The 72,089-nt window shown below is 34.6% G+C and overlaps 4 protein-coding genes across 27 annotated transcripts in view; 3 read left to right on the top strand and 1 right to left on the bottom strand.

The window, feature by feature from the left end:
* Positions 1 to 3,285: 3,285 nt before the first annotated feature.
* Positions 3,286 to 16,442, top strand: LOC145312684 (uncharacterized). The gene is made up of 4 exons (XM_080151944.1): positions 3,286 to 3,400; positions 4,927 to 5,125; positions 15,320 to 15,478; positions 15,935 to 16,442. The coding sequence occupies exons 1-4, from the start codon at positions 3,319 to 3,321 to the stop codon at positions 16,044 to 16,046; spliced, it is 552 nt and encodes a 183-aa protein (XP_080008070.1). The 5' UTR covers positions 3,286 to 3,318; the 3' UTR covers positions 16,047 to 16,442.
* Positions 16,443 to 24,583: 8,141 nt separating this feature from the next.
* LOC145334401 (uncharacterized) lies at positions 24,584 to 28,305 on the top strand. The gene is made up of 4 exons (XM_080179856.1): positions 24,584 to 25,059; positions 25,179 to 25,419; positions 27,254 to 27,385; positions 27,616 to 28,305. Exons 1-4 carry the CDS (start codon positions 24,819 to 24,821, stop codon positions 27,725 to 27,727), a joined length of 726 nt encoding a protein of 241 aa, XP_080035982.1. The 5' UTR covers positions 24,584 to 24,818; the 3' UTR covers positions 27,728 to 28,305.
* Positions 28,306 to 43,866: 15,561 nt separating this feature from the next.
* LOC145334412 (FAD-dependent oxidoreductase domain-containing protein 1-like) lies at positions 43,867 to 65,889 on the bottom strand. Of its 2 annotated transcripts, XM_080179866.1 has the most exons (20): positions 65,802 to 65,889; positions 64,878 to 64,941; positions 63,700 to 63,727; positions 62,953 to 63,016; positions 62,585 to 62,632; positions 61,878 to 61,955; positions 61,278 to 61,346; positions 60,786 to 60,865; positions 60,242 to 60,324; positions 57,711 to 57,761; positions 55,617 to 55,766; positions 53,550 to 53,617; positions 52,764 to 52,798; positions 52,085 to 52,123; positions 49,556 to 49,613; positions 49,230 to 49,341; positions 47,706 to 47,766; positions 47,360 to 47,452; positions 46,004 to 46,046; positions 43,867 to 44,012 (listed from the first exon to the last, which is right to left on the bottom strand). In XM_080179866.1, the coding sequence occupies exons 1-20, from the start codon at positions 65,864 to 65,866 to the stop codon at positions 43,955 to 43,957; spliced, it is 1,347 nt and encodes a 448-aa protein (XP_080035992.1). In that variant the 5' UTR covers positions 65,867 to 65,889; the 3' UTR covers positions 43,867 to 43,954. The 2 variants fall into 2 exon arrangements, with proteins under 2 accessions (XP_080035992.1, XP_080035998.1); XM_080179872.1 differs by lacking the exon at positions 52,085 to 52,123 and having other exon boundaries at positions 52,725 to 52,798.
* Positions 65,890 to 71,867: 5,978 nt separating this feature from the next.
* Positions 71,868 to 72,089, top strand: part of LOC145334709 (tropomyosin Mac r 1.0101) — a 55,691-nt gene continuing 55,469 nt past the window's right edge. For 20 of the 23 annotated variants that reach the window (XR_013884935.1, XR_013884916.1, XR_013884961.1 and 17 more), the window contains exon 1: positions 72,059 to 72,089. This exon is cut by the window's right edge and continues 38 nt beyond it. The gene's annotated coding sequence lies outside the window, so the exon portion shown is untranslated. The other 3 variants (XM_080180381.1, XM_080180393.1, XM_080180355.1) reach the window with 3 other exon arrangements.

The raw sequence follows: 72,089 nt of genomic DNA on the forward strand, positions 1-72,089 counted from the left end.
CTGATTTTTTGATTACTGATTCCTATTAAAATAAGGTACAATATTATGAGCGAAGCATCTCTATAATCAAGTATTAAAAATGTCAGTATGTCCTTAAACAGAATTCTGTATTTAAGAAGTTTTGTAACAAATTTACGTATAATTTTGTCAAACCTTTTATTTTCATATTTTGTATATTCAGTTCTGACACTCAACAAAAGTTAATGTTCGTCTGTCATATCGTTTCAGAGCTTCGCTTTTATTGATGTTGTCATCCTTGTTTTTTAGTAAATTCATAAACTAATGCTAAACATTTGGTTAAATTTTCATATCATTCTTATTTTTTTTTGTTTGTCGACAGCAACGCTGTTCACCGCAAGACTGCGGCTTCGGCTTTGTTTGCATGCGGCTGAGGGTGGCTTCGGCTATCGGTGGCTGAGCTAAAGTTTTATGGCTATGATTGGTAGAACCTGAGTCTGAATTAGGCTTAGGTTGGCTTATTTGAAATTTGTTGGCTGTTGTTGAGGCTTACGAAGCTGCACGACTGAAAGTAAGACTTTTTCTCGTATTCATTCGAATCCGGTGGATAGGAACCAGTTCTCATCCATACGAAAAAACTATGACTAGCATCGTATTATATCCAGCTTTCTACGAATATAATTGTACATTCTATATCCGCAGAAAGCCGTTTATAATACAATGCGAGAAATAACTATTAAGGGACTTGACGTTAAGGCTGCTGACAGCTGCTCAGCTAATCGTGGATGTGGCTACGATAGTGGCTAATTTTTTTCTGATAAAAATTTTGATATTTTATATTGCTGCGGTACTTATTGATACTATTATCCTTGCTAAAAAATAATATTGAATGAATGAAACCTATAACATGTATAAATAAATTATTTTTATATTTATTAATTTCTTTTGTAACACAAAATATTTACAAAATGGATAAATGAAATTATGAATCAACAAGGTATGTAATATTCCAAGAAGTGCAGCATAAACACTCTTCAGCATACATTTAATAGTTATTTCTCGTATCGTATTATAAACGGCTCTCCGCGGATATAGAATGTACAATATCCGCACCACGGGGCTAAAAAAACTAGTTTTAATCTTATGATTGTACATTTCTATATTCGTAGAAAACTGGATATAATACGATGCTAGACATAGTTTTTTCGTATTCATGAGAACCGGTTCCTATCCACCGGATTCGAATGAATACGAGAAATAATATTATAATTTTTTTATTAATGACATAATAAAAGAAACTTTACAGAAATGATGTTAGACTTTATTGCAGCTCTTTTTTTTTATAAATACATATCTTATTTTTTTGTAAAAAAAAGTACAATCATACTTACGAGTTGCAATGTAGCTTAGCTCCGGTTAGATAAATATATATATAATAATGAACAATTTAAACAATGCACATGAAATCCACCCACTCAATTTAGAGAATTCTAACATCCTTTTTTATTGAAAAGCCTTCTATTAAAAATCCCCTTAATAATCTTAAAAATATTAAAATATTTTACAGCTGAATTCTTATATAAAAGTAGTAATAGGATGTGTGTGTGTGTGTGTCTCTGTCTGTCTGTAGATAAAATCTCACTAACCGCTGCAACGACAGGGTTCTCGTTAACAGTGAAGCTTCTTATAGGTCCAGAGAAGTTGTATAACAATTTCCTAGGGTGTATCTAGAGGCCTTAAGGAGGCGTAGCCGCTAGTTTCAAACAAAATTACAATTAAATTTTCTCAATACCAGAAATGAAATATAATCTCCAGATTTTATTGGAAATTTGTATAACACATACCTGATGTACATTTAAATAATAGTCTATGTCGACTATTTACTAAAGGTCTCATCTGATATTCATGTCGAGTTTATTAACATCAACTAACCATATTACAATATTGAAGCAAGTAGATTATGGTTACTAGCTGTCCATGTTGATATGATATGCAGCAGAAAAGTTATATTGGTTTAATTTACTTGGATAGTGTTAAACCTTGCAAAACATCTACTTAGCAGCTTATTTATGCTTGTTAGAGAGCGTGATGTCAGACTTTATAAAAACAGTTTAATGTTTACAAATGTGTTAAGCAAAGAAAATTTAGATAAATTTAAAGTTATATTCAACAAATAGCTTTGGCAATTAGACCCATATCTAAAAAAAAACTTTTAAAAATGAGAGGGATTCATGACAGTGAAGCTTCATATATGTCAAGGAAAGCTTTAAGACCTTAACTTTCCCTCCAAATGAGAAACGACTCCCCATCCCCCTCTCTGTAACCTTGCCCTAACCTTTGCCCTAAATGTACACAATTGTATTTATAGCTTATTAAAGAAAAAATATTGCATACTTATAAATTCCAAAAACATTACACAATTTCACATGGCAAATTGTTAAAAAATCCAATGTATCCTTTTATATGAAGTAGTAAGGTTTTTATTGTTAAGTAGAGCCCCTAAATTCTAGGGGCACAGCCGCTAATTTTGTATATTTTATTTCATAAAAGACCTTATGTGTGGGTGGGTAATATTGATTCTCCATAACATGCAAATTAACAATCAACATCAATATATATCCATTTACATGGTCGTCCAATCAATTTGACGGCAATTTTTAAAAAATTAGAAAATTTCTGATAATATATATTATTACTTGTTGCATAAAAAAGATATTTTAAAGATTTGAGAAATTACTACAAAATACATAGTTTTTATCAGGCCTTTTAAACCCCAGACAATCAATATCAAACGCGCCACAGTAAAAAAAAGTTATCAGAACCTTTTTTATAATGATTCAATCAATCTATTTTACTTTAAAGACTCGCTAACTTTTTGGACTACCCTGTACATTCATTTGTTAATTTGTTTTTATTATTTACTTACATAATGTGTATTGTTGTATCAGGGATTTAAGAAAAGACAATGGAGGACAAAATATTAGAAATTGTAATTCTATATGCTAAATAGTTGGCTTAGATTTATGTATGACGTCATATTTGACCGATTGTTAAAGCTTGTAACTGTTTGGAAAAATATGGGAGAAATTTTTAAATTATAATTCCCTAAATTCCTGATATTTTATTAGCAATTAACATAGATGTATATGTTTATTATTTAATTTTTTCTTAATTAAGTAATGGAAGGATTGTCTGTCTGTGTGTCATGTACGATACATGATTTTTTCAGTATGGCTTAGAACCAGTTATAATCCAGCGTAGGTTTATAGGTTTCGAAGCCATACTGGAAATAGTGTTATAACTAATATAAATTATCAGAATATTCTTTTTTTCAGAAGAAAAAAAAACAAGAACAAGAAAATGCTGAGATACTTAGTGGCAGGTTTGGTGCTCAGTGCTGGAGTTGTTAGTGCAACAGAGATTCAACAGAGATCTTTTGTATGTAAGTATAGTGGGAATAGTTTAAAAGTTTTGCAACAAAGTCAAATTCTTACATAAAAGTAACAGGATCTATGTCTGTCAGTGTAATGGTAACGAAGGATCTCGCTAGCCGCTAAACCGATATGGTTCTCCTTTACAGTGTAGCTTCTCACAGGTCCTGGGAGGCTTTATAAATAATTGTGTTTTGGGTACAACCACCAAGAGAAATCTCCAAGAGAAAAAATGACTCCTCAAATTTTTTTCAAAAGTTTCAATTCTAGTGCTTCAAAGGGCATCTAGAAGCGTTGCCGCTAGTACAAGATAAATGACAAAAATAAAGAAGAAACATGACAATAGAAACAAGGATGGCATATCGAATACAAACGTCTAAACAAACACGTCAAAAAAGCAAATAAAAACTGATATGGTTGACTTGTAGAGTGATTAAATCAAAAAATCAACAAAATCTATTTGCTCATTCTGAAGGAGTTTGTTAAATTGTTAAAAGCGAAGCTTTTCTATAATTAGGGTCGGTCCGTCCGTACGTCCGTCCGTCCGTCCGAGATAGTTAGCTTTTATTCGTTAATTTAGGCATGTTAGAATTGTCCTATCGATTTAAAATTTTGCATGGTGATTCCTGTAGTAGTTAGGCACGATTTAGAAAGCGTAGCAACTCTATAATCGTTACCAGAATGTCCGTACGTCCATTTTAAACATGTTGATTTTTTTACTTTTTTAATAACAATTTTTTATGTGATAAAATCATCCGATTGATCTGATTTTTTGATTACTGATTCCTATTACAATAAAGTACAATATTATGAGCGAAGCATCTCTATAATCAAGTATTAAAATGTCAGTATGTCCTTAAACAGAATTCTGCATTTAATAAGTTTTGCAACAAATTTACGTATAATTTTGTCAAACCTTATATTTTCATATTTTGTATATTCAGTTCTGACACTCAACAATAGTTAATGTTCTTCTGTCATATCGTTTCAGAGCTTCGCTTTTATGGATGTTGTCATCCTTGTTATAAAACACTTAAGTATGTTGAAATAAGCTTGATATTTAAGAATAAACACTCAGGATTAGGATAATCTATTTTTACAGATAAATTTATCAAACATCTAAAGTAAGCAATAATTAAAAGGATTAATATAAAGCGATTTTATTTTTACAAAATGTGATAAATATCAAATTCTTGTTTTTCTTCTTTTAGACAGGAATCAAAGGAAAACAATATTAAAAGTTTTGTCATACAAAGTATTAGTTATTTCTCGTATCGTATTATAAACGGCTTTCCGCGGATATAGAATGTACAATTATAAGATTAAAACTAGTTTTTTTTTAGCCCCGAGGTGCCGGAGGCACCGGCTAAAAAAACTGGTTTTAATCTTATGATTGTACATTTCTATATTCGTAGAAAACTGGATATAATACGATGCTAGACATAGTTTTTTCGTATAGATGAGAACCGGTTCCTATCCACCGGATTCGAATGAATACGAGAAAACAATTTTCTAATATTTTTTTTTCAAATTTCAGCTTCCATATTTGATAATGTGATAGCCAACAGCCGCACCTTAGACATCGGCTCCATCACCACCATCGTGTTTGTCCTGATCATTGCCGACATTATCTTTACCATCTTCCTGGCGGCCACAGTCGGAGCTGGCAAGAGAAGCAATGACTCTCCTGTTTATTTCCCCATCATTACTAATACTATCGAGAGGCTAGGTGACAGGTAAGAAATTTTTTGGTTAGAAGCGGAGGTCCTTTATAATTCACTTTAATTTGCGACATTTATTCAAGATAGATCGAAGATTATTTTGTAAAGTTTCTAATGATTATCCAGTATATAATTGATTTCGTCCGTCGGTTTGTCGACCTTTCAATTTCTTATTTAATAAGATATCGTGATTTTCTAGTTTTCTAGATTTTTATGACCACTGAATTTCCATCCATGATTTTTTGCGCTTCTCTAACTAAAAGTGTTGTCATCCTTGTTTTTATTTATTCTCATTGATTAAGCATTTGTAGCTTCTAAAATTAGGGGGGGGGGGAGAGGTTTGTGCATTAAATTTTCTTTTTACTATTTTTATTTTATTCTAAGCATATTTTTAAATTGCATCCTATTTCATTCCCATGACATTTAATTTAAGAAAAGTGTTAAAACATGATAAAAATGAGATGGGTTTCTATGGTTTAGTCAGGCATATAGGGGTAGGATAACGGACGTTGAAAAAAATATACTCCCCAATTATGACAAATGTCAAGTACGTCCCTCGTGTTCGATTTTTAATAATTTTAAGACACTAAATGCAGAAACTATCTAATAAAGTTCAACAAAAAAAAATATTTATAACTGTCCCCTCTATTCTCTAGATTAAGTCCTTGACATTTGAAATGAATAGCAATAAAAATTTGTTTAAACAATTTTAATTTCTATATATTTTCATTAAAAAAATGTGCGACCTTTCCGGAGATTTTAATAATTGTTTGCTATTCCATTAATATGGTTATGTGTTGCTCTTTTGGGGCCAAGGCAAAATATCTTTTTTTACCATAAATATCTTTAAAGTCTTTATTATTGAAAGATACGTTATTAGACCAATAAACAAAATTAAGATGTAAAATAAAACACAATATATATAAAAATTGGATGTATGAACAAACTATATTAAAGAGTAACTGAGCTTTTCTCAATATATTTCTTTGTTATTTAAAAGGCCTTGAAACATTTAAATACGATTAAATGGTTTGGTTTCTATATTCTAATTTGGGCACTAAGAATGAAATATTTTTTTATACTGCCAAACTTTTGAGGGCATGACGTTCGTGTAATAACACAAAAAGATAACAAAATATAAAGCCATAGATGAAATAATAAATAAATAATGAGGTCAAAGAAATCATTAGCCACAGTTAAGTTTTTAAAAGCGAAGCTTTTCTATAATTAGGGTCGGTCCGTCCGTACGTCCGTCCGTCCGTCACGGATAGCTTTTTTCGTTAATTTAGACATGTTAGAATTGTCCTATCGATTTCAAATTTTGTATGGTGATTCCTTTAGTAGTTAGGTACGATTTAGAAAGCGTAGCAACTCTATAATCATTAACAAAATGTCCGTACGTCCATTTTAAACATGTTGATTTTTTTACTTTTTTAAATAGCTTTTTTCGTTAATTTAGGCATGTTAGAATTGTCCTATCGATTTCAAATTTTGCATGGTGATTCCTTTAGTAGTTAGGTACGATTTAGAAAGCGTAGCAACTCTATAATCATTAACAAAATGTCCGTACGTCCATTTTAAACATGTTGATTTTTTTACATTTTTAACAACAAATTTGTATGTGACCTAATTATCCGATTGGTCTGATTTTTGGTATATTGATTCCTGGGACAACAAAGTACAATATTATAAGCGAAGCAACTCTATAATCAAGTCCTAAAAATGTAAGTATGTCCATAAACATTATCCTGTATCAAGCAGTTTTTCAACAAATTTACTTACAATTTTGCTTTGACTCTTATACATTCGCATTCTGATTATTCAGTTCTGACATTATACAAGTGTTAATGTCCGTTTGTCCTACCGTTTTAGAGCTTCGCTTTTATGGATGTTATCATCCTTGTTTTATTTCATGTATGCTTGCAGAGGGGGGTTATAGTGGGTTGTAAACACCCTCCTTTATTTTACTTTGTACTAAAGTTTTAGGCCTTGATATTTTTGATCTAGACTTTTTGGGTATAGTCCCTTTCGTGACAACGCCTCTTAAGGGGTGTTTTGTCATTATTTCACATTAGATTTTCTCCTATGTCTAGCCACTGCAGGTGGCTCTAACCCTGCGGGGCAATCATCATCATCATTGCCTTTTAGTTCTCGGCAGAACGTAGGCCATGCACAATGGTTCTCCAATCTTCCTTTTTTTGGGCACGTTTTGAGGCATTGCTGAAAGATGGAATTTTCTTTTCTTTCAGTTCACTTAAGAGTTCCCTCCTCCAGGTTATTTTTGGTCTACCTGGTTTCCTCTTTCCTACGTGGGGGTTCCAAGTCAAGGCTTGATTGGTTATATCATCATGCCCTTTCCTTAGAGTGTGCCCCAGCCATCTCCATTTTCTCTGTTTTATTGTCAGTTTAATGTCTGACATATCACTGCGCTCTAGAAGCTCAGCATTTGTGATCTTATTTGGCCAAAAGATCTTGTGGATTCTCCTTAGACATTTATTGACATATGTCTGTAGCTTGGAGACCACTGTTGTGTTTAGGAACCAAGTTTCGGCCCCATACAGCAAAACAGAGAGAACATTTGACTTGAAAAGTCTTAACTTGGTCTTTATGGAGATGTTGTTGGAATTCCAAATTTTGTTCAAGCTGGCAAAGGCTGTTCTAGATTTGTTAATTCTAGCTTTAACATCTGTTAAAGTGCCTCCAGCTTCATCAATTTTACTTCCAAGATACTCAAAACAATCTACATCCTCAAGAATTTGGTCTCCAATAGTAATTGGTTCTTGGGAATTTGCATTTAATCTGAGTATTTTGGTTTTAGGAACATTTATTTCAAGTCCAACTTTCTTGGAAGTTTCAGCTATCGTGTTAGTCCTTCTTTGCATTTGACTTCTATTGCTTGTTAACAAAGCGATATCATCTGCAAAGTCCAGATCTCCTAAATATTTGGGATTGCCAAATAGCTCCCAACGAATGCCATCATTGCTTTCACAGTTCTTCATGATCCAGTCAATGGCAAGGAGGAAAAGGAAGGGAGAGAGAAGGCATCCTTGTCTGACGCCTGTTACAATCTCAAAAAAGGTTGATAGTTTACCTTTATACATTACATTTCCACCTCCTTTATGATAGATAGCTTTAATGATATTGATTATCTTTTCTGGAATGCCATAGTGTCGGCAGATTTTCCAGAGAGATCTTCTGTCTAAAGAATCAAATGCTTTTTTGTAGTCAATGAAGTTTACAAAAAGCTCAGAGTTCCATTCCTTGGATTGCTCTATGATGATTCTTAGAGAGGTTATCTGATCAATAGTGGAACGGTTTGGTCTAAATCCAGCCTGATTAGGTCTTAGCTTTTCATTAACCTTCTTCTTTATTCTATTAAGAAGAATCTTACTAAGGATACGGCCAGGTACTGAAAGGAGCATTATCCCTCTGTAGTTTCCACATTGGGTCAAGTCTCCTTTTTTGGCTAGTATTGAGATATGTCCATTCTTCCAGTCCTCTGGGCATAACTCATCATTCCATATCTTTGTGATCAGAGGTAGGAATGCCTCAGCAGATGTATCTAGGTCTGCTTTTATGACCTCAGCTGGGATGTTATCAGGTCCAGCGGCCTTGTTATTTTTCAAACTTTTAATGGCCTCCTTGATTTCCAATAGATTTGGCGCTCGACAGTCAATGTCAAGTGCATCTGAGGGTGGAATCTCAGTTTCTTCCTCTGGAACTGGAAGATTCAGCAGTTCAGTGAAGTGCTCTGCCCATCTATTTAGAATATCTTCATCAGTTTTAAGGAGTGAACCGTCCTTGTCCCTGATGTGTGATCCTGATTTGTGTACTTTACCTGCAATGCTCTTAGTAATCTCATAGACATCTTTCATTCTATTTTGATTAAAAGCATTTTCTGCTTGCATAGCAAGGTTTTCCAAGTGTTCTTTTTTGTCAATTCTGACACTTCTTTGGATTTCCCTGCTGAGCATCTTATACAGGTCTTTATCTTCTGGAGAGTTTCTGGAGAGTGTCTTTTGTCTTACCTCTCTTCTTTGATCCATGAGATCAATGGATCTTTGAGTGATCCACGGCTTTTGGTTAGCCTTTTTAAAACCTAATTTTTCTTGGCTAGTATCATTATAAACTTTTTTGATACCTTGCCAAATATCTTCAACTCCATCATCCTCTTGAAGAGTCAACAACTCAAATCTGTTCTTTAGAGTGAGCTTAAACTCTTGTAGCTTTTCAGAGTTTTGAAGGGTTGTTAAATTATACTTTTTCCTGGGGTTAGGCTTTGTGTCCTGCTTTTTAAATCTAAGCCGAACTTTAGAAGATAGAAGATAATGGTCTGAATTAACATCAGGTCCTCTTTCAACCCTGACATCAAGGAGAGAACCTTTAAAACGTCTAGATATACAGATGTGATCTATCTGATTAAAGGTTCTTTGATCTGGTGATCTCCAGGTGGCAGTATGAATCTTCTTGTGTTTAAAGATGGTTCCACCAATGACAAGTTTGTTTTCAGTACAAAAACTTACAAGTCTATCACCATTGTCATTTTCCTTGCCATTACTTAAGCCTAGGCCATATCTGCCCATGACTTCTTCTAAATTCTCATTATTACTCCCCACTTGAGCATTGAAATCACCTAGGAGCATGGTCAGGTCCTTTTCTTTATGACCATTCTTAAATACAGAGTCAAGCTGGTCATAAAATTCGTTTTTGACCTCTGTATCTGCTTGTTCTGTAGGAGCATATGCTACTATTATTCTCAGATTGATGTTTTTATCTGAGGATTTGAAGTAAGCCTCCATGATTCTTGGACCATGGGGTTGCCAACTGATCATGGCCTGCTCTGCTTGCTTGGTCAGCATAAGAGCCACCCCTTGGTTATGTCCTAGATCCTCATTCATATGGCCTGAGTAAAGTATTTTCAAGCCAGAATGATGTTTAAACTCTCCATTATTTGTCCACCTTGATTCGGTGATAGCCAGGATATCAACCTTGGCTTTAAGCATTTCTCGGCAAATGTTTTCTGTCTGGCCTGACTGAAACATTGTCCGAACATTCCAGGTGCAAATTTTTGCTGGTCTGCGGGAATTCAGAATCATCCGCCTGACTGGTCCTTTAGCGGTTTCCCAGCCAAACATCATATTGTTGTTTCCAACCTAACCTAAAATAACCTAACAAAAGTTACTGTGAAAATACGACTAAACGCCTCTTGTCACGAAAAGGACTATACCCGACTTTTTTTCTGTATGCTTGTTTTTTCGATGCTTTTTTGTAATTCAGATCATTTTACATGAATATAATTTGTAAGTTGGCATGACCACCTCGTATTAGTTACACATCCGCTTACAGCTAACTCCCCCCACCCTCTAATACCCAACTTACATGGTATAAAATGTCAAATTAATCACAAAATTAAATGAACCCGGATTATCATTTAATGTCTTATAATTTGGTTGACCTTCCTTGTCATATAATTATGACTTAAAAATTCAAAATTCTTTTTTAAACTAAAATGTCCTGGAACGCCCATATATAAGTCTAACACAAAGCAAAACGGACTATAATGTAAACAAGTATGACAACGTCCATAATTAAGCACTAATTGAAATTCTGCATGGACCAACGGATAAAGTGAGTTATAGATCAGATATTCAGTTGCATAATTTACCTAGATAGTAAAATATCAAGGAAACTTTTGTATAGAATATGCCTTTTGTAGTATGTGGTTAAATTACACTGTCATATTGATGGAAGAACGGTCAAATCATACTCATAGACTATAGAGTAGCTACGCTTCAAAAAAATTTAGCCCTGTAGCCACATTTTTGAGCCCTTGGCATATTAGTGTGGACAATCATTAAGTTAAGGCCCTCCGCTTAGCTCATTGTTTTATTTCCATGTTGAAGTTGCTCAAAAAAAATATGAATTGTAAAGTAGCTTCACAAAAAGATGAAACTAAATTATCTTAAACACCCTAAATTACCGTCATAATACAAGAACAATTAACCGTTGACATATGACTCTTTTATTAAAATTAAAATAATGCACAATCTTGCAGCTAAAAAACCATAAAAATGGTTTATGTTTTTTGGGGATAAATCTTCTTCAAGAGGGTGTGTTTATATTTTAAGTGATGCACTGTTTGAAATTTAGGAGTGTTAGAATCGCCCTGATAATTCGAAACCTCCTAAAAGCGAGGCAACTCTATATATCACTGCCGATAGTCCGTTTTGGAAGGGATGAGCTGTGGGCTTTTTACATGAAATAATTATCCTATTCATAGGATTTTGAATGGTGATTCCTAGTGAATTTGGAATATGTTTTCTAGTATAGCATCGTATTACAAACATTTTTTTATGAATGATAAAATAAAATTCATATAATAAGTCTTATAATTTTTCATTTTAATATCCGCGGAAAGTGATGCGATAAATAACTATAATATTGTAATTCTATGGGCCTGTATCAAAATACACTTCTATAATAAATACTGCATTTTAATTAGTTATCTAACAGATAAATAACCAATTTTTTTAGTCATTAATATTAAAAGCGTTGTAAATTTTTAACAAAAACTTTAAAAAAATTATGTAAAATAAATAAAACAATGTTTGCACATTAAGGCACTAAAAACTTAACCTTGCAATAAAAAGACACGTTTACGCCTCTATGTGCCATTTTCTTCTTAATATATGACAACTTTATTCTTTACATGAAAAACTAGGATAAATAATTCCAATAATAACGAAGTTCAAGTTTTATAAAAACAAGTAAATCCAATATAAAAAATTATTTAAACGTGTATATTGCCATTTGTATTTCGTATATTCTTCAAATGTTTTCTTCTTTTCTGTTTTCTTGGCCAATAAAAGTTTAAAACTTTAATAGGCTGAATCTCATAAAATTCCATAGACTAGCCTTGAAGTTAAGGTTTCCTTATTAAGCCTTGCATAGTGTTTTTATCTAACTGACATGCTAGAGTCTAGACTAAGAAGATTTATAAGATAATGTATAATTTTGTTCTTGTGTGCAAATTTTGTGCAAATTTATGTTGCAAAAGGTATATACTGTTTAGGTTTATTATAATAGAGAAATTGATTTATTATTACTTGGATCTTACACCAGATTATCATGTTGCATTCTACTTAAGTGAAACTTGTAGCTGGCTAAAATAACGATCCCCCCTATCCACCCCCTTTACTCTCTCCCCTCCCACTGTAAAAAAAGCTGACCACGAATGAGGAATAAAGTAGCAACCTAAATGAACGACAACATTTTTCCTGTCATAATGATATTCACGTTTTTTTATATCCATTGTAGCAATAGGTATTTACTGTTTAGAGCTCAATTAACGGTAAAAATTATCCTCTTTGTAATTTGAAAGAATGAAACTTTGTTTTAGGTAACTCTTAGATATTGTGGAACAAGAAAGACTTTAAGATTAATTTGATAGCCATTGCCTTCTCCCTCCCTGGGGTTTATATTATTAGATATACGATACACATGGGAAATCTAGTTTTATTTCAGATGGTTGTACCTCAAATTAACTTGAATATTTGCTTATACTTAGTTCAAAACATACAAAGTATAAACTTTATAAAACCAACAAAATACTTATCAAGCGTAGCCTATGGTGTGTTCAAAAATTTCATTATTAAATGAATATTGGGATTTAAATAGAGTCAAATAAGTGAAAAATACGTTTGTGGGTATTCTAGGGGGCTACATAATCCCATGCGCCTCCAAGGGGACCATCCTTAATATTACCTAACCTTATCTTACCTAAATAAGCAATTTAAAGGTGGAATGAGTATTTTAATACAGTTTTAAAAGAAATTTAAGAGAATGAACAAAAATCTTCTCCGAAATGAAGATCATTACTAATTTAATTTATTTTGAATTGCATATAGAATTATAAATAGAATTATAAGTTATTTCTAAATTAAATTAATCTATTTTTAATCATATTTAGATTTGTTTCTATGGGAATAGGAAATATCTATTTCCATTAATATTCTAAATTAATGATACAGATTGAAATAAATTTCTGTTGTAGAGATAATTTGAAAGAAAATAACTCCTTTGATTCTAATTTAATGGTAAAATGATAATTTTATTTATATTTTAAATTAAATTATTGGTTTTCTTCATTAATTTACGCATGTTTGATCAAATTTTGCATCTTTTAATTTATTTGTGTTAAGAGATATTTGTCAGACATGACCACTTTTATTTAATGCTATGGAGTAGAAATATATTAATAAATTGGTCCAGCCAATCTTAAAATTACAAAATGTTAAAATTTTATCCTAGAATCAACATAGAATTAATTTGAAAATCTTTCTCTGAAAAAAAAACATTTAATTTTCCTTGTTAAAGAATATTGTGTTTTAATCTTTATACTGTCATTTCTTTTTTTTTCACTAATTAACATTGCACCTTAAAAACACCAGGGACGGGAGACAAATACTCGTAAATTTTTATCAGTGCTAAGCAACCAACAAATCTTTAAATATAGATGTATAGCTAGACAACTACCTGGATCACCCTGTGTTTTTTACCTTCTGCTAGCAAATTGCTTTCTACTCTTTTGTAGCGACTTTGCTGTGCTAATAATCACTACGCTATTGGTTGGTTTTCAAAGACCAATTGAAAGTCGGCGAAGGGTGCTCGTAAAGGGGACATACAGTTATTTAACCCCTTCCCCTGTATTTTTACTCTAATCGGCAACTGATTGTAGCCGTGATTTTAGCAAGGATCAACACTGCATGTCTCTTAATTTTTACGCAAGCCGCAGCTGAATATATAACGGCTGAAGGCAATCAAAACAGCAACCGCCAAAAAGTAAAGATACTGTAGATGTAACTAAGCTGCAGTTTTGAATATATTTTAACAATCCAAAGCCCAAAATACTAAATAATTTTAATTCAAAATTTAATTTAAATTATTAATATTCTTTCTCAGATAGTGAATAATAATAAGAGTAAATCAAAATAAAATAGATTGTTTAAAGCTACTTGGAAATACACACAATAGTTACATAATTAGAATAAATTCACTGAATAAAAGTCACTGTTCTTATTTCACTTAAAATGCAATTTCATATTAAATCAGGAATTTAGGCATGAAGATATTATGCAAAAAAAAATTTAATCAAATACTTATGATGTTTATAAAGCCTTGAGTATTCTATTTTGACAAAGTTCCCATTGCTTTAATATTTTTAACCTTTTTTTCAAACGTTAGTTTTTTTTTGTGTTTATAATCATGAATTAATACTAAAAGGCACAAAGTCAGTAGAATGACACTAAGTCGATTTTATGTCAGCCATGCCCACATTTTAAAAGATAAACCAAAGCCAACCTAGCCTATTAATTATGATGTCTTTAAAAACCATTTAGTTTTTTTTACGAGCTACCAAAAAATCAAAATCAAAATCCTTTTTCTCTGTCTATAGTACTGCAAAAGAGATAGCCTGATATCTAGTTGCCGAATGTGTACGCAGTTTCCTGAGTGTTTCCCCATCCTAGCTCAATATTTACTACTAGCTAAAAAAGCTTCAAACTTTAAAAAAAATATCAAAATTTGAAAAATTCAAATTTATAATGTATAAATCGTTTATACATTCAAATTTAGATTTTTTGAGGGAAGTTTGAAGATTTTTAGCTAGTAGTAAATATTGAGCTAGGATGAGGAAACACTCAGGAAACTGCGTACACATTCGGCAACTAGATATCAGGCTATCGCAAAAGAACCTTGTAGAAGGGTTAATTAAGATGCATATTCATTAATAAGCAATGTTTCATACAGAGATTATAAAAGAATAAAAAGGCATAAAATGTAAAACATATTTTTAAAGCCAAGCTTTTATTGATTTATTCTGTATTCTTTCGTCAGTCTGTAACGGTTAGCTCTCATCGTAATTTAAGTCGTGTAAGAATGGGATAGCTTAGCAGTTCTATTTTCATAACTAGAAATTGGTGTGTAAATGTAAAATATTTTGATGATTTCTATATCAATTTTTATCTCATATTTTAATATGTATCTTTTAGCTTGTTTCTTCAATGACGAGTCCTATGATGATTAGGAATACATAGGTAAATTACATGGCTTTGATTTAAGATATTCTTTTACTTTTTTGTGGAAAATGCACATTTGAACGATCGACCTTCAAAATTAGGACAAGTATTAATCGACGTGTTTTTTCTTCAGCTGGGACTATGTATCTGACGTAGTGAGCGAGGAGGCCGTGGACAGAGCCCTGGACTACATGAATATCACAGAGGAGTCCTGCAGGCAGAAGGTCATCTGCAAGCTCGAGCAGGCCGCTGTTAGCAACCCCCTCACTAGGTTTGGGGTCAACACAGTCAAGTAAGTTTAAATTGTTGTAAATTTTATAATTTTTTGAAAGCTACAAATATAAATTATTTTCCTTATGCATGGCTGTGAAAAAGAATGTAATACAACCCCCCACAAAAAAATATAAATCCTTTGTTCGCGTTATTGATGAAAGCCATTATTTTAAAAGTCAGATGCATTTTAGATATATCACACACTAGAAATATTTTTAACCCCCTGTCCGTAAAAAATTGAACTCCGGATTATACTAAGGATAGGGAAGGGGGTGGGTGGTCAGAGTTAAACAAAAAAAAAAGTGACGTGGAGTCACCGTTTATTTTAGGCAATGTTTTTAAAAGCGCAGCTTTTACATAATTAGGGTAGGAACATAAACTTTCACAATGACAAGAGCTGTCATTCATTAATTAATCTAATTTCGTTATAAAAAATTGAACCAACTTTGTTATAATTGTTATAATATTTGTTTAGTTCTAACCTGAAGGGTTTGCAGCGTAACTACTACTATGCCGTGGATGCTGGTCTGTCTGGACAAGATTGTGATCTGCTTTACTATCAATGCAATAGAGATTTCAGCTTTTAAATATTTCATTTCTTTTTTATTGTTTGTTTTTGCTTATAGCCTAAGTCTCAAATAAGTTTAAACTTTTATTTGAAATCTTTAGGTAAATAATTTATTATTTTTATTGTTTTCTTGGGCTAACTACAGCGTAACTTTAATGCTTTTATTTACTTTCTCATTACTGTTCTCATGACTGCTACGCTTCTTCAATGTTATGTTCCTTGTTAATTTTATTTTCATACCAACAATGCACTTAAGAATATTAATATTGTTTTTATTTATATAATAATTTAAACAATTTATTTTCTAACCACTTTAATTAATTATTTTGTTAAATTATCTTTGTTAATTATGTACTTAATTGTTGAATTTTGTACTATTATTAAAATTGTAAAATATAAATATTCCAAGGATTTTTTTAATGAGGTACTTTATAGTTCAGAAAGCATTGCTTCAACTTAGGTAGTTTTAATGGATATTATTAAAAAAAGTCGGCAATTCCTAATATGCCTTGTAGAGCAGCAGGCCCCCCCTCCCCGCTATCTCTTAAACAAATAGAAAATAATGTGGGAGTTTTCATTTGTTTTTTAATTACTTAGGTAAGGTTGTGTTATATTGGGTACTGGGCAGGTCGCAGGTTTATGGCTCTGCAGGTAGAGGCCCTATAGGGTTAGGCACAGGAAAAAATACTCACCTTTAATATTAAAATATTTATAAAAAAAAACATGGGATGGGTTATCAGTAGCGATAGACACTTTTTGGGAAAGCAACTTGATTTATTGTGCACGCCACTGATTTCACAGGGGAGGGAGAGAGAGGTGGAAGTTTAAAAATATAAAAATTGGTCCTACGACAAACGCAGGAGTCCCAAACGTCGGAGTGGACATCGCAGGAGTGGACCCTTAACCTAACCTAACCTTTTTGAAACTATGTTTTAGATTTTTTAAATGCCTAACCCCTGCGGGGGGCTTTTTTGTATATTTATTTCTTAACCTAACCTAACCTGTATAGAAATACTTACTTAAATTAATATTTTAACACTTCTGCGTTTGTCCACTCCGACGTTTGGGACTCCTACGTTTGTCGTGGAACCTGAAAATTCAGTCAGCGTTTATGAATGTATCCCCTATTGCTTCTTCATTCTCTGTTTGTGTGGGTACACATAGACAAAATAAGTCTATTAATCAAATAGAGTGGTAGATAAATAAAATAACTTTTAGATTGATGCCCTGTCCAGATAATTTATCAAACAATGACCAACTTATTGTTGTTTCTGCAGAATTGCAAATATTTTGGTGTTATAGCTGGTCTCTACCTGACTCCTATATGTCTTTGCACTAGCAGCTACGACTCTAGAGGTGGAGAGGAGAGTTAACAATCCCCATTTCATTTTAGTTTTTAAAAGAAAAATTTAAAACCATCATAAGATGGGGGAGGGGTCCTTTTTCTAGGGACGGATTTCTCTGTCAAGGGTGGCGATGAAAAGCTACAATTCAAAGAAGAACCATATCGGTTCAACTTTTAGCATTATCCTTCAGTACACATAGACAGACAGACATCCCGTTACTTTTATTGTTACGATTTATTTTAATTTGGTGGTGATTTCCCTAAATGCGTCTAGTTAACAAGATTAGGAAACTTCAGGTAAAAGCCATGAATTTAAAAATAATCATTTCTGTGTTCACTAGTCACATTAATGTAAAACACCAATTTTATCTAAGCAATTAAATGTACAATACTAAGGTTATCTATTCGTCTAAAGCACATGATTTCTGCAACTTCTGGCCAATTTAGGTTCTGCAATAAATCGTAATCGTTTCATTTCTAGTTTCCAACAAGCGAAATAACTAAAAATATGCTGGGTGGGCAGATCAAAAGATCGTCTTTATTCCGATGTATTGGCTCCCAAAATCATCCGTTTTGTGTTTTAAAAAGACATCATGGCATCCCAAAACCTTTTTGTTGTTAAAAAAAAACTCCGTTTTATCATAAGTTATATTTGTTGATATGCATTAACACTTGAAAACAAAACATTCATCTCATACAAGTGTAATAACTGTATATGTACTTATACTATACATTTGTTCTATTATGATTTATTTCAGATGATTTTGATTGATTTCTAGTGCTCTGTATAAGAGGGTAAAATTAGATAATAAGATTTTTCACAGTTCACGGTAACGATTAATTATCTGCAAAAATCTAAGAACTCTAAAAGCTGCTATATGCCAAACGGTGGAACGTGCAGATTTTGTACGAATAAAATTTTAACCGACTAAAGAGGCCAATAAATAATCTGGAGTAGCCATTACACTAAAATGCACAGTTATCTCGCAGTGCACAGAAATGCGCAAAAAAAGACTTATTTTACGCGTTTTTTCTTCAGTGAAGCTTTAATCATTTGGCTATTCCAGATCATCTATAGGCCTTCTTATGTCTATGAATTATGAATTTTATTTTATTTTCTTTTTTATGAATTCATCAAGACTACATACTAAATCTATTTTAATTAAGACTTGCTTTTATTAACTTAAATGTCCTTGTTTACTTCTTAGATGGAAAGATAGATTTCTCCTTATTTCCCAAACCCTTTAGTTGTTAATCCCTTAGGGACACTGTATGTGTATGTGGATAAGTTTACTTGTCAGAATCTCCTCCAAATCTCTCTGCACTATATAGCTCCATTTGATCAGAGGCTAGTCGTACATACGCACTTTATAATCAACTGGCGGTTGCGCCATTTGCATCTAGGGGCTCCGTATTGAAAGAGCTAGAAAAATAGCTTAAACCAAGACTTAAATCTGAAATTGAAATAGCCTTTAACCATCATATGACCTATGTGAAGCTAACTTAAAAACGAGAACCAAATCAGCTCTTTAGTTATTGAAATCTTAAGCTGCAGACAAAAAAGCATTACTACTTTATGTAATAGGATTACTTTACTTAAGAATTTAAATGACCTAAAACCATCAAATTTTATATGATAGAATAACAAAAAAATATTTACTTTAAAATCAATACTTCTTATTTGGAACTGTCTTTAGGAATTTCATTTTATAATATTCGAATATCTTGACCGTCTGTATTATCAGTATTAATATTAAACCAAACATACATAATTAATAGGTTATATAATGTTTATAGAATACGTGGATACTATAGGCACTGGAAATTTTGGCGTCAATTTAGGTCATACATAGGTCTTTATTTATTGGTCAGTTTGTTCTTCAAGGGTCAGATGGGCATATTAGGCAGTTTGAAGCAACGTAGCATATAATCAGTTTATGCGGGAATCTTTCATACTATCCACATATTCAATGTATATCCATTACTATAAACCAGATAATGCTGGTTATAACCTAAAATAGCTTGAGGAAAGTATGATAATAACTTAGAAAACAGGCAGATAAACTAATATTGGAATTTTGTTAAAAGATGGAAATAATATCTATAATGGTAGATTATTATTAGTCAATAAGTTGATGGGGATAGAAAATTCAATCAAATTTATTTTTTTGCTTAATTTGTTAAAATAAAATACTTTTAATAATAATTAATATGTGTTAATATTTTCGACTTTATTGGTGGATATTCAAAGACCCAATTGAAAGTCGGCACAGGGTCTACAGGGTACAGGTACATTTCAACCCTTCTACCTCTATTACTTTAATCTTTTAATAATATCATTTCAATATAATACATGTATTATTTAATGAAACCTATTCAGATTGTTGAAAAATAAATTGTTATAATTAACAAAACCTTTGTAAAAAATACGAAGTCAAGCTCTAGATATGGTTCATATTTGAAATTGAAATCTATGTATTTCAAGGTCGCTACGTAAAGTATCATATGCGTTATGTATGCAGCATGTAGCTCACAAATTTCATGAGAATTAAAAATTTTCTATCAACTCTTTACACAGATTTGTTACATACAAACACTGTAAAAAATGTATTTTCGATTATGACGTTTTTATTTTAGTTATTTTTGTATTAATCCAGCTTAATTAATAGCTCCGCATTTTGGATGAATGTCGGGTTTGAACATTCACCACACCATACTAGAGACACCAAAAAATTGTACCAACTGCTATAATATCAAAGGAATGTTTGTCCTAAAACAAGTGAATTATATCTAACAGTTAAAACTTGAAGGTAAAGTTAGTGAAATTAAAATATTGGTTACCTGCTTGTTACGGGTGTTAGAGTTCCAAATATGTAAGTGTATGATGAACTAAACATACCCTCGGCACCTTATCGACATAACCAACAAATATTCCTTGTATAAAGGAATAGGATCTTTGACTTTCTGTACTGAGGAATCTCGCTAACCGCTAATCCAATGGGTTCACTTTAACAGTGTAACTTCTCATGGGCCCTGGAAGGGTTTATAACTTTTTGGTGGAGGGTATAACCATCCTCCCAAGAGAAATCGTTAATTTCTTTTTACTTTTTCTTTTTAAATTAAAATTGAAAGAAGTGGGTCTACTTTCTTAACCCCCCCGGCCCCCCCCCCTCAAATTTTCTTTAACCCTTTTAGGGGTGTAGTCGCTAGCTCAATATATAGAGTTGAAGATTTCCAATATGTGATTAAAGATTTTAAGAAAAAAATCCTTTAAAATATTTATGAAAAAATGAAGAAAAAAGAATTCGAGGGAAATAATCTTTTTGACAGTGTATCATTGGAGAATTAGACTTTCACTCTTTTTAAAAACTAACCATTCAAATTCTTCCCTTTATTTTACCCCCCCCCCCTCCCCCCTCCCACCCTTTTCTTCAATAATAATACCCTTCAAGGATTCAAGATGCTCTACAACTTTCCATTTCTAACCCAACTTTCCCCTTTTCATTGAAAGTAGGCACACTATATGAAATTTTGAGGTTTCCAACAAAATATATAATTCTGGGAAATTTAGTTCTTTGACAATTATAAACAACGACTCGAGTTTATTTACTAATTGTTGTAGCAAAAAAGATAGGCATATCAAGAACTGATTATAAAGAAACTTCGCTTATAATATTTTACCTTATTGTCATTGTAATTATTATTCCAAGAACTATGTGAATAGGATAATTTTATCATACAAAAAATGGAGTAGCAAAAAAATAATCTCGTTAAATTAATCTACCCGCCAATTTTGAAATCGATAGGACTATTATATACATATAATGTTTCTTATTAATGATAAGATCAATCTGTTATGGTCGTACAGACCAATCGACCCAAATTAAAGAAAAACTTTGCCATGAAAGACAGCTATCTACATGACTGGACAACAAGCATGACATTACAACTTTAAATTGTTGCTTTTATTACCTTTGAATAAACATAAAATTAAAACGTGTATGGTCATTCAATTATACAAATTGATGCTTTTATGAATCTTATGTTAAAACGTGGATAACCACGTTCATAAGTAGAGAAGCTTAGAAGAGAATAATTAAACTATTATGATTAATAAGCATTTTGTAAAGTTTTCATTTTAATTAGATTTTTGATTCAAACCCGAAAATATGTTTTTTGTCAATATATGAATTTAATGAAAGTTTTTATAATATCGATCTACGATTTGATAGGGATTTAGATAGCCATGCAAACCAAAAAAAATAGAAAAGTTAGAAGAAAATAGACTAATCTAATTAACAATGATTTAAAAATATCTTGCTTTGAGCTTCGCCTAATCATCCATGCAATGAAAACTGGACTATCTATCCCTGTAATTATGTCATGCAAATATTGAATTCCCACAATTTAAAAAAAATTTCTTGCAATTCAATTTCCTGAAAATTTTGAAACCAAACCACAACAGGCTTTACTCTCTCTCTCTCTCTCTCTCTCTCTCTCTCTCTCTCTCTCTCTCTCTCTCTCTCTCTCTCTCTCTTTCTCTCTCTTTATCTCTTTCTTGTGAAAAATAAAAGGGAATTGGACTTTTACTTACATGAGTGTGCTTACAATGTATTTACGAAGTAAGAAAAAACTATTGCGATTTTAACAGAGTTGTGTTCTTAAAAGAGTAAGTTACGTTATACCATTTTGAAGATTCGAACTCAAACTAAACATGTTATATGAAAAATCTAGCATGATTTGAAATTTATAAATAAAGTAATTTAATCTAAATATTATTTAAGGTGTTATATTTAGATAGAATCTTAAAATATTTTGGGGAGCTTTTTTCTATTTAAAAGACTACTTTTTAATTAAACTAAATTACTTCCATTTTTAGTAGATTTGATATAAACACCATTCAGATATATATTGACGAATAAAGTAGGGGGTGTCCTGGGCCTTAGGTGAATTTTCCAAGTAATCTATCATTTAAGCAAATTTTTTATATTCTAATATTTGATTTTCTGTTTTAGTGTCTTTCAACTTTTCGAACCAAAGCCGAGATTTTGGATTTACACGTAACGCATCTGCTAGTCTTAGATTAGATGATGGGATCGAGTCTCGGCACAACACCACGTCAAAAACTTATTCCTATTGCTTCTATATCAGATGCACGACTTTAATAGTTAGAGTAAGGAGGAAAGTCTTGACCCAATGTACAGTTAGGACTTTAAGACAAAGGTCGTGCAATTAAAGAAATAGTTGTCTGTTGAGTGTTACCTTACTTAGTAACCTGGGCGATTGAGCCCTTTACACTGCAATTCACACGCGATGCGTGGATTGTCACCTAGCCCCCAAGAGGAATAAGGAAATGAAAGTTAACTTAATTGGTAAATTCAAATATTTTGCTAATTCCTGGTTATTTTATTTTTGTGTGTATTTGCAATGACACCTAAGATTTCATGATTATTGGAGCACCTAGGTGAAAGGGAAAGTACAACCACCAGCCCATCCACCACCACCTCATACATAGTAAGAGAGAGTGAGAAAGTTTTGTTTGGGAAGGAGTTGGGAGAAATTTGGGGCGAGGGGTGAACTTGCTCTAGAATTTGTATATGTGACCTAGTATCTTCATTAGAGAATTTCAAATATCAAGGTATTTAAAATTTTTCATTGATTTTTTTCCCATAGTTGTTCAAGCTAAAGAGTTATGTCAAATTAAAATCTAAGATGTGATCTAATTTGCTAAAATCAGTAAGGTTAGAAAGTGTATTTGATTCTTCTATAGTTTCTTTTTTGTATTGAAAGGTATCTTATTTCTAATTGATTTTTGGTATTAATATTTTAACAAATTCTTTTATTAAATACTTTATATCCTTTAAGAACTAATATTAGAAATTATTTAAAATGCATATTTTCAGTAGAATTTTTTACTACAATAAGCGGCAAATAGTCAATATATAGAATTTTAAACCCTCTAATATTTGTACAACCACCCTCTCAACCCACCATTCCTACTTGATAGAAAGAAATACTTGAAGTTAACTCCTTTACACCTTCTTCTTGTGTATATGTGCATCAAGTGTTTCCATGATTTAACTAAAATTTATCAAAAAAGCTAAAAAAAAAAACAATAACACAAGAAATGGCATATATAAGTTTAGGTTTTTATGCAAATTTTACAAATAGTTACATCGTCATTATAAGAAATATTAATCATATTCCTAAAACTGAAATTACTAACGCTATTCTTATGCTGACCCAATGACTACAGTCTTTAGTTGACGTAATAACAAAACATAGGGTTAAATGGGAATTTATTATGTTGTAAACTTTAAATTTAGATAAAGATTTTGAATTGGATTGTTGCTATAAAATGTCAAACTTTGAGGATTTTTTCACATTTTCAAAGGATATTCATTGATGTTTATATGTATATGTGAGGTACCCGGATACCATGAATTATATACATATGTGTAAACACACACACACACATTTATACACACACACACACATACATACACACATAAGTATACAAATACACCAAGAATAACACAAATTTACACGCATATCTTTATTAGTTATTCTTAAAAGTAAACTTTGAAAATCTGATACATTGTTTTTTTCAAAAAAAAAAATTATAGTTTAACAAACTAGCCCCTTCCCTCCTATTTCTTTTTTTAATCGTATTTTTGATTAGAGGTAAGGATTAAACCCGTGGCTGTTAATTCAAATTTTCTCATTTAGGCTTGGGCATCAAATGTCCAGTTGTCATCTAATGACAATAGATTTATTATCTTGGATCTTATGCCAGATTATCTTGTACTCTAATTAAGTGAAACTTGCAGCTGGCTAAACTGCCGAATCTCCCCCTGCAACCCTTTTACCCCCTCCCCTCCCATCATATTGCATGAACGAACTGGCCAATGAATTATGTCCATGTTAGCAACCTAAATTGACGATTATTTTTCCCCTGTTTGTCTTAATATTCACGTATATTCTATATCCATTATAAATACATGTAGGCAAATAAGATTATATTTTAAACAGCAAACAAATTGAAAAAATTATGAATTATATAAAGTTGTCATATAAGATACAAGGGCAGAGTGTTCTTTTTAATAAGACAATCACACACACACACACACCAACACGCAAGAAACCCAGATATGCACAGTAAACCCCTTGGAGAATGACTCTCATTTTCAATATGGGTCACAGGTCATACCAGTCACATTATACGCGCTAATCGATAACAAGCTCCGCCGCCACTACTAGGCCAGACGGACAGTCAACCAGTTGGTTACATCAGAGCACGGAGCTAGGAGTCGCCGTGCACATACACACACACACTTATACGCGCACACACGCACATTTACTGACTGGCACTTGGTAATAGTGATTGTAGTCGGACAATTGTTATAGTACCTTAAGAACCCACCTTTCAAAACAAATTTTTCAAAAATGATGTTAAAGTTTTTGGTTGTCGCTGCTTTTGTCGGCATTGTTGCCGGTGATGGAGCCGGTCACCATCACGGGGCCCACCACGGTGATCACGGAGCCCATCACGCTGCTGGCGGCCATCATGCGGCTCACCATGCACCCGCCGCCGTTGCTGCTCCCCACCATGTTGCTCATGCGGCCCCTGTCCACCATCCTGTTCATGCTGTCCACGCTGCCCCCGCTCAGCCTCTATCTTTCTTCGGTAGGTGAAAATAAAAATATTTTTTTTTTCTCAAGAAATTTGAAGTTGACATTCAGCTAAATAAAATTTTATTATTTTTTGTGTTTTCAAAATTATAAATTACAGAATATTCTGTTCAGGCCGTTTCATGCAGAGAATCCGTAGCTTTGTCCACTTTGGCAGCCGTCGTGTGTCCACCGCTCTGAGCCTTCCCGAGGGTGACAACCGTGTCTCTTTCTTCATCGGCGTGGGTATTCTTGCTCTCATTCTGTTGGTCATTGATCTGGCTATCAGCGGCGGTCTCCAGCTGTCTGTTGGCGGCAGATCTTATGATGCTGTCAGAAGCAATGTTGAGGATTTCGCCATGGAGTTTTACAACAGGTTGACTTTTTTTCAGTTTATTTTTATTTGAATTTGAGATATTTTCAATTAGATATTTTATAAATATTCTACCAATTTAATATAATTGCCAATTACTTAAATTGAAAGTAAATGTTTTCGTTTAGATTTTTGGGCATATTGTATCAATTTGATTAAATAAGAGAAATAGCATATAAAAGAGGAGTGTGGGTCTCACTCCCCCCAAAGGAGAGCCTAATTGGTTAAGCAAAAGAAATACATATCATATTACGGTAAAAAGAAGATTATCTTTGCTCTAATACTTGTAATATTGAAAATGCCCAAACTAAAAAGTTAAAAATTTATTGGGTCAAAGATAAGTGGGGGGTAATTTGATAACCATAAAAACTGGCAAAATTTTTACAAATCATTCCCTCTTCAAATTTTAAAGTACGTCTTGGGCTTTCGTGCAAATTCTTTTTGGCCAAATAGACCTCAAATTTATGCGTATTTTTTTAACATCATATATGTTTTTTTTTACCTTATAAGAGCCTTTTCATAAAAATTAACAGTTAGGTTTACTCTTTATTATTGCACTTTTATTCATCCAACTTTTCCATTTAAGTTATATATGTAATTTTCTTTTGAAAAAGTCGAACTGTTAGAAAAGTTAAACAATATTTCTATTGATAAAAAAGTTTTTAGCCATTTTGTTTATATAAAGATAAATCAAAGAATCGAAGCATCTCTATAAATTAAAAAGATGTTTATTATAAAATGAAAAAAAATTGGTTCAAATTGGCTTCTTTTAAAAAGTCAATATTATCTCTTTGTTGACAAAACTGTAATGTAAATTGACTTTACAGTGCTACCTCTGGGTATAATTGTCTCTGTACGTACTGTACAATTTTAATTAAGTATAGTTTGCATTAATTTTAATTATATCACTTCTATCTTCATAAACTGTTTTAAAAAGTGTAACCAACCTTTTTATTAGTCTGGCCTTGTTTTTAACCATAAAACAATTACTTAAATCTACTTCCTTATTCATCCAGGCGCTTTAATAAATATACACATACATACGTGCTTGTATGAAATCATGGAGATGGGGATAGGAAACTTCTGATAAGAAAGTTTTGTTAATAACCCTTTTTTTATAAACTAAGCTGGATCTTTAAATCCTTTTAGTGATGAGCCAGATCGGGATTCGCCGAATTTCAGCCAATCACAGCGCTGAATTTCTTAAAATGCTGTGCTCTCATTGGTGGAAAGTTGGCTCACCCCGATCTGGCTCACCACTAAAATGATTTAAAGATCCAGCTCTAGTAATTTTTTGGTCTGTAGCTTAAAATTTTGATAACTACTGAACAAATTGTTTTACTTTTATCGAAGCACATTAGGCCCCAGAAGGTTATTACCTATTTAATCTTTAAAATTAAGTCTTAGAATGGTTAAGGCTAGTTTTTTTGCTTTCCTTGCAAAAGTAAAATATTATACAGCAAATATTATCAATATGTTTTGCCAAAATTATATTATATAATAAAAGGCTATTGTCATTATAAAGCATATATTTTTTTTAATAATTCACACACGTACGGTCTTATTCTAAAAATAAATAGTATTTGAATGAATTTTATTTTTAATGATACAGCTAATCTTTCTATTAAAAATGCCCATATTTTGAAGTTGGTACTTATCATAAGTTTTAGCTATTTACGTCAATTAAAAATTTTATTATTTTAACATTAGTTAAGATACTACCATTCAATTAGTAGAAATTGCCTTTCTTTCTGTTTTTTAGTAAAATTGATATGCCATTTTTATTGATCTTTATTTTACAAATCAAAACTTCTCTACAATTGTCTTTTTACTTTAGCATTGACGGAGTTGAGTTGGCCATGGACCTGATGCAGATTGAGGAGCGTGAGTGCAGGTTCCGCGCCATCTGCAAGGCCGAACAGAAGGTTGCCAGCCATCCCCTCGCCAGGCTTGCCATTGGAAACATCAAGTAAGAATTTTTTAATATGTTATCATAAATAAAAAGTGTTATTTACTAGGGTGAAACTTTCATGAATCAATCTTCTGTATTAGTCCCACTGTTTCCTAATCTATTTAAAGAGAAATTAAAGATAGTTAACAAAAGCAAAAGAAGATCCCATATTACAGTTGTTTTTAAAGTTTAAAAGTGGTTAGAAAATATGTATAAAAATAAAAAATCTATCAATATCTAAATTTTAGTTCCAGCATTGAGGGATTGGACAAATACGCCGAGGCCATCGCCGCTGGTTTGAACGGTGAAGACTGCGACCTGAAGTACGACCAGTGCTCCCAGTACATGGCCTACTTCTAGACCTCCAGCACCGCCTCCCCACCCCTCCAGACTTGTACCTGATCAATAGAACACAATTCCAAGCTGGCACATGGGGATATGGTGGGGTTAGGTAGAAATATGCAGGGGTTGTGGGCAGGAGAAATTATTAAGTACAAAAATACTTCAAAAAAGTACATTTTTCTAGTATTTTGTGCAGTACCTGATATCCATTAAACAATTACTATGCATAAATAAATTAAAATTACAACTCCTTCCCTCCCCTCAAATTTCCACCTAACCTTTATTTATTTTTAATTGAATAAACGGATTGGATGGATGAATGAAATAAATTTCATTATTGGTGGTGGTTTTTAATCTGGGTTGTTATTTTTTATGTTGTTTATTTGTTATTTGCATGTATTTTTTGTTATATGCAAACTAAATGATCATTATAAAGCACTAACTTATTAAATAATGTGTTAGTGTCTACTTTTGATCTTGACAAAAATTTGTTACACTATAATCAAATGTTTTTCTTGCTCAAATATCTCTAGAAAAATATAATCAAAATTTACGTAGTCAAATAGTCATTCTCAATAAAGACTGAAAAAAACGTATTAAACAATGTTCTTTACTTTGTTATTTTTGTTTATCTTAATTGTCGCGTAGGGCTCTGAAACGTATAAGAGAATCAAAATATTAAAGACGAAAAAACGGTGATGTAATTTTAAAAATTTTGTTGAAATGTCGGGACACTTTTTCATTTTTTTCTCATACTTTCACCAAAAATTATGCAATAAGCGTCATCTGAAAAATTGATAAACACATACATATGCACTTTTCTTTTAAATAAAAGTAATTCAAAGTACAAATAAAAAATCTGCAATCCTGGCAAAATTAATTAGCGCTTTTAAAACCATTAAGGTTTTATTGTAATTGACATATAATTAACATTAACATTGAAGTTAACATGAACGTGACTTTTTAAGAATTGGACTATTCAAATATGACAGTGGTTGTGTGGTAAATAGAACAGGGAAGAAAATTAGCGTGGGAGCGTTCAAATACAATTATTCAATAATTGTTAAAAGCGAAGCTTTTCTATAATTAGGGTCGGTCCGTACGTCCGTCCGAGATAGATAGCTTTTATTCGTTAATTTAGGCATGTTAGAATTGTCCTATCGATTTCAAACTTTGCATGATGATTCCCGTAGTAGTTAGGTACGATTTAGAAAGCGTAGCAACTCTATAATCATTACCAGAGTGTCCGTACGTCCATTTTAAACTTGTTGATCTAATTATTCGTTTGATCTGATTTTTGGTATTTAGATTCCTGGAATAACAAAGTACAATATTATAAGCGAAACAACTCCATAATCAAGTCCTAAAAATGTAAGCATATCCATACACATTATCCTGTATCAAGAAGTTTTTCAACAAATTTACTTACAATTTTGCTTCGACTATTATACTTTTATATTCAGTTCTGACACTATACAAGTGTTAATGTCCGTTTGTCCTACCGTTTCAGTGCTTCGCTTTTATGGATGTTGTCATCCTTGTTTTTATATATATATATAGCAAGGTCTGCAACTACGTAAAAGAAAAAATAATGTCAGGAATAAGGCATAGACAACAAGAGAATTAAATCTAAAATAACATTGGGGGGGGGGGGGGGAGATAAAAAGGTCAATTATACTAAGTGTTGATCACAACGGCAGCTGAACATCACGAATAGGTTTCATGATTTTTTTTCCGGATTAATTTCGTTGTTGGTAGGAGCTTAATTAATGTAGGCAACTCTCTTGTTTGTTAGCGGATTTAAAAAACTTGAATGCCTTGAAAATAAAACAAACTAAATACAAGGTTTTTTGTGCTTTATTGACAATTCTTGCCCAAAATCTCATTGTGGGGTAATTTTTACACTTTGATTAAAAAGTTTATTGTTATGGGCAAAGTAGTTGTTAGGGATAAAATTATCTGTTTTTTTCCTTTTCAAGTATTTTATATAATTTTTCATATTACATTTATAAAATATGTGAAAAACGCACCCTTTAGATCCCTTAAAATTGTTGAATATCTGTCTGTGTGAATGGTATAAAACTAGGGCCCATCCATCCGCATTCCAGTATAACTTATGATATTGAGTAATCTCAACGAATAACGGCGTCAGATGGGAAGTGTAGGAAGTTAGGTTGCCTCACAATCAATTAACTTTCACCCTATGCCCCTCATTCTACACTAACCCATAACTCAAGTTCATTTACAAATCAGAGAAAACATTTTATATTGATACTAGCGGCTTCGCCCCTAGCCTCTAGGGGCTTTGCCCCAAGAGGTGATCAAAAAAAATTAAGGTGAAATTCGTAAAAGAACCAAGGAAATCTCCTGCAAAAAAAAGGACCAAGGAAATCTTCTGCAATAAAAAAAAATTGGGGGGGGGTTGATTTTTTTGTTTTTGGAGGGGTTGGGGGTGTCTCAACCCCCAAGAAAATAGATTAAAACCATCACAGGACCAGTAGGTATAATCCCTGAAAAGTAGAGCCCAATCGGTTCAGCAGTTACTGAGATCTTAAGCTTCAGACGGACAGACAGACGGACAGACATCGTTCTACTTTGTATTATAGATCATTTATAGCAGCAAAAATAATTTGTATTAACAAAAATTGACGTGAAAGTAATGGCATAGTCTGATAGTTCTTCATTTTAAGATTTTAGACATGCAGCTGCATAGGCTGCTGTTCCAAATTGTAGACTTACTGGAAGAGTTTATAAGGTTGCGGCTAAAAGCTGAACATTAGAGCTTCTGCAACAATATATATAATTAAATGTGACTGCAAAACCCTAACTACAAGAAAGAAAAAGTAGATCTCGGCAGCTGTTCGTAAGCCGCGTGTAAGCCTTAGTGAAATAGTAATTTTATAACTTAAAAATACAGCTGGATGCCCAAACCTGATCCTAAACAGACAATCCATCTTTTCGTAATTTCTTATTTGGCGGATTTAAATTTAAGGCTCATGCAAGGCTAAGGCGTGGCTGCCAAGCCCTCAGAAAAAGGTTATGCATAATACATATGGCATAATAAGACACATATATGACTACAACATGCCTACTTTCATACATAACCCCATTCCTACACAGTACACACTTATGGAAATCTTTAAATCAGTATTTCCTCTAGAAATATGAAAGAAAAATTATGTATTTCCTGGCTGATTAAGGGAAGTTACGAAATATCTCTTTAAATAAATGGGAAAGTGACTTTTTGCCACTTTTAAGTTGATATTTTGTATTGAATTTTGTAATGATCCCAATTTTTTAAGAAAGGTGTAATTTAATTACATTGCATATTTCAAAACTACATATGTGACAATAAATTTTCACATTGGTTGTAATGCAGACAACCATCTAAAGAATTAAATAGATATATGTATATACAAAACTGGAAAATTATTACATCCAATGATTTTATGATTTTGATAATTTATAATAGCTAGCGGCTTCGCCCCCGGCGGCCTCTTTGGGCACTTCAAGGAAGGGAGGGGAATGGAACCTCCACTTTAGTTTTAAAAAGAATAAGTTATTAAAGAATGAATCGGGAAGTATTTTCCCTGGCCCAAACTGATAAAAATTAAAGGCATTGCTAGAATGATAGAATTTAAAGAGGTATTTGCTTTTAACTTAAAACGGTATGAGTTGAATTTAGCTTTGTCGCTAAAATAAAACAAGGATGACAACATCCATAAAAGCGAAGCACTGAAACGGTAAGACAAACGGACATTAACACTTGTATAGTATCTGAACTGAAAAATCGGAACATAAATGTATAAATGTCGAATCAAAATTGTAGGTAAATTTGTTGAAAAACTGCTTAAAAACAGGATAATGTTTATGGACATACTTACATTTTTGGACTTGATTATAGAGTTGCTTCGCTTATAATATTGTTCTTTGTTGTCCCAGGAATCAATATACCAAAAATCAGATCAAACGGATAATTAAAACACTTGAAAATTTGTTGTTAAAAAAGTAGAAAAATCAACATGTTTAAAATGGACGTACGGACATTCTGGTAATGATTATAGAGTTGCTACGCTTTCTAAATCGTACCCAACTACTACAGGAATCATCATGCAAAGTTTGAAATCAATAGGACAATTCTAACATGCCTAAATTAACGAATAAAAGCTATCTATCTCGGACGGACGGACGGACGGACGGACGTACGGACGGACGGACGGACCGACCCTAATTATAGAAAAGCTTCGCTTTTAAAAATACAATACTGTCGTAAAAATAAGAGCAGGGAAATTTATATATATACATATATATTTAACGTTTTTGATTCATTTCAAACTGGAAAAGTTTAGCTTTTTAGCGACTATGTTAAAACAAGAAATTAACACAAAAATTTACCTGGATAACCTATTGAGGTCGGGATACCACGAGATCTTATTTCGGTGTACTAAAACTTACTAAAGAAGTTTGAGATTTTATGGTAGAACATCCGTCAAGCAACCAACCCTTTGATTTCACGACGTTTACCTGAAAGTCCCATCTGAGCATGTTAATGAATTGCGCATGTTTTGGGCTAAAGCATTCCCCAAAATGAACTATTTTAACGAACACATGATATACCAGTAGTATGAACCTCTTCAGTTGGGCCGAAATTAGAATTTATCAACTTCCCAACACGAAACAGTCGCGAATTTATTATACACAAACGTTAGATTATTCTAATGTCTGGTGTCCCAGTGCAGTGGCTAAGTAAACAGTACAGACACGTGTAATGAATATTTAAAGTGGTCATATTACCTATGCTTATACATTTACCATGGAGAAAGGGACAACACATTAAAAAAAACATTCTATTATTATTATTATTATTAATTATTTTATTCATATATTTTTAATATATTCAGTTATACAGAGTTAATCTACAATGAGTTATCATCTGTAAGGGTGTAAAAGAAACGTTCAGTAAAATGTTTTTTTTTTTTTGAATAATGATTTCTAGGACGATTAAACACTATGTTATAAGTGTAGTATCTCTAAAATCAGGTCTAAAAATTTAGTGTCTGGACATTAAGCATCTTGTAATCAAGCAATTTTGGGACTGATCATCACGCAATTTTTGTTTTGACTTGTAGAAATTGCTGAATTTTGAATGCATTGTTACTTTATATGTCAACGTTGTTAGTATGTCTAATACCCTGAGCTCCGCTTTATGGATAATGTCATCCTTGTTTTTATAAATATTTTTTCGAATATCTACCTATTTATATAATATCCTATGCTATTTATAAAACGAATCTAAAGTTTATCTGAAATAGGCTTTAAATTTGAAAACCTTTCAAGCTATTTTATTTGTGACTTAGGATAAAAAAAACCATTCAAATTCAAGTTTTCATATACAAATATTTATATATTACAATTTGATTACTCATTCATTTATGCCTGATTCATTTACTTGTGGCTTTACAGCTATCAATTTTAGTCTAAACAATGCGTAAATCAACCTTGAAAAACAGAATCAATTTCGAACCAGAGTGCTTATGTGGTATCCGCCGAGGATAAATGGCAGACACCGGAGTTCAATTAGATTACGGCAGTGTGACAGACGTGGACACCTTACTATAGAGAAGCTACGCTTCTCTAGCATTCACCAAATAATAATCAACATCTATTTCAGTTGTCACTTTATTGAAGGTCTAAAGAGTACTAAAGCTATATACAACAAACAATAGTTACACAGATAGGAATAAATAATCATAACATAAAAGCATTATAATACATATACAATAGTCAGTTTGGGCAATAATGATCCCCCATCCCTGGAAAGGGTGGGGGGAATTAACAATGCAGCTTAACCATAATAAAGCTTGTCAGATTCAATCATTAATTTAAGGCATAGGGAGGGGGTCGGCAGACCCCTTCCCCAGGACTCGGGGGAGGGCCTGTGGCCCTTCCCCGAACCCCGGTCAGGGGTGCCATAGGCATGGCTCACGGTTGCCGAATACCACAACTCTCCCCTCGGAAGGCTGGGAGAGGGTTTCCCTACCAGACTTCCGACAGTGGTTGAGGCCTTCGGTCCGCTCCTTAGGGCTAAGATATATATACAAATGATAATGATTCAATGGAATCCTAGTGGTGAGTGTTTCTCAGGGCTGATGGCCTCCCAACGTGGGATAGAAGGCAGAGGCTGGCTTTGGTTGGACACGTAGTTCAGCGCCGGCAGGTGTCAGGTTGGCGGGTGGCACAGTTGTTGCTGGGACGGTCAACAGCGGGGCATTCTGGTTGTTGTTGGCAGCGGCTGGGGCACTGGCTGCCAAGTTGACCGTCTGGGCGGCAGTCTGACCTCCCGAGGGGCCGCGGGGTCGTCCAGAGGGCGGTCCTGGCCTGCCTGGGCGGTCATGCCCGCTATCGGCTGATTGCATGGACACCATTTCCTCGGCGGCTTCCCGGCCGATGGGAATGGCATCCCAGTCTACTGAAAAGTCCCGGGACTTGGCATGGGTGAGCCGGGCTCTGGCCAAGGCCTTCCTGTACAACGTTGGATGGTACTTGTGACATCGCATTCATGGCTGCCCGTACACCTCCTTGTGCTGCTGCCAGGGAAATGATGGTCAGGTCCCCCAGCAGTTTGAGGATTAACAACAGCAAGCACAGTATGGCTGCGCCATCTCCCCACTCGTGAATAGCTTGCCTGAATCCAGCCCAGACATCCAGGGCGGCCTCTCCTTCCTCCGCCAGTCGGTCGATGTTGTAGGACACTATCCCATGGTCCCCTGTGGCCAAACAGCTACCTTGCTGAACGCATGAGCCATAGGACAGGCCGGTCAGCATGGCGCTCTTATATGCTGGGAACGCCAGCAGTTGCTGCCAGTCGTTCAACTCAGCCTGCGAATACAAGCCCCCTGAACTAAAGTCATCCAAGGGTTCTGTCAGCAGCTGCTTGGGCGTATCCAGCGGGGGTGGCCTCTTCTTAGGAGCGGGGGTTAACTCTATCCAGCCTTCCTCCGCGTGCACAGTCAGGGGGTATGTGGAGGAACAGGGAATCTTGGTGGCGTGGCCGCTATACACTCGTGTCACGGCGTCTACAAATCCTGTGGGCTCCACTGGTACTTTGTCCCAACATTCCTTGTGTTCACGGACAACATATTTGTTGCGTTGGCAGGTCAGCTGGAGCAGGACATCTCCCCTCAGCACCGAGAACGTGCTCCCCTGGACACGCACCGGGTGGGCCGGGTCTAGTTGCTGGAGCTTCCAGCAGTTGGCCGCTACTTCTTCTGCTGCTGTGCTTTTCATGCGTGTCTCCAGAGTAAATCCAATATAACCTGCATGTATCTGGGCCTGCAAGGGGACATCAACATCCCTGGCCGATACTCTGGGCAGCGCTGCTGCGACTGGGTCAGCTGCCACGAACAATGCTGGGTGGTTGGTGGCATGGGCCTCAAAGTCGCAGTTCACTATTGAGGTGGGGTTGGTCATGTTGATGAAAAACTGGGCTTGATGGTCAACCAGGAACGCATCCATCACTAGGCTAGGCTGGAGGCTGCGGATCAGCCTCAAGGGGCAATCTCTCCCCAGGTGGTCCCACACGTAGGTTGCTTCCCCAGTGATGCAAGACAGCTCAGAATGGGGACATTCTAAGGCCAGGTGGTCAGATTGGGACTCCACCCGTCCATCCTCTACTACGTAGGTCTCTTCCTTGACCAGCAGCCGTCGCTCCTGGAGCACTAATTCATTGCGGTACAGCTGGCCCTCGAAGTGGACGTCCTCCCCTTCACAACCCACCCCCTCGGGGCTGTTGACAAGGGCGCCCACCATATCGAGGGTGAAGAACAGGGGATGGTTCAGCTGGAACGTCAGTGGCTGGGTCTTGCCTGGCAGCGTGTAGACTCAGTTCCTGGCCAGGTCTCTGCACGTTTCTGGATCTATCTTGGTTGGCCTCATGAGGGTGGGGACTGAGGTCACCTTGAGGTGACCCCATACCCCACACCTGAATGTCCACTGGGACACAGTGAGTTGGCAACTGTATCCTGTTGTTTCCCTAATCTTGACTTGCTGCAGGACGTGTACTTCATGGCCCAGGGGCACCTCCTGGTGTAGCGGTTCCGTGTTACACATCTTTTCTTTATTGTAGGCTGTGACGTGGGTGGGGTTGGCACAGTCCCATCCCACCAGGACGTAGCTGGTTGTAGGCCACACGGCTGCCAGCAGTAGTCCCACCAGGACCATCCACCAGTGTGAGAAGCTACCAGACAGCCATCTGCCTCGCGCACGCGGCTGGGGATCTTCGGCTCGGGTCACGGCTGCTTCTCGGGGCTGGACACGGCTGGGCTGCTCCTGGCTAGATACAAGTTTCCATTGAGCGTTATCTTGGTGTGACCGGGGCACCCCGATACCCTCCCCAATGACAGACTGGCAGGCGACTGGCGCTTGCCTGGGTGTCGGCTCCCCTAGCCCCAAGGGGTCCCTTCCCTTGTCCATGGCATGCCCAGTGGCATGGGGCTGAAGTGCATGTGGCACAGGCTCGCCCTGACTCACGTCCCTCCCCTGCCCTAGGAACTCAGGTGCATGTGGCACAGGCAAGTCCTTATTTCCCCAAATTTCAATCTCCCCAGCCTCTGGTGCAGGGGGCACAGGCAAGGCTGGGGTTTTACAATGGCTTGGATACAACACATTTGTTAAATTTAACTTATCCTGGCTCGACTGGAAGTGCTGGGCAGCTGGGTTCCTTCGGCTGGCAGGGGGCGCTGGATGGCGTGTAGTTGGGCTCTCCCTGCAGGCTGGTGGCGCTGGCTGGCTGGGGGTGACGGGTGTCACCCCTTCCTCTGGGACTGCTGGCTCGTTCCAGGATCCAGGTCTCTCGGTGGCGGCGACGGGTGTCGCCCCAGGCACCAGGTTGGGGGCTGGCTCGTTCCAGGATCCAGGTATCTCGGTGGCGGCGACGGTTGTCGCCCCAGGCACCAGGTTGGAGGCGCTGGATAGCACCCCCCAGTCATCGCAGGTGGCGGCGCCGGGTGGCGCCCCATACATCGACGCTGATGCGCTGGCTAGCGCCTCCTGCCTCTCTCGTTCAGCGGCCGCCAGGGCCTCCCCGTACACCGCCTCAGTGACGCTGGGTAGCGCCCCTCCACTCTTGCTGGGTAGGCTCGGTTGAGCAGGCTCCATCATGTTGAGGCTAAAAGGCTGGGGCCTCAGGACTTCTGGCTCGGCGATGTTGTTGGGCTGCACAAACTCCGGCCCCAGGTGGTTGAGACTGAAGCCCAGGCCAACCCGGTTGGGTTCAGCCGCACCGCCCAGTACGTTGATCCTAGCTGGGACGGTCCCAAACTGCGGCATCCCGTCGGCTCGGCCCGCTGCGGTAGGGGCGGCTGCTTGCTGCGGTGGTGCTGGGGGCGCGCTCCCTTCCATATGGGCCACTCTGCTGGGCTTTCCTGGGGGAGCACCCTTGTCGGCGGTGCGCCTGCGGCCGGCTACCTGGTCCCAGTCAGCTCTGCACTCGGCCGCCGTGTGGCCGGCATAGTGGCAACGCTCGCACTTGGCAGAACGGTCACGGCGTGGCTGGGTGCGTCTCTCTTCTAGGCTGACTTCCATAGGCGTCGGGCAGTCTCGAGCTCGGTGGCCTTTCCCTTGGCAGCGGAAACAGCGGCCTGGAACCTTGTCATCTGGAGCGACCTTCCCCATCTGGTGGAGACCCGGAGCCAAGGCGCCAATCTCCATTGGCTCCGACTCGTCATATTGGGGCAACTGGATGCTGGCTGATCCTGTGAGCCCGTCGGTAGCATCCACTAGGCACACACCCTCCTTCAGCTGCTTGGTAATCATTGTGACGGTGAACATGGCTCTCCGTGTGTACTCAGGTACACTGGTGATCTCATGACTCATCATTTCACGTTTCACATTAGCGTTACGAATGCCACAATTTAATTCGTCCACTAACAACTCGAGATCCTCATGGCTGTAGGCGTCCCTATACAAGGCACACTTGGTTGATATGTATGCTTGTATAGGTTCTGTCGAGTGTTGCCTGTAATCCCTAAACGCTTGTTTAAGCGTCTGGGATTCAAAGGCGGGACGAAATAACATTTCACACTCGGCCTTGACCTGTTCGTAGGTCAAGGCTTGGCCTGCCTCGCCAAACAGATGAGAAGCCATTTCCGCCGCTTGCCCTACCAGTGACAGTAAAAGGGCGTTGCGGCGGTTGAGGGAGTCATGGGGCGGCACGCGGTAAGCCGCCCATGACATCTCGAGTCTGCGGATGTGGGAGCTCCAAGATTGCTTGGGCGGTCCTCTATACTCCGGCAGGTTACTCAGCATCAGCTTGCGGTACTCGGCTGGAGCCGGCTGAGGGTCATCCTGGAGCCATCCTGGGGCTTGGTCGCCTCCTGGCGCTTGCGGCTGTTCCATCGGGTCAACGGTTCAACGGCGGGACACAAGGATATAAGACAATATTATAAATGGTTTGTCACTTGAGGCTTTCTAGCCTAACAGCCAACACTGTTTTATCACTAGGTTGGTAGTTTAGTTACAAAGATATAACTTAGCTGTACTTATCACTAGCTGGATTCTGAGGTTGTAGAGTAGGCTGGTAGGGGTAGATAGGTGTTGAGGGTCTGAACTGCTGTCAGGAACTGATTTGGTTTTCCTTTATCACACTATAGATAGGAGGGAGAAGCTTGTAATTCTTTATCTTTCTAAAAATACCTCTGTTAGATGCTATGGAGTAGCTCCGCTCCGGTGTGTGTGTGTGTGCGTGAAATCTCCTGTCCTTGCAACGCGCTTACGCACCGTCAAATCCGCGCACACAGGTAAAACGCGCACTTATCCCTCAACTCGCTCTCTCATTGGTCCGCTTTGTCCGTTGAATTTTATGATATTTCCGCACTCCGTTGCGCGACCCGTAAATGGCGCTCTGTGTTCCCGGTCACTAGCTCCACACCGTGGGCGGACTTAGTCAAGTGTGGGTAGGAGGGGGGAAGCGCGTGAGGGGACGGGGTAAATCCGTCCGTTCCCCCTGTGGGGAAGGGGGGAGTGCTGTGGGTTTGAGGTAACTGTGTGATGAGGTAATGGTGCCCTTTCTCCTTAATCCTAGGCTTATCTGTTATGTCACCTTGATTGTATTTCCTTAAATGGAGAGTGGGCCCCTCCCTTTCCTCTGGAATAAGGGGTGTATTTTTGTTGTGCTGTAGGCTTGGGGTGGTTAGATTGTTTATCAGGGCATTGTTATATTACATCTAGCTTCTATTTTTGTCCTTATCACAATACATAACAGATTTGTTTACCAAACCCGTTCTATTTTTAGTTGTTATCACAATACACAACAAATCCAAGCCTGTTCTATTTTTAGTTTTATCACAATACACAACAAATTGTTTGCCAATCTTTGCTCATAAATCTATTGTTTAACCATCACACCAGGGTGGTAATCCCTACAATGTGATATAATATCTGTTTTTCTAGATGGGTGGCTGCGTTGTAGCCTCTCAGGATACTTGGAGTTGACGTAGTTTTCTCTGCTTTGTTGCACTACACTCGTATGTTGGCTCGCAGCTCGCAGCTATGTGGCGTGTTTCAGCCTATCGGCGGCAGGGAATGTCCCGTCCTGCTAGCGCCGCTGATCCAAATCCGGCTGATGGCGGCAGGGAATGTCCCGTCCTGCTAGCGCCGCTGGTTCGGATCCTGCTATCTCTTGCAGTAAGGTTGGCCTAGTTTCAGCCGTTTGCACTTATTTGGCGTGTTTCAGCCAGTCCGCAGGCCTGTTTCAGCCTTTTGAGCGCCCAATTCTCCGTTAGATGTCGGTGCTTCTCGCGGTTCTCCGTCAAGTTTCGCTGTTTCACTTCCACAACTGCCGGATGCAGAGTTAGACCTTGCTATCCAGGGTGGGTAATTCAGGTTGCTTGTGTCAGTTTTGCCAGTTTCACTGCTGGGAGTACCTTAGCCTCAGCTGCGCGTCTGCTCTACACTTGTGGTTTGCCGTAATCTCACACAGCTGTCACCAAAAGTTGTGGTATCCGCCGAGGATAAATGGCAGACACCGGAGTTCAATTAGATTACGGCAGTGTGACAGACGTGGACACCTTACTATAGAGAAGCTACGCTTCTCTAGCATTCACCAAATAATAATCAACATCTATTTCAGTTGTCACTTTATTGAAGGTCTAAAGAGTACTAAAGCTATATACAACAAACAATAGTTACACAGATAGGAATAAATAATCATAACATAAAAGCATTATAATACATATACAATAGTCAGTTTGGGCAATAATGATCCCCCATCCCTGGAAAGGGTGGGGGGAATTAACAATGCAGCTTAACCATAATAAAGCTTGTCAGATTCAATCATTAATTTAAGGCATAGGGAGGGGGTCGGCAGACCCCTTCCCCAGGACTCGGGGGAGGGCCTGTGGCCCTTCCCCGAACCCCGGTCAGGGGTGCCATAGGCATGGCTCACGGTTGCCGAATACCACACTTACAAACAAGTTACTTACAATATTTAAAAGCAGATTTGGTTTGGTGATAATTATCCAATCAATGCATAAGTATTAAGATAAATTAAGTCTACCCTAAAAATTACCTAAAATTAATGTAATAAATAATATCTATAATACAAAGTAGAATGATGCTTGTCTGTCTGTCCGTCTTTCTGTCCATTAAGATCTCGGTAACCACTGAATTAATTGGATACTATGCTTTAGAGAATATATCAACTAGTACTGTGGTGGTTTTGAGCAATTTTCTTGGGGGATGGGACACCCCAAACCCCCCCAAAAAAACAAAAACAAAAAAAAATTAGGCAGGTAATTAAAACTTTGGTGGTCGCACCACCACTGTTTTTTTTCTTTTAAATTACCTCTTGGGGCAAAGCCCCTATAGGCTAGGGCCAAGCTACTAGTATTTTGATAAAACATTGAATTTTTATGCATAATGTCTAAAAGATAACAAGGGTAATATTGCAAGATAGCTTTTCTACTAAATTTGTATTCTATTACATTTGTTTGCTGTTTTGGAAGTTATCATTAAGTCATAGTAAGAAAAAGATTACTTACATGTATGTATATATTATACTGAAACAAGTACTTCCTGTTTTATATCTGTCCGGCGGTCTAATGGATTTTAGATATACGTGGATATATTGAAAGGGGTTAATTTGACATCAAATTAGCTTGATAATATTGACCTCATTTATTGGCCAGTTCGTTCATTCCGAAGTAGGGGAGGAGATGGGTTAAAGGGGGTGGATGGGGGGGGGGTATAGTTATTTTAACCAGCTGCGAGGATCACATTATCAGAGAACATGAAAATCTGGTGCAATATCCAAGTAATAATGCATCGATTGGCGGCCTGCAGTTGCTTTTTCTTCATTACATCAATAGACATACAAGAATATGATGTAAAACAAGCAAAAGCTATCAGAGGCTACAAGGGTGGGGGTAATGGGGTGAAGTATTCTTTTCAGTGCAGAAAAGGATTAAAAGTAGAAAACAACATACAAGTTTGAAAAGCTTGAAATGATAATTCATTTGAAGAAAATATATGTTTTTTTTTAAACATTTCAATCATTTTAAATAAGATTGTCTCTACTATACACTTTCGTTGCAGATTCTATTCAATTTAGGCTTTATACTAATAGTACCTCCATTCTTTAAATCTATTGCTACATGCAGTGCAAACAGTCCACGTTACAAAAATGATTCATTCAAAGTTAGACAGAAAAAAATCATTTATAGAAGCTTAAAAAAAAGAATTAGATTTATAATGATGATGGGTATCCATAGACGTCCAGGGGGGGGGGGGGGAAGGGGTGATTGCCCCCCCCTAAATGCCCAAAATTTTGGATTTTTAATTTTTATCTCCCCCCCTTCCCCAAATAAAAAAGCTTGGACGCCCCTGTGGGTATAGGCTCTCTTGAATTTTTATTTGGGGGAGGGGAGGCTTTTTTAAAAACACTTACCCTATGTAAGATGTTTCAAAATAACTCTCAAAGGGAGATTAGAGATAGTTTTACTACTACTAATTTTATCTTTTTTATTTCATTGAATATTTACAATTTTCCATCTTAAAATTTACATCGGCAAAAGTTCCGGAAAATCGACAGTCAAAACTTAAAAAATTTTCAAATGACCAGACAACAATAGAATAAAAAATTGTTTTAATAAAGAGATTTTTAAATTTTTCCTTGCTAATTGGTGTTTTATCTAAACAAAAACAATCTAGTTAATTTGTTTCTGACTTAATTAAGTATTCACTGCTCTTACTGTCCTTAAATATCTTTCTCACAGAATAAGAGATAAATAAATGATCCAAAAATATGATTAAATTAAGATAAAATTTGGATATAGTCCCTTTCGTTGCAACGCACCTTAAGGGGCGATTCTTCGTTTTTTTTCACAGTAGCTTTTCTCCTATTTTTAGCCACTGCGGAAGCTATAACCCTGCGGGGCCAATTGCCTAACCCTGTGGGGCAATCACCTAACCTAATATAACCTAAAATAGCCTATCAAAAGCCATTTTAGAAATACAACGAATCGTCCCTTAAGGGGCGTTTCCACGAAAGGGACTATACCCTAAAATTTTAGTACTAAGATGACTTTAAAATGTAAATGAAATCAAACATTGTTGTCCAATTAATTAGAATTTAAACTATAATTAGGCATAATCAAACTGCTTTTTTAATTCTTTTCTGATTTTTGTTCTTTTACTATACTTTAAAGACCTGGTATTATACAAATGATGAAATTAGAGGTGAAAATTAAAGTAAATTAGGCTCAGAGGATTACTTTTCACATGAGATAATCAACACTAATTTTATATTTTTTTAGGGGCGTACAGAAGGGCCATCATAAGCATTGTGCCGTGCTTGTATTATCTATATCCTCAAAACAAAAACCGAGTAACCTATCACGCCGGCTACAATTGAATCAAGACAAAAGTAAGTGCCGAGCTCTGGGACCTATTAATGGTTAAATTAGACATAAAACCATGATAGTTCCAGGTAAAGCAAAGTTGTTCAAAATTTTAAATTAATAATATTTGCTTTTCTTGTCATGATTATGTGGCAACTCCTAGGGGGTTAACATTGAACTTGAAATTTTCAAATCTAATTTTCTCAAAAAGATCCCGCTAAAATATTTTGGTTTTACCTGGAATCATCATGGTTTTATGTCTAATTTCACCATAAATAGGTCCCAGAGCTCGGCACTTACTTTTGTCTTGATTCAATTGTAGCCTGGTGTGCTATAGTTTATATATTCTGGATGTTTTGGGCTTATAAGGGATAAAGCAATGAGCGATAAATTGATGTACCTCTAATTAAAATAAATAAATTTACCCCTATTTTAAATGAAAGTTATTGATGGAAATTTTTTAGGCAATTCTACTTTGTACTACTCTAATCAATATCCTTGTTTTTTACCCAACAAATACGAGATCGTGATCATTTGTAAATTGTAACTAACTGATACAGAAATCTGCATGCAAAGTTTGAAATCGATAGGACGATTCTAACATGCCTAAATTAACAATAACAGTTATCCGTTACAGACGGACGGACTGGCCAATCCTAAATGTAGAAAAGCTTCGCTTTTAAAATGTAAAAAAAACGATTAAAACCAACACCAAGATATTTGAAGAGTGAGAAAATTCTATTAATAAGGCTGAACCGACAGGGTTCTCCTTTTAAGTGAAGTTTCTTATTGGTCCAGGGAAGGTTTTTAACTATTTTGGGTATATCCAACTTTCAAATAAAAAAGGACCCCACACCAAAAAATACTTTTTCTTTTTTATAACTTAAATTGAAAACTAACATTTGAAACATTCCACATTATCAATGAGCTATACGCCTTTACTATTAGAATGCATTTTGATTATAAAATAAACCAATAAACCGATGGTTTCTCCAATTACCAACACAAAAAATAAATTTGTAAGAAAAAACAAAGATGACAACATCTATAAAAACGAAGCTCCAAAAATCAGAGCGAAAGAAAAACTACATAGTGACAGAACTTAATAAGCAGAACATAAATTTGTAAGTCTTATTAAAATTGAGCATAAAATTTGTTGCAAAATTGTAAGTTTGTATGTATGGAAGCCTCTCTGTGTGTTTGTACTAAAAAATCTCGCCAACCACGCGCTTAACCGCTTCGTTAATAAAAAACAGTAACATAATTTCTATTTTTGATTTAATATAATTTATAAACAAGCAATAAACTTTATATTTACATATTTATGTTGATAAAAATATAACAACAAATGTTAAACAATATTTCTTTCTAAAACTTTCTCATTTCTCAGAAGTCTCTCAAAACCGAACCTAAAAAATTATGTTAAAAAATTATCTAGAGCTGGATCTTTAAATCATTTTAGTGGTGAGCCAGATCGGGATGAGCCAACTTTCCACCAATGAGAGCACAGCATTTTATGAAATGCCGCGCTGTGATTGGCTGAAATTCGGCTCACCCCGATCTGGCTCACCACTAAAATGATTTAAAGATCCAGCTTAGGACTCTGTATCCGTAGTGGCAGAGTGGGGCTTGAAAAATAGCTTTAAAGCATCCAAAGACTTAAATCTTTAAATAAAATAACCTAAGCTCACCACAGGACCTATATGAAGATTAACTATATAAATATAGAACCCAATCAGATCAGTAGTTATTGGAATCTTAAGCTTCAGAAAAAAACTCTATTCAATTGCATAAAATTTATAATTTAGTTATCAGAGGATTTACAATATTTCATAATTTTCCTTCTAATACCTATTTACTCGTACTAAAGTCCCAAAGCAGTGCAGTCGGTTGCCTGTTAGGTGTTATATTACCTAACACCCGGATACAATGGCTGTAAATCCATGAGCCCCACCCTTGTAAGATATTGATAGTTTTCCCCTAACTTTCGTACTCTTTACTAGTTTAATGTCAGCTTATACCAATAACGAAATTAATTCGAAAAAATTCACAAACCTATACACGGTTTTCAGCTGTCGTTGGGGGACAACACATCGTAAACTTGACGAACTCTCCATTTGCCCCCCAAATATTATTTTAGATTTAATTTGCTTGTTAGTTATACCTTATACCTGGTTTAATGTACGTTGTGTATGTGTAAAGCTTATATAAAGACTGGTCTTATTTCTTGTAATGAATACTAAATACTCGTTTAATTGTAATCTAATTTTGTTAATTTAATTAGTTTTAACTCTACTAATAGTTTTAAGGTTAATATTTCATCAGTAAAGAAAATTCATTAAAAAATTGTTAAAAAGTTCCCAAATTTCAAAAAGCAAAAGTTTTTAACAATGCTACCAGAAAATTATTACGATGGGTTACAATTTTTTTGGGATGGGGGGGGGGGGATAGCAAACCATTATACTTTATAGTGGGGTAATAACAACAAGATGGTAAACTTTTTATTTGGGTATTACTCTCCATCTCAATAGAAGTACTTAGGGCACCTAATAAAAGCCTTGAGAATTTTGTTCAAAAAAATTTAAGAAAGTCAGACAAATACAATTTTTAGATAAGACATGTTTCACAACTCTCATTTTGACACGCGTTGAAAAATTAGCTTTTTTAAAATTTATTTAAATTAACAGTTAATTAAATCCTAAAATAATTCAAGTAGATTTAAATACCTCTTAAGATTAAATTAAATTCTAAACTTTTCAAAAAACTATATTATCTAAATATATTTAATTCTAAGAAATTCTGTATGTGGGAGGTTAATTTTAATTAGGGTTCGACAACTGCACTTTTTAGATTGGTAAGCTTCGCTTACAGCTATACGAAGAACTCAGTGAGGAGTGGGTCATATTTTTCTAGAGTCGATTTCTCTTGGGATGGTTGTGGTACCTTCCCCCAAAATAGTTATAAATCTTCCCAGGACCTATGAGAAGCTACCCTGAGAATGAGTGGTTAGTGAGATCCTTCAGTACACACTCACACAGACAGACAGATGCACAGAAAGAGATCCTTTTACTTAATTAAAAGAATAAAGCGGCTTGCATACTTTTGAACAACCTCTTGGAATATTATCAAATTTCTAGACGAACATGTGAAATATGACGCTTGCAATACTGTAAATTTGTTAAAACCTGAGTTAATACATTATACAGAATTGATAAATTAAAGCAAAATTTGATATACATATTATAAAACAAAATCAATACTTTGCCCCTCCATAAAGTTCTTGAAAAATAAATTTTAATTTTAAACTGCTCTAAGAACTAAATATTTTCTTTAATTTCTCAATTTTGAGTGAACCAATCTTAAAATGTTTTTTTTATGATTTTAATAAGAAAGTTTATACCTCGATAAGTCGATATTTGTAAATTTTCCATCCAAAATAAGTTCTGAAAAAAAGTTATAATTTTAATAAAATCAAAATATTTATTGTTTAATATTTATTTCTTTAGAAATAAAATTTTATAACAGCAGAGGAGATGGAGAGAGAAAAAGAAATTGAGTTTGATCCTATAGCATCATCTTTTTGAAGAAAAGATACTAGAAAGTTGAAGAAAATATAACCGAATGCAAATTATTATTCTTCTAGAAATATTATGTTTCAAAGTAGCATGATTTTTACTTTATAGAGTCAACCAATTTGATATGAATTATATATGCATGCAAGGACAATCGGAGGCCCTCAGATACCCTAGTTATAGAATACCTTAGCCAGGAAAAAAGCAGCTTATTGGAAAATAAAAATGTATAATAATTGAACAGGGATCTATAGGGATAATCTAATTGATATACATCCCCAATGATGATAAGAAATGTTACCCCTTTTGTAGATTAAAATTAATGGTTAAAAAGTTTGGACATTTCAAGATTAGAACTAACCAATCTAAATTCAATAAAAGTACTCAAAGTTTTAAAGGAAACGAATAATATACAGTGTGTTTTTTTTTATGAGAACTTTTTTGAAAGCAATTTTACCCCACTTATAGTTATCAGAATTTAATGATTAATGGCTTATTTTCTTCGTTTTTTAATGCAATTAATAGAACAACATAAAAATATTTCAGTTTTTATTTAAAAAGTACAGTAAATCTAAAATTCAAAACTTAGGTGTCAACATCTAAAAATGGTTTTAGCGCATTTTTCTTATGCTCAAATATTCAACCTTTTGCAAGAATGGCTGCTAATCACTTCAAAGTTGAGATATAGAGCTAAAAAATGTATACAGATACTATTAGGGACATGTAATAAAACATATCAAAGTTTGAAGGTCATATCTCAACCAGAGAGGGAGTACTGGCCCCCCAAAGTCGACGTAGAAGATTTAGGCATGAGAAAATGCGCTAAAACCATTTTTAGATGTTGACACCTAAGTTTTGAATTTTAGATTTTATGTACTTTTAAAATAAAAAATGAAATATTATTTTGGTGTTCTATTAATTGCATTAAAAAACGAAGAAAATAAGCCATTAATCATTAAATTCTGATAACTATAAGTGGGGTAAAATTGCTTTCAAAAAGTTCTCATAAAAAAAAACAAACTGTATAAAACTGTGGGTACCATGCAGAGTTATTTACAGTCTAATAAATCCTCTCCCTCTCTGACAATTCTTAAATTAATATTGAAAAAGTGTCACTACTAATAATGTAATTATGTTTGTTTTTACTACTGAATGCATTACTAAATACATTTTAAAAATTTAACCTGACATTGCTCTGCCAACAGCTGGACCTTGTTGGATTCCATGCCCAGAAAATCCGCAGGACATAAACACGTTTCCTAACTGGGGGTGGCGTCCTGAGGTAAAATATTGTAATATGTAATTTTAAAAAGTTTTTGTGGACTTAAATATTTTTGCTTTACATAGACATCTGAAGAGAGTAAACAAGTTTGAAACAATTTGTAATGTCTAAATAAATATGTAAAATTCACATTTGTTTGTGAGTTAACTTCTTATATGATAAATAATATGTATTTCTATTATCAAAAATGAAAGAATTTTTTTATTATTAATCAATTTTTGATTTCTTAGAATGAAACTATGTAATACCAATAATTCCATTTTGATCCCAAACATTGTAGTCATAGTTTCCAGCCCACGCAGTCTTCACCTGAAATACAATTAGTTATAAGCAATGCAGCTCTACAAGTGTTCGCAAAAGGTCTAATTTTGAACTTTGCTCATTATTGCAACCTCAAGTTTTAACGCCAAGAAGTCTCAAATTTTATAATCAGCTTGAATATTAGTCTGTCTGTTCCGAAGGATCTCTCCAACTGCTAATTGATACGGTTCTCATTTACAGTGCAGCTTCTTTTAGGTCCTGGGAAGAATTATAATTATTTTGGAAGATGGTTCTTCTCCTCCCGAAAATAAATGAGGAAGAGAGGGGGGGATTCACATCCCAACACTTCTTGTATCCCTAGAGCCCTCTAGGGGCCTATCCGGTAGTATAATAACTAGGACTCGAGTTTATATTGTTTATAGCCACCTTCGCAAGATTTGGATATGTTTTTTTCATAGATTTTTTTAATCTTATCATAATAAAATTCCGATTACCTAACATATATCTGGATATTTCTAGTTTCACAGTTTTTTTTTTTTGAAAATTGACCGCAGTTTATAAAATGAAAAACATTGAACAATATCTTAGGTAACCTTTTTGAAATATTTTTTTTCTTAAATAAATAAAGCTGCTTAATAGATATTTCTCGTATCGTATTATAAACGGCTTTCCGCGGATATAGAATGTAAAATTATAAGATTAAAACTAGTTTTTTTTAGCCCCGGCACCGGCTAAAAAAACTGGTTTTAATCTTATGATTGTACATTTCTATATTCGTAGAAAACTGGATATAATACGATGCTAGACATAGTTTTTTCGTATGGATGATAACCGGTTCCTATCCACCGGATTCGAATGAATACGAGAAAGAATATTATCACACATTATATGACTCATATATAAATTTTTGAATTTATTATACAAATTTTATTAATTTATATGTTATAAATTAAATAAATTAATTAATAACAAATATTTGTTTTAAAATTCATTGCAAAACATTATCCTACCTCCCCCACACAATTAATTATATTAAAAGTTGAGGATTAAAACCTACACATTTACTTACATAAGTAAGCATGAATAATGCACACTTCACAAGATATAAGCTGGGTTTTGGTATCAAGAGTTGAAAGTATATCTACTGCTTTAGTAAAATTGTCTAAAAAAAATGTACGAAAAGTATAATCAGTCGTTTCATTTTTTCCAGGCAACTTTTTTTTAAATTTTTGTTAGGGAGCACAGTGTAAGATGGTAATTTTAATGGAAATGAGAATAGATTATTTTTCTTTTTATTTCTGCGTTGAAACATAAAACATTCAGTACCTAAACTGTCAAACAAGAAATAATTCGACACATTTTGCTATAAACAGTGTTTAAAAGGGAATGTACTTATTAGTAGATAAGCTGCTCTATAATTACTTTGTCTGCCCGTCTGTATGTACGTAATATGGGGAAAACTTTTGGCTTCTAATATGTGTAATAATATTATTAAGCTCATATATGTATACCTTTAAAGTTTCAAATGCAGGTGCTCTGTGTGCCATGATCGGCCAGACAGCCTCCATGAACCAGTCCATATCAACTTCATCCAGGTTGGTATTTGCAGGCTCCTCCTCCTCTCTATAATAAAAACAAGGACGTTTACATACAACAGTTGTTTGAAATGCTAAGCAAAATATGCCGTCAAAATTTGCAACAGCAAAAACAAAGAAAAAAACAATAAAGAGAAGAAGGTCTATTTTAATTGGTATATTTTTGATTGATAAAAACTACAAGACATTACTGCAGTGCCAGAGTTATCTAGTGTTGGTTCTAATTAATAATTTGTACTTACGTTGGAGATTGTCCACACAAATAGTTTCCTCCAAGTCCTTCTCGACGGAAGTACACTCCTTAACAAACAAAAATTAAAGGCCAAAATGACAATTTAAATAAATAATTCACAAGGTTCTGTTTGATACATATACATAATTGTAGAATACATACACATACCTGTAGAATACATACACATACCTGTAGAATACATACACATACCTGTAGGATACATACACATACCTCTAGGATCTATGACAAGAGGAGAGTCCATACAAGGACCTGTAGAATACATACACATACCTGTAGGATCTATGACAAGAGGACAGTCCATACCAGGACTTGTAGAATACATACACATACCTCAGTGGCGTGCGAAGCACTTTGTCTAGGGGGGGGCATTTTGAAGATTTTGTAAAATTTTGCCCCCCCCTAAATCAAAGTGCCCCGGGGGGGCACTTTGCTTTAGGGGGGGGCATTTTGATTATATATACTAATTTTAAATAAGGGCGTTTTAAGGGGTGGGATTTTTTGATTATGGGCCTACTAGTCCTTATCTCTTCTTCCCCATCCCTATTTCCCATTTATATCCCCCACCTCTTCCCCCCCCCCATCTCTTCTCCCCCATCCCTTCTCCCCACCCTGCAATGACCGAAGGGAAGGGAGCTAGAAAGCATCTTTGAAAAAATAGTACAGAAGATAAATTAACCTTCCCCCCCCCCCCTCCACCACAAAACATTTTTAATGGGTGGAAGGGGATGTTATAAAATCTCAGCAGGAAGGATGAATAACCCCTTAAAAAAAAATTGGGGGGGGGGAGATAAAAACACTTATTTTGGAAATAATTTACCAAAAATTAACCTAATATGAATAAATGATATTGAATATTTCTTTATTGTTTGACGACAAGGATGACAACATCTTTAAGTAGCAAAGCACAAAAAATCATTAATAAGAATACAGACAAGTAGATTTAAAGAGCATCTGTTGAAATAAATATATATTTTAGGTAGAAAAAGTCACAAATCCTTTTTCCTGTATGTTGTGTGATGACAGTCAAAGTAAATTACATACTGGATGCTCGAAACAGCAAGAAATTTTATTTTTTTTAATATTATAATCTACAAAAAAATTTATCGTACCATAAAAACCAAAGATATAATGAACTGTGTAAAAAAGAAAAAAAAATTACTTGTCTTTTTATTGTGATAAAAAGCAGAAACCATTTGGAAGGGCGCGAAGCGCAAATTTTTTTCTTCAAATATGCAGGGAGGGAGGGGTTTTTGGGCTATTTATTACACTAGTCCCCAATATTTCATAGCAGAAACCATTTGGAAGGGCACGAAGTGCAAATTTTTTTCTTCAAATATGCAGGGAGGGAGGGGTTTTTGGGCTATTTATTACACTAGTCCCCAATCTTATAGCAGAAACCATTTGGAAGGGCGCGAAGCGCAAATTTTTTTCTTCAAATATGCAGGGAGGGAGGGGTTTTTAGGCTATTTATTACGCTAGTCCCCAATATTTTATAGCAGAAACCATTTGGAAGGGCGTAAAGCGCAAATTTTTTTCTTCAAATATGCAGGGAGGGAGGGGTTTTTGGGCTATTTATTACACTAGTCCCCAATATTTCATATAAAATTTTCTTATTCGTTGGCTCAACAACTTTGGGGACTTTAATGGAATTTTGATTGGTTGGTTAATTAAGTCGAGTTTCCATACATTTCATCCACTAATTGTAATCTATATAAGGGGTAATTTTGTGTATCATCATTGGGGATGTACAAAATTTCTTTGGTAAAAAGTTTATATTATACAAAATAAAATACTTCCTATAACCTGGTTTGTTATGTTCAGTGTAAAAAAGATTATAACCTAATTTCTACACTAATTAAAAAATTTGGTAAGGTTAAATGAATAGTAACTGTCTGTTTGGCGCGAAGCGCAAAAATTTTTTTTTGGAGTATTTCTTGATATTTTTTTTTGGAAACTGGGATAGTTTTGCTTTTTGTAGGGTAGGGGGCAAAAAGGGGCATTTTTGTTGACCAGGGGGGGGCAAAATGGGGCATTTTTTAACATTTAGGGGGGGGCAGGGGGGGCGGTTGCTAGGGGGGGGCATGGGGGGGCATTTTGGTCGCTAGGGGGGGGGGCGATTGCCCCAAATGCCCCCTTCGGTTCGCACGCCACTGACATACCTGTAGGATCTATGACTAGAGTACAGTCCTTACCAGGACCTGTAGGATATATTCACATACCTGTAGGATCTATGACTAGAGGACAGTCCTTACCAGGACCTGTAGGATATATTCACATACCTGTAGGATCTATGACTAGAGGACAGTCCATACCAGGACCTGTAGGATACATACACATACCTCTAGGATCTATGACAAGAGGAGAGTCCATAAAGGACCTAAAGGATATATACACATACCTGTAGGAACTATGACAACAGGACAGTCCATACCAGGACCTGTAGGATACATACACATACCTGTAGGATCTATGACAAGAGGACAGTCCTTACCAGGACCTGTAGGATACATACAGATACCTGTAGGATCTATGACAAGAGGACAGTCCATACCAGGACCTGAAGGATACATACACATACCTATAGGATCTATGACAAGAGGAGAGTCCATACAAGGACCTAAAGGATATATAATACACATACCTGTAGGAACTATGACAACAGGACAGTCCATACCAGGACCTGTAGGATACATACACATACCTGTAGGATCTATGGCAAGAGGAGAGTCCATACCAGGACCTGTAGAATATATACACATACCTGTAGGATTTATGACAAGAGGACAGTCCATACCAGGACCTGAAGGATACATACACATACCTATAGAATCTATGACAAGAGGAGAGTCCATACAAGGACCTAAAGGATATGACAACAGGACAGTCCATACCAGGACCTGTAGGATACATACACATACCTGTAGGATCTATGACAAGAGGACAGTCCTTACCAGGACCTGTAGGATACATACACATACCTGTAGGATCTATGGCAAGAGGACAGTAAATACCAGGACCTGAAGGATACATACACATAACTGTAGGAACTATGACAAGTGGACAGTCCATACCAGGACCTGTAGGATACATGCACATACCTGTAGGATCTATGCCAAGAGGACAGTCCATACAAGGACCTGTAGGATACATGCACATACCTGTAGGATCTATGACAAGAGGGCAGTCCATACCAGGACCCGAAGGGCAGTGAGGAACATAAACATACCGTTTCCTTAAAATAAATTATGATTTATGTTAAGCAGAAACATGATATTAACAAAATAAATAATTAATGATATTTTAAGATCTTAATATTTTTTTTTTAGAAACTGAACAAACCGTACGTACTAAGGGTAAACTTCTTATAATTAGATAATGAGATTAATTCATCAAAAGTTAAGATGAACTAGGTAAAGCAGGGACTCAGAAAAAGACAATGGATGATAAAATATCTTCACCCTGATACCCCGAAGTTTTATAATTGAAATATGCTTTTGCTAGTTGGTAACTTTTCGGGAAATTAAATAAAAAAGTCATGAATTAATTAGACTGTTATGGTTACCTGCCTACCTGGGGGAACATGTAAGTCTAATTCAATTTTCTTGGAAAATTTGGTGAAAATTATTTTATTTAAAATAAAATTTTTAGATTTTTTTAAAACTTATACAGTTTTTCCAATATCTTATTTAGTCACATTTTTTTATACAGAAGTTGCCGTGACAATAGAAATAATAGTTTTAGAAACATTTTTTAAAACTGAAATTTTCAAAAACTTTCAGCCACTTGATTAGCCCTGTCTTAAATGTATAGCAAAATCGATTTTTAGAAGTCTTAGTTGAAAGACAATAAAAAATCATTAGCAAAACTCAAATAAATATGATATCTAACATTATTTAGGCATGTTGCCTAATATCTCTTAAACGATAAGGCAGGACTTTAATTTTGAAAGAAGCTATATATTGAACTTGAAAAAATAGTATTACCTTTTCTCAATAGGTATGGGTGTGGCTAATATACCAGTTCCTTCTCCCATGCCTGCCAGACGTCCAACCTACACTTGCCATATTTATTGGAATTTACAAAATGTACATTTTTACAGTCATTTACAAAATAAACTTTTCTCAACAAGGATGTATGTGTTCTTTGTTAGCTTACCAATCGGAAAAAGGTTAGTTGTGGAGGCTTTAAGCCTATATAGGGATTGAATTTTGAAATTTCATTACAAATTTACCATATGTTTTTGGTCAATATTTTTTTAGCTAATTATAAGTCCCCATACCTGTAGAATCTAATTAAAGTAACAAAAGCGATAAAATGATTAAAAGTTTCACTTTATATTTGTTTATTTCATTTTGGTAGAGGGTTTTGAAATATATAAATATTTATACTTTTTCTTTAATGTGTCAAACATATTATTGTACATTGATTTAGTAATTAAGAAAATGATTACAATCATACACATAAAGAAGCTTGTGTATATATGTTCAAGTACATAAAATATAGTTACTTATTCTTTCCCAATACCCAAAAGCAATCAAATATGGTACATAGAAAAGTTTGTTGTATTCTCTGGGGTATAAACGATACAAAAACATTATAGGAGCTCACAGTACATATATTACAATTTCAAAAAAATTATCAAGGACGATTACATCCGCAATCAGGGAGGAAGGGTTGGCTTGATAATTATTTGGCCGGATACCGGATATCCGGCTGATTTCTAATACCGGATAACCGAATATTGAAGAAGGAAAAAAAAAATTTCATAAAAAAACACCCGCTGTGTGGCCGCCGACTGCTGGATGCGGCGGCTGACCTAATTCAAAATTTTCATATATTTAAACATTTTCTGAAAAAATTGTTCTTCTAGAAAATTACAGCCAATTAAAATTTGAAAAGTATGGATGTTTGTTGTACAATATAAAATATTATATTGCCGGATATCCGGCCCAACCCTAGTCTATAACACTAGTTTTATTATAACGTTTTCTTATTCGGTGGCCTTATAACTTTGGGGACTTCTATTGAATTTGGTTGGTTAGTTCATTAAGCAATCTACAGAAGGGGTGATTTTGTATATCATCATTGAGGTTAATATCCCTGTCCAATAGTACCTAAACGAGTAATTGGGTGTAGTATAAAACAAATCTTTTTATCAATATGCTACAAAAAGAATTTTCAGTTTAACGGCTATTTTTTCTGATGAATAAACGCGTAGCTAACTAAAGAATTAATTTTATTTTTTAAAAACAATTCTATCAGTAAACGGGAGAGCAAATCATAGTTTAAAGCAAATGCAGACGCATCCGACGTTCCTATCCAGGCTCTAGAAGAGTTTTTCTCAAAAAAAAATTCTTCAGTTTTAATTATAAATGAAAGGTTGCGTGGTTTTACATTTTGTACTCGTGAATGTAAACCAATTGATCCTAATCCTATGTCCCAAATTATATAATAGATGTTTCTTTTTGTAAGTTCCTGTCTTCACTGGATGTATTAGGTCGACATTAAGAGAAAGACGATTCCAATGACGTCATATACGTTTAGGGAAGGGGGGAAGAAAATCTCTTCCCTTTTCTCCCATCTCTTTTGAAGAGATTTTCTTCTCCCCTTCCCTTTTTCTTTCCTGAAACGTATATGACGTCACTGGAATCGTCTTTCTCAAAGTAGGACGGATTGGGGTTCGTCTCCGTTTTATGCAGTACTATTTTTCATATGTATGATACTCATTAAAAGTGGTCATAGTTGACTTACTATCGTAGTATTTAAGATCTTTTATCGTATTTATTCGAATCCGGTTAATAGGAACCGGTTCTCATCCATACGAAAAAAATATGTCTAGCATCGTATTATATCCAGTTTTCTACGAATATAGAAATGTACAATCACAATCTTATAATTGTACATTCTATATCCGCGGAAAGTCGTTTATAATACGATACGAGAAATAACTATTATCGCATTATCCATCAACCTGCCTATATAGCAAATCCTATAATTATAAATGTAGTTCAAATAATTTGACAGTAATTCATATTCCAATAAATTCCTGCCTTGCCCGCGTCTCCACCAGCAGCTATGAGAACATTATCACAGTCAACTTGAATAGTATCAGCTCCAGTAGCTGTGTCATCAGTCTTGTTAGTTGATGCATCTTGAGCAGTTAGATTTATACTTGCACCATAGATTTTGTTTTCTCTTATCTGAGATGAATTGTTAATTATTCTAGTTTCCTTCTGGATAGTTCAGTACAATACAATTATCGTTGCTATCCCTTTTAGCGGCTAGCGAGAAAAAAAACCTTATATTGAAATAAATTGAAAATATGGGGAGGGGGTTATAGTTGTTATGCCTGACATTTTGGATGGTCTTAACCCAGCGGAGCTTATGCCTGCGTTGTCCTAACCCTGCGCGGGGCTACACTTTAAAAGCGAGGCATCTCTATAATCATTAATCAAGTCCTACAAATATAAGTATGTAGTAAAACAGCATTCTGTATGTAAGCAATTTTGTCACAAATTTACATACAATTTTGATAATGTTAGTTTTTCTTACTGTTTATAAGCTTCGCTTTTATGTATGTTATCATCCTTGTTTTTTTACTTCTATAATACAAAGTAGCTTGATGTCTGTCCGTCTGTCCGTCCGTCTGTCCGTCCGTCCGTCCGTCTGTCCGTCCGTCCGTCTGTCTGTCCGTCTGTCCGTCCGTCCGTCTGTCCGTCCGTCTGTCCGTCCGTCTTTCTGTCCGTCTGTCCGTCCGTCTTTCTGTCCGTCCGTCTTTCTGTCCGTCCGTCTTTCTGTCCGTCCGTCTTTCTGTCCGTCCGTCCGTCTGAAGCTTAAGATCTCGGTAACCACTGAACTGATCGGATTCTACTCTTCAGGGAATATACCTACTGGTCCTGTGGTGGTTTTAGGCTATTTTCTTGGGGTTCAGACACCCCCAACCCCCCAAAAAACAAAAAATCCCCCCCCATTTTTTTGTAAAAGATTTCCTTGGTTTTTTTTTACGAATTTCGCCTTAACTTTTTTTTATCACCTCTTGGGGCAACGCCCCTAGAGGCTAAGGGTGAAGCCGCTAGTGTATATAAAAAGTAAACCGAAAGTTGTACTTCTTACGAAATATAAACCTAATTTAATTATCGAAATGGTCAGAAAATATCAGTTTCAGATATTAAACTTTAATCTTGCGAGGTTTTTTGGTTAACAAATTTAATTCCACTGACATAAGTATAATGTCATAAGAAATTTGTCAAAAACCAATTAGCCAATCTCTATATAAGTATTTAGACACGAAAAAATAAGTGTCTAAAAGAAAAAAAAGTATGACGTATTTGGTATTACATCTCACTAAAATTTCGTATTCAAGGTTAGAACATAACAAATATTTCTGCAGGACCTAAACCTGATGTTCCAAAACCCTGCAGGTATACCCAATACTCAATATAACCTAACCAAACCTGCCCTGTAAAAAAAACGAAAAACTAACCCCACTTCCCGTATTTTCAATTTATTTTTAAAATAAAAAGGGGAGGGGCAGGGCTAAATAGCATTACAGAGAATACGCTGAAATCATTTAACCCAGTCAATCAAATTGCTTAACTTGTGTATATAAAACAAGGATGACAACATAAATAAAAGCGAAGCACTGAAACGGTAGGACAAATGGACACTTGTATAGTGTCAGAACTGAATAATCAGAATATAAAATGTCAAGCAAAATTGTAAGTAAAATTGTTGAAAAACTGCTTGATACAGAATAATGTTTATGGGCATGCTTACATTTTTAGGACTTGATTATAGAGTTGCTTCGCTTATAACATTATACTTTGTTGTCCCGGGAATCAGTATACCAAAAATCAGATCAATCGGATTATTAGATCACATAAAAATTTGTTGTTAAAAAAGTAAAAAAATCAACATGTTTAAAATGAACGTACGGACATTCTGGTAATGATTATAGAGTTGCTACGCTTTCTAAATCGTACCTAACTACTACAGGAATCACCATGCAAAGTTTGAAATCAATAGGACAATTCTAACATGTCTAAATTAGCAATAAAAGCTATCCGTTACGGAAGGACGGACGTACGGACGGACCGACCCTAATTATAGAAAAGCTTCGCTTTTAAAAATTGAATAACTTTTACCTGGAATGCTTTAACAGAGCCACATATATAGTCAACTCCTTGCAGGATACCCTGTAATAATATAATGTGTTAATTATTGTATGGCTTCGACACCCATTGATACCCGTTGGATTAGAACCGGATCTCAGCCATACAGAAAAATCATGTAGAACGTCGTATTCATTCAATTTTCCACAATATTCAAATGTAAATTATAAATAAAATACTAGTTTTGTTAGCCCGGGCATTAAGCCCATCTTGGCTAACAAAGCTCGTTTTAATCTTCCCTTTGATTTTTATTTTAATATACACAGAAAGCTGTCTATGATACTATTCTTGCATCTGGATTCATGTTATTTGATTGCAATAGAATTTATGATAAATTCCATATTTGAATTATATAGAAAGAAATTATTTTCAACAAGAAAGCAATGCACAATTTAAGTTCAGGTAATAAATGCAAACTAACAATTATAATTCTGTAGTAATATTAAAGAACAAGCTATTGTTCATTCCAGTCCTGACAAAAAGTTCTAACTTTAATTTCGATATTATCTATGAAAATTATATAATTAAATGCACTGACGTCTTGATTATTTATAAACGTTACAAGTAATTGATTACTATTTAGAGCCAAGAGTTAGTGCGCTTCTTAGATGATGTAATAGTTATTTTTGTTATAAACAGCTTTCCGTAGAAAACTGTATATAATTCGATGCTAGACATAGTTTTTTCGTATTGATGAGAACCGGTTCTAATCCACCAGTTTCGAATGAATACGAGAAATCCTGTTCTATCATATATCTTAATGGAAAGTTTGATGCCTACATGATACTTCTTTGCCTAAAATTTACAAATAAGACTATTATTATCAATGCAACGGACAGACAGATGTATACGTGGACACACTCCAAGGATAAAGAATATCAGGGAAGCAGGGGACACTGGGCTGTTTATTACACTAGTCACCAAAGTTTATATAATAACGTTTTCTTATTTGTTGGCTTATATCTTTAAGGACTTGTATCAAGTTTTGATTTGTTGGTTAATTAATTTGAGTGTCCTATTGATTCGACCACTAATTGTAATCTTTAGATCCCATTAGATCCCTGAAAGAATGTATTCTCTAAAAAGATCTTTTACCAGAAAATTCTAGTAGTCCTGTGTACATAGTCTAATATATCTTTAAGAAGTAACAAAGAACTATTACTTATATATAAGAAAGACGTGACTTCTCTTTAATAATGATTGTGTGTATTATACACTTTACAAAATTCATCAAAAACATCTGAAGCTTAAGAATTCAATAACTACTGAACTGATTGAGTTCTCCTTTATGAGACTCTACAAAGTGTCTGAAAAAATGATCCGTGTGTCGTCATGAAAGAGAGAGACGAGAGGAGCAGTGGGAAAGGAAACCCCTTAAAAATATATGAATCTATTGACGTAACACAGCTTATTTTTTTCGGAAACTTTGTAGAGTCTCCTACTTTTTAGGAAAGCTTTACATGGGTTCCTGGATTGTTTTAAACTAGGGGAATGGCACCTAGTATACAAAAAAGCATCTTAAACCTAGATTTTAATTGATCACACTTTGAGATATGTCTATTGGAATCATCGTTTTATTTGTGATCCAATATAAATAATTCAATGCTGCTATAAACACTTTTCCCACAACTGAAAAATTTGTACATCAATTGCAGCAGAGTCGAACTGAAATGTGCAGATTTATAATAGTTATTTTTCGCATCGTTTTATAAACGGCTTTCCGCGGATATAGAATGTACAATTATAAGATTAAAACTAGTTTTTTTAGCCCCGAGGTGCCTAAGGCATCGGCTAAAAAACTGGTTTTAATCTTATGATTGTACATTTCTATATTCGTAGAAAGCTGGATATAATACGATGCTAAACATAGTTTTTTCGTATGGATGAGAACCGGTTCCTATCCACCGGATTCGAATGAATACGAGAAAATTTATTTTTGCATTTTCGCAAAGTAATTGTCCTTGTTATTATAATATTATTGAATATTTTATTAGACATGCAAAACCAAACGATAAGTACTTACTATCTGGATAATCTTTTTAGGTAAAATAGGAAGACATCATCCAGAAGTACAGTCGAACATTGTCTAATAAAATATGACCGTCTAATTAATATCAAAGAAATAGAGGAATATTTTCACAAGGTCCACTTAACCGCCCCTCCTTAAAAAAAAATGTACTTAGTTTTTTACTATGTCTAAACCTTGACCTTAACTCAGCGGGGTCTTTGCCTGCGGTTACCTTACACTACGGGGCTACGAACTGTCCCTGTGGCTACCCAGTAGCAATTATGTAACCTAAACTAACCTAACCTAAAGTAATAAACAAAGAAATAAAAAACGACCTAACCCCTTATTTTCATTTTATCTTAAAATATGTGGGGGGGGGGTATCAGTGCTGAAAAGGTACTCTGCGTCAAAAACAATCATGTTAAAAATAATATGATTCATGCTTTGCTGAAATAAATAATTTGTATTTTTAGAAAATCTTAACTCTGAAATGTACCTGCAGTTTAAAAGCTTGAAGAAGAGCCCAAGGGTCAAACCATCCCTCGTCCTCTCCACCATAACAACCAGAGACTACCCCATCTATAGATAATCATTTTAGAATACACAGAACACTAAACACTCCTCACTGCAAGCCAAGTTTCAATTTTTTGAAAGAACCCTAGGAGTGTTAATAGAGGTTGGTGTTACTAAATTTTTTTATAATAATAGTTTTTTATTGCATCTAAAGGTTTCCGCGGAAGGTAAAATTAGTAAATCATAAGATCAATTTCAGTTTTGAATTTCTGGTGGCATGGGCTTTTCCGGGAGGAATGAGAAGCAAAGATATTCTACGAATATTCATTTGTTTATTTGTAGGTTAGTCTGTTGGGTGAATATAAATGGACAAGGTTTACACTAAAATTGTCTACTTGTGCTGTAAGCTGTAACCAACAAATCAACTAATTCAAAAATAGTTGTTAAGGTTTCGTGATTTTAGCTCTTTATTTTTCTTGTTATACCTAATCCTGCAACAAAGCAAACAGAGTGAATCAGATATTAACCTGTATTTAACCATTTAAAAGTGTCAGCTAACTGCCTAGCATTCAGAAGTCTCGTTCTTGCCCCACACTCTTCTTGAACCCTGATTAGATAAAACCAAGGATCACAATATTCATTATGCGTAATAAATCAGAAAAAACACCACTAACAAACGAACATTCACAAATATAAATATCATGTTTGCAAACTTTCTGGATGATTATAGAGGAACTACGCTTTTTAAATTGTACCTAACTGATACATTTAAAATCAAGTTTAAAAATAATAGGACAATTCAAACTTTAAAAATTTAACGATAAGATCTATTTGTTACAGACATACGTTCGGACCGACCCTTATCATAGAAAAGCATTTTACAAATCAAATTGAATAAAGCTTAAAATTTAAAAACTGCAATTCCAAAAAAAAATTGACAAAAAAGTATCAGAACATAAAATGTTGAAATTGGAGCCTTAAATTATAAAAATAACATCTCTAAATTAAATTATACGTACCTATGATTATCTTCTAGAATGTGTTGACCAGCTTCACTAGCTAGAAACAAATATCCATGTCTTTGAAATCTGAAAACAGTTAAGTTGTTTACTAAGAAGGAAAGCTTTGTTTTAGTCTTAAAGGGTGACATAGTCCATCTTTTATCAAAAAGAAAGGGAAAATTTTTAAGCAATACACACATTGTTTTGTACTTTAAAATTGGAGAATAAATATTTTACAGTATGGAACATAGTAAAAATGTCCGACTCTGATTATGACGTAAAAAAATATTAGCCAATTAGAGGCCAGTATACACTGTAATTGACCAATGGTAAAATTTATAGTGGCCTCTCATTGGCTATTTTTTTAACGTCATAATCAGAGTCAGACACTTTTACTAGGTTCTGCAGTATGGTTTCCAACACGATTAAAATCCGCTGGATAATCGGATCTCATCAATGACAAAAAAAATCATGTTTAGAATCGAATTACAGACAATTTTTCACGGATATTAAAATAAACACATAAATTAATACCAGTTTATTTGCTCGGGGATAACAAAACAAATCTTATATTTTATCATTTTAATATCCGCGGAAAGTTTTGCTGATTTTTTATACCTGACATCTGGTAGGTCTGGATGTAATTCTTGTGATTTGTCCAACAATAAAGAATGAGGATATCCGCTCATAAAATCTCTGAAACAGCAAATAATAATTTAATTAGCCTAAAATAAATTTTGCGGAAGATTTAAAAAAATTAATATTGAACAATTCACAAGCAGAGAAATAATAGTTATTTCTCGCATCGTATTATAAACAGCTTTCCGCGGATATAGAATGTACAATTATAGTTTTTTCGTATGGATGAGAACCGGTTCCTATCCACCGAATTGGAATGAATACGAGAAAAAAAATTCTCGTGTCAAGATAATCTGAACTTAGGAATTAAAATATCAATTGTAGAGTAGATCCTCTTCAGGGGTAATACGAATCTTTAATTGAAAATCATAAAGCCACAAATTGCAACCCTTTCTATAAGAAAAGAAGAACAATATAGGGGGTGGGGAGAAGTACGAAAGTAATAACTGGAATTAAATGTAGGTTTTAGGTTTTAACCAAAGAAGGCGTGCACAGGCGTTTGCCAGGGGGTTGAGCGGAGCAAAGTGAATGTATAACTTGGCTATTTTAGAGGGGTGTATCAGAGGGGGTTCAGACCTCTGTCAAGATGAATGTCCTCTTAATTTTACTATGGGAATGGAGGCAACCCCCTGCACTCTTCTTCGACGGAATTCGGGTATTAACCATAAAAAAAAATTAAAAAATACCTGGCAAATATTCCAATTTGTACATTTTCATGCAATGAAAATTGTTGTCTAAAATGTAAAAAAAGGGTAAATATTTTCATTATACTTCATTTCATATTTTAGATTTGATTTAAATAAAAAACTAGCGGATGCGCACCTGACAAAAAAAACTAAAGAGCTAAATGTAAAGTCAAATAGCCTATACATAACCAACCCGGAAATATTTAAGGCTTCCCTAAAATGGAGAACTTAATCGGTTCATTGGTTAGTAAAATCTTTACAGACAAATAAAATACCTGCCTAGCTAGCAGGTGGGTAAATCTCATCTTCCCCCATAGACAGTCAAAGTGAATTATAGAGTAGCTTTGCTAGTAAAAATTTTGCTATACCTTAATCCTCCAACTGATAGAGTAGTGGCTGATGTGGCATACGAAGGATCTGGCTCTACCACTCCTGTAAATAAATAATTTTGGATTTTTAATGCAAGGCTTTTCTACAGGTTAGGGTTGGTCCGTTTGTACCCCTGTCCGCCAGTCTGCAACAGACAAATTTGATTGTAAATTATGTTACTGAGCTAATAATGTCCTATCTCATTAATCTGATAATTCTTGTAACATTAGTACTATTGAGAAAGAGTAACAACTCTATAAGCATTTCAATAATACTTTCTATTAGCCATTTTAAACCTTATTTTTACATGATATATATATAATTATCTTTCTTCTTGATTAAAAAAAATTGTTCCCAGGACGATTTTTCACAATGACAAAAATCGAGTTTAAAAATGTAAGTAACCTTATAGAGTAACCTAGCTGTATTTTGGCAATTATGTAACAAATTTTTACAAAATTTTTGTTCTGACTTCCAAGACACTTCTGCGACAAATTTAGTGTTCTAAAGATATTGTCAGGGGAAAATTTGCCGTCAATTTAGCCTGACAATATGAACCTCATTTATTTGTCAGTTCGTTCATCCAGTAGGAGGATAGGAGAATGGAGATGGAGTAAAGAAGTGGATAGGGGGGGGGGTATTTTAGCCAGCTGTGAGTATTAATTTATCAGAGTACATGAAAATTTGGTCCAATACCCAAGTAATAATAAATCTATAATTATATGTTCTAAAGGATTAATACTCACCAACTTTGAACCCTTGTCCTCTTGTTTTCTATTAGATATAATTCCAAATTGTACTTTTGTAAGGATTTATTCTATTTATCTTTTTCTCATAATAATGACATATTTTATAAGGATTTTGAATCGCAGTCGCAAGTAAAAATGAAAGATAAAGAACGACTACGATATAATTAAAGAGAAATAGAATCTTGTAACAATTTTATGTAAAACTATTTTGCTTTTATAAGTTATAAGTCAATTTTTAGTGAATATTTCCTTGGATAATTATCGTATACATTTTTAACATACTAAATGTCTGGCTGTCAGTTTTTCTGTTTTTATTAACTTAAGAAACATTTTACTATAATAGTTTTATAAACCATATTTGAGCAATACTTCCAAATAAAACAATATGGAATATCCTAGGTATCAAAAATAACAGTAGAGCATGAAAAGAAAATATTAAAATAATCAAAAAAAGTAAAATTTTTCTAAGTTAGTTTATGGTTAGACGGTCAGACAAACCTTTAATTTAGAATTGAATATAAACAGCTTTATTCTCATTTGTTTTTCTTTTTTTCTCTAAAGATGAAACAATTCCAAGAAGATGACAAAGAAAATTATTATAAAAGATAATCATATTCTTTTTTACCTGGGATCTAAAGGGATAAGACAATGGCCGATAAATTGTTGTACATTCACAATGACGATACACAAATTACCCCTTCTGTAGATAATAATTAATGGTTGAAACGTTTGGACACTTACCTTAATGAATCAACCAATCATAATTCAATAAAAGTCCCCAAAGTTGTTCAGCCAAGGAATAAGAAAAAGTCATTGAAAATATTTGAGGACCACTGTAAAAACAGCCCATAGTCCCCTTCGTCCCTGTTTTTTTACTGTTTCTTTGTAAATCTATAAGATTATGTTTTTCCTTTCTTAGAAATAATCATAGTTGGATAGAAAGTACGCTTTATAGTACAACATGAATAATAATCTTGACACAGGCGAAATCTTTCAAATCATGCCAAGGAGCAAATAAATAACAATGTCAGTTTTGAAGTAGATAAGACTCTTCTAAAGTGTCCTAACTTTTAAATATAACTAATCATTTCACCTTTTGGACACGACAAATTAATATTTCTAAAACAATCATAAGTGTGAACTTTTTATTTGAAAGAATTTGGAAAGTAATATCCCTGAGAAATCCAATGTGCAGTCGAAGCCCCCATAATGCCTCCACCAACTATTAGCAGGTCATACCTGAAGCATTTATAGAAATTAGTAAGCCATAGGTCGTAACTTAGTGGTAACGCACTGAGTTACGGTGGTGAGAGTTCAAGTTCAAGTCCCCATGTGACAACTCGAATTTCTCAGTCGAACTACATTCACGCAACTTCCCCTAGATGTGTAAGAAGAATATTGAGTGGTTTGGATACTTAATAGTCAAGTACATAATATCTGTACTACCCAAGCTCCTCTGCGGAGAGCGTCATTCATTACGGTGGCTTAATTTGGGACACCTGCCATACTCGGCGAGGGTGAGGTAATAATGAGTAGCTCACATGAGACAGCGGGTCAAGTCATAATGTACTTGGAGCTTGAAGCTTGATAATTTAATGTTAATTTAACCATAGTTACATATTTAATGCCGTTCAATTTGAATAAAAATATACGACGATTTGAATGGTTATAATATAACACGTATTGCTGGTATGCTAGACGCGTGGAGGATAAGTGTAAGTCATTTACAATTGCATGTTATACTTCTAGACAAAGGCAGTGCAATCAAATTATTGATTATCTTTGTATAATCATAAGAATAAAAATAAAGATCATAATAGTTATTTCTCGTATCGTATTATAAACGGCTTTCCGCGGATATAGAATGTACAATTAAAAGATTAAAACTAGTTTTATTAGCCCCGAGGTGCCAAAGGCACCGGCTAAAAAAACTAGTTTTAATCTTTTGATTGTACATTTCTATATTCGTAGAAAACTGGATATAATACGATGCTAGACATAGTTTTTTCGTATGGATGAGAACCGGTTCCTATCCACCGGATTCGAATGAATACGAGAAAAGTTTATAACTATTACTATTATTTGTTTCAAATTATTACTTGGTACTGTACATTCTTCTAACTTCATTAACCATTCTTTGTGCTTTTCTTTTCGATACATTCATTTTTATGTCTTTTCTGGAGTTTCTGAAAATAAGAAAGTTTCCTAGATTTTTATAGGTTTTATAAACAAATATATAACATATAATAAATAACATTGTACAATTATTACAATAAGATAAATAACAAATATTAATGAATATCACAAAAATCACTTTAAAAATAAATCTTAATAACATGTTTCATCTGATAATCACCAACCAGCCCATCCAAAACCCTATTCTATACTAATTGTAAATAAAAAGTGGTTTCTATAGTAATTCTATTACAATTTAATTCCATATAAACAATAAGGTAGGTAGGGTAAATAAATTATAATAACAAAATGTTACAAAAGACTTTGGACCCCGCATCTAGTTTAAATTGGTTATTTGTTATAACTTTTAATTACTACTAAATTCCAAAATCTCGTTCTATATAAATTGATTAGCTTTTTATTCTAATGCTTAAAAGGGTGGTTATAGAAAATACGTGGATATTATGCAGGGGAAAAAATGTCGTCAATTTAGGTTGCTTACATGGATGGACATCACTTATTGGTCAGTTGGTTCATCCAGTAGGAGGGAAGGGGATGGATGGAGAATCGTTATTTTAGCCAGCTACAAGTTTCACTTTCAGAGTACAATAAAATTTAGTTTAAATTAAATCTAAAAAGCTGTTAAAACAAAAAAGTACTAAATATTGATAATCGTCCGGTCACAAATTAAAATTGATTATAATGCCTATATAATATTGAACTAATGTTTACTTTTTGTTATCTTATATTTGCTAAGATGTTCAAATCAATGTATTTAATAAGAAGTACACGAGAAGAAAACAAGGATGACAACATCCATAAGTAGCGAAGCATAAACAATTAAATAAGAATTTAGATATTAGTTGACAAAAGCATGCATATTAGGAAAAAATCACGAAACCTTTTCAACATTTGTTAATTTAACTTAATATTTATTTATATTTCATCACTATGACTAACAGACTGACGGTCAAAGTAAATTACATACTGGATGCTCAGAACAACGGGAAATTTAATTTTGATATTTTTAACTACAAAAATTAAAAAAAAAACTGACCATAAACACCAAAGATATGAAGAAAAATGTGAAAAATATAAAAATAGCCAAAAACCTGCAAAAAGGCAGTCTGACCGCCATTGATGTGTTCTTGAAACGAAAGGAAATTTAATTTTGATATCTATAACTGAAAAACTTTGGAAATTGGGCCATAAACACCAAGGGTATGGAGAAAAATGTGAAAAATAAAAAATAGCCTAAAACCTGCTTAAAGGCAGTCTGACCGTCATAGTTGTTTTCTTGAAACGAAAGGAAATTTAATTTTGATTCTACTACTGAAAAAATTTTGGAAATCGGACCATAAACACCAAAGATAGGGAGAAAAATGTGAAAAATACAAAAATAGCCTAAAATCTGCTAAAAAGCGGTCCTATCGACATTGATGTTTTATAGTTAATTGTGCTTCTTGATAATGGGAATGTTGTCAAAAAATTTCAGCCTTTTATCTTTTATAGGAGCCGAGAAAATCACGTTTCCCCCAAACTAAGACGGACAGACGGACAGACGGACATACGGACAGACGGACAGACGGACATACGGACAGACGGACATTTCAAATTATAGAGTAGCTTCGCTACTAAAAATAGGGATAAGGGAATAGTTATTTTCGTAAGAAACCGATTAATATCTGAAGGATTAGAACTGGTTCTCATCCATAGGAAAAAATATGTCTAGCATCGTATTATATCCAGTTTTTTACGAATATAAAAAGGTTATATATTTGCGGAAAGCTGTTCATAATACGATACGAGAAATAACTATTACTTTCAAAATTGAGTTTAATTTGAAGGCTGAAGAAAGTTATCAATAATAACAATTGATAAAGGATTACGTGGAAATATTGACAGGAAAAAAAATTGTCGTCAATTTAGCTGGTTAATATGGACCTTATTTATTGGCCAGTTTGTTCGTCCAGTAGGAGCGAAGGGGATGGGATAAAGCCATCTGCGAGCATCACTTTATTAAAGAACATGATAATCTGGTGCAACATCCAAGTAATAATGAATAGATTCTGATAACGCCAGGCAATTCTTCTTTTTTATTAGATTTTTTAAAACTAAACTATCTTGATAGTCTAGAAGCGAATTAACCATGATAATAAAAACGAAATAGCGCAGAAAACCTAATAAATAAAGTTTTGTACAAAAAATTATATTTTAATTGTTTTTAAGTTTGTCAGTAATACCGAAAGCAATTTATTTGTAGGTTTTTAGAAACAGTAGTTTTGCTCCTTTCAAACTTTATAACATAAAAAGAAACGTCAATTAATAATCACATAGTGTTAATTTTTATAAGTTTTTAAACAAACTAAAAGTTATTTTGTAATTGTAAGGTAGGGGTTTCACTTAGCAACATCTTTTCAGCTTTGTCTGCCCCTATTCTAAAAGCATATACAGAACTGTAATTTTAATGTCTAGTGCCTGTCCCATTATTACTAAGGAAAATCTTATTTGAAGGAGGGGAAAAATGGGGTTTTTAAAAATAGAATACAAAACTTGTTATTTTATTTTACACTAGCGTCTAAGGGGCACTTGGGGTGATAGGGTTGGATAGTCAGCCCCATTTCAAAGTAAAAAAGTTTTTTTTCTGGGGGAGACCTCAATTGACAGGGTGGTGTTACCCTTCCCCCAAAAAGTTATGAACTTTATCTGGACCCATGATAAGCTACGTTGTGCAGGAGAACCATATCGGTTCAGCAGATAGCGAGATACTTCGGTACATCCTTTTCCTATTGCGGGCCTGTAGTGGCACTTAATGGAAGAAGAAGGAGGGGGGGGGGGGGGGAGAGGCAAAAGATAAAGTTAGAAATATTTTAAGAGTTTTAAGTATTATTGTTTTCTGGGGGCTATTTTCTAGGGATGGTAAAGGTACACTTTCCCAAAATAGTAACAGAAAGCTTCCAATTTAAAGGAGAACCATATCGGATAAGCAGTTATCCCAGACAGACAAACATCCTGTTACTTTTGGATATTTGATTCTACATACAGATTTGTATTAGTTATGGTAAGACTATTCAAAGCAAAAGTACACTTGCTATTCTATTCCCACTCTTTATACTTGTCATGTATTTGGGTGTTTGAGAGAAAGCTTAAACTTTCTGTGTGTTGTTCTTTCAGATTACAATGAAAATTACATAATACGCATTTCCAGTAGCGCAGCTGACTCACAAAGAAAGTAAAATAATAGAGGGGGCACGAACTATATCTAACTCTACTCACGGGGTGGGGACGCTGTACCTACTTTCGATTGTGTCTTTGAATATCAGACAATAGCGTGGGAAATATTAACACAGCCAACTCGTTACAAAAGTGTAGAAAGCAATATGCTAGCCGACGAAAAAGGTCCCCACCATTTGGGCCAGGTAGTTGTCTGGGTTATACATCCATACTTATACATTTATTGGCTGCCATATAATTTTAGTGTACTGAAAAACGCAAAACATTTATTCTAATTTCAAGCACATAAGCATCTCCAGAACAATAAATAGATTTAAATGTTGGGAGCTTTCACACACAATGCCTGTTAAGCAATGGAGCAATGATAACCCACTCCCATTATTTTAAGATAAATCAAAAATAAGATGGGGGTAGTTTTATTCCTATTCCTAACTCCTGCAGGGAGCCCTAAACTTTAGGTGCGTATACCTCCGTGCCCTAATCCAGCGGGGGTTCTGATAATCCAATATTACCTGACCCAAAATAATAAAGAATCAAACGAAAAACAACCCACGCCCCTTATATTCAATTTAATTTAAAAATAAGGGGGGGGGGGGGGTAAGTGCTCAACCAGGTTACTACTTTTTAAAAATTTATTTTACAAATAATGGGGGGGGGGTGTTTCTATGCTCGCTAACCATTATGAGGAAAAATACTGCCATGCGGATGGATACACCAAAAATATAGGAAAGCTCTGAAATAAAATAGATAAAATGTCTGTCAATTTGTGACTTAAGATATCTATAACAGATCTGACAAGTTTGTTGTCATGTCGATATATACAGTTTTATGATAAATCACCTAAAGGGATAAAATAAAAAAAAACTCTTATGGCTTAGTCTTTCAAATAAAAAAGTTAATTTATAACAAATTGTTCGCTGGGTCATAAAAATCACAAAACCTCGATCTCTATATTTGTATTTTGTTAGTTTAGATATTGGCAAAGCATTCAACGATAGCTCATTGGCAATTTTGTGGGATAAAAAGGACATTGGACCGGAAAATTTATTTGTTCGGAATCCCAAAGTTTTGTAAACAAGTTCTCTTTTTCATTGGCTCAAAAAATTTGAGCAAATATGTTATCCAATTCCTTAAGATTCCTTGAAATCATATGCACAGGACATAACTTTGCCTATCAGAGGCGTGTAGAAGAAGGAATTCCGTAGGTATCCCCCCTCCCAACACCCCTTTACCTAGATACACAAAAAACTAAAACAGTCCAGGGGGTGTCATGTTAAAAAAAAAATTATGAAACATTATGATAATTGATAATGACTAATTAATTTAATTTGGTTAATTTCAAAATAAAATTTGTATTTGATTTGATGATTTTTTTTTCAAATTTGAGCCAATAAAAAAAGAGGAAAAAAATGAGAATCATAATTAAGGACAATTTAACCTATTAATACTTAGATGTGTGATTTATGTTGTTCAGAGAGTGATTTGCAAATTAAGAATAACAATTTTTACTCTATTTTGTAAATTTATTGTACCTTTAGTTAGATTTAATTTAATGTAATGTACAGAAGTGTAAAATAAACTATAATGATTTTTTAAAAATATATTAGTGCATACCATACTTTACCCTGTCTTTACCTAGTTACACACACTACTAAAATAGCCCAGGGGGTGTCAAGTTAAAAAAAATCACATACCACCTTTATAAAACATTATGATAAATTGATAATGACTAATTAATTTAATTTGGTTAATTTCAAATTTGAGCCAATAAAAAAAGAGGAAAAATATGAGAATCATAATTAAGGACAATTTAACCTATAAATACTTAGATGTGTATATTTCAGAGAGGGATATGCAAATTAAGAAAACCAATTTTGTTTGACTCTAAATATATTTAATGCATTACTTAAGTTAGATTTAATCTAATGTTTAAGTACAAAATTGTAAAGTAAGCTAAAATGTTTTTTTTTAATATATTATAGTGCATCCAATTCTTTACCCTGTAAACCCTCCCCCCCCCCCCCCCTCCAACATTAAATATTTTCTAGTTTAGAAAAAAACATATTTGTGATCCTTAGATTAGGTAGATGTTATGGATCCCGCAATATTGAGACCCAATAAAGTCAAAGTTCCTCACAGAGGCCAGAAATAGTTTATTTTAAACTTTAAAATGACCAATTTTTAACTGGTAAAAAAGAAATTGGAAATCTTTTGTTGTCATATCCCCTATCCTGGGGTGTATTCATTTGAAAAGAAGGACAAGTTTAAAAATTTGCTTACTCCAAAATATTTAACATTTGTAGGACTTTCTCTCATATTTAGATAAAAACTTTCCATGTTTATATATACTTACATATACTATATTAGCGCGTCCCTTTTTATTGGAAGGGGGAATACATTTTTAGAATTAGAGGAAATCGATTTATTCATATTTGCCTTGTAAAAGTTTAAAGCATATTTTTGAGATTGAAACTTATCAATTCTTAATTTTAGATTAGCTTAAGATTGACTCAATTCATTTTGAATCAAAATTATAGAGAGGCCTAATATTTATGGGAATCACGGACGTCCAAGATTTTTTGAGGGGGTAAAAACAAGAGATTTTAATTAAATGAAGTTAAAACTCAGAATCAAATTTCTGAATCTTTTGATTAAAGCTGTTGAGCGCCTACTTAATATTTGCTTTAAGAACTATTTTTAAAAAATTATATTAAAAAAATCAAATAGACGTTCCCTAATGACTAATCTATGAGGCTGTTAGCTCTGGCCTCGAGTCCACATAGGTTCACCTGCTAGCTAGACCGGCCAGCCCATGTGTAACGGGGAATAAGGGGGGAGTGGGATGAAACTATTGAAGGATATTTGCCCCCTCGCTCTGCTGCCTGGATCCTTTTTGCTGACCAAGCAGATTGTATGCTGGCTCTTTACTCCTCTAGAGACAGTGATACTGTATAGGTAAGTTTCATTTATTTATGAGG

The sequence above is a fragment of the Acartia tonsa genome, chromosome 2 (genome assembly GCF_053477335.1).
Source record: "Acartia tonsa isolate MP-2025a chromosome 2, ASM5347733v1, whole genome shotgun sequence".
Classification (NCBI taxonomy): Eukaryota; Metazoa; Arthropoda; class Copepoda; order Calanoida; family Acartiidae; genus Acartia; species Acartia tonsa.

Excerpts from the sequence above, each read along its gene's own strand:
- LOC145334401 (XM_080179856.1), top strand. The coding sequence starts at position 24,819 with ATGATGTTAAAGTTTTTGGTTGTCGCTGCTTTTGTCGGCATTGTTGCC. Across the intron at positions 25,420-27,253 it reads GCCATGGAGTTTTACAACAG|CATTGACGGAGTTGAGTTGG; the intron begins GTTGACTTTTTT and ends TTTTTACTTTAG. Across the intron at positions 27,386-27,615 it reads CTTGCCATTGGAAACATCAA|TTCCAGCATTGAGGGATTGG; the intron begins GTAAGAATTTTT and ends TCTAAATTTTAG.
- LOC145312684 (XM_080151944.1), top strand. The coding sequence starts at position 3,319 with ATGCTGAGATACTTAGTGGCAGGTTTGGTGCTCAGTGCTGGAGTTGTT. Across the intron at positions 5,126-15,319 it reads ATCGAGAGGCTAGGTGACAG|CTGGGACTATGTATCTGACG; the intron begins GTAAGAAATTTT and ends TTTTTTCTTCAG. Across the intron at positions 15,479-15,934 it reads TTTGGGGTCAACACAGTCAA|TTCTAACCTGAAGGGTTTGC; the intron begins GTAAGTTTAAAT and ends ATATTTGTTTAG.
- LOC145334412 (XM_080179866.1), bottom strand. The coding sequence starts at position 65,866 with ATGAATGTATCGAAAAGAAAAGCACAAAGAATGGTTAATGAAGTTAGA. Across the intron at positions 55,767-57,710 it reads GCTCTGTTAAAGCATTCCAG|ATAAGAGAAAACAAAATCTA; the intron begins GTAAAAGTTATT and ends AATTCATCTCAG. Across the intron at positions 49,614-52,084 it reads TCTTGTCATAGATCCTACAG|GAGTGTACTTCCGTCGAGAA; the intron begins GTATCTGTATGT and ends TTGTTTGTTAAG.